The sequence below is a fragment of the Camelina sativa genome, chromosome 2 (genome assembly GCF_030686135.1).
Source record: "Camelina sativa cultivar CO46 ecotype springtype chromosome 2, ASM3068613v1".
Lineage (NCBI taxonomy): Eukaryota > Viridiplantae > Streptophyta > Magnoliopsida > Brassicales > Brassicaceae > Camelina > Camelina sativa.
The window spans coordinates 2,903,811-2,960,972 of NC_141881.1; the positions used below are offsets into that span (position 1 = coordinate 2,903,811).

Consider the following 57,162-nt stretch of genomic DNA (forward strand, 5'->3'; position numbering starts at 1 on the left):
CTGCATCAAAACGTTACTACTAGTACTAAATAATTTTTCAGGATCGAAAACTTAAAATTATCAACTCATACAAATTAAAAAAACAAAGATCATGACATGAATCAGATGAACGGCGACCATACGATTACAACGAGGAGAATGAATGAGATGAGATTAAGGGGAAAAAAAGAGCTTACCGGAGAGTTTAGCAAGTTTACTGAGGAGAGAGGCGAAAGTAGTGTGACGATGAACAGCGACCATACGATTATCACCGCCGACGTAACAGAGCTGGTTATCAGGTGGACGAGGCAAGATCCTTCCTCCGAAAGTGCACATGAACCGTACACGTGGCTGACTATCGTACTCCGATCTCGGCGATGATGCAAGTGAGTCGTTGTCCAGCTCCGGCGGAAGGATCGAAGAAGCCATTGTTTTTTTTTCTCTCTCTCTCTCTCCTCTTTGTCGTCGCCGAGGATTTTGGTAATTTGGGGATTTATGTTTTTTTTTTTTTTTTTTTTTTTTGATTCGATTACATATGATACAACGAACGACCATATAATTATTAAAGGTGAATGTTCGGGAAGAGCATATGTTAGAGATACGGGACCGTCATGTACCCCGCATCATTACAACGTAGTAGGCTACTTAACCGGAAGTTTTAAACCGAATTGATATAGTATTTATTAACCAAATCAGATAGAGATATACTATTATGTACATAATTTAATTTCATTTATTGGAATGAGAGGATCTCTAGGCAAGATTTTACCAATTGAGAGACTGTATATAAATGTCAAACTAAAATCGATCTCGATTAATATTGGAGATTTGTAATCGTGAGAGCATCGTATAATGCATACGTTAGTATACAATACCGAAGTGATTTCGACAATCAATGTTATAATCAAAAGTTTAATTTGGCAAAAATTACAACGTATTGAATTATTCTAATGATACTGTAGTGGAAATTTTAAAAGCAAAAATTAGAGTAGGTAAAGTATATTTATAAGGGCTGTATACTTGTATTTGGTTTAGGTGGTTTTTTTCTTTTTTTTTTCTATCATTGGACCACAACTAGCGCCGGTCCATTAGCCAAATTCCTACTACAGAGTAGTAGGAGCCGAGATTCGATCTCGGGTGTGATGGTGCCTTCTACAAATAGACTTACTTTCTCCCACTGCACTAATGTCACTTCATTTACCTTTGATTCCGGGTGGTTTTAACTTTTAAATACTATTTTTCATCTTTTTAACCTGTCGTTCTAGACTAAAAATTTTGTTTTATAATAGTTGTCTTTTTTATTTATTTCTAATACATATGTTTGGTAAAAATATCAAGTTTATTTCTACTGTTTTAGTGTATTTACCAAAAAAAATTAAAGTATATTAAAAAAGGTAAAATAGAAAATTTAGTTGTTTTTTTTTTCACTTATGTGAAAAATCTTAAGCGACAAGTAATTTAAAACAGAAGGAGTAACATATTCTACCTGTCCATTAATGGTGATTCTAATGGATGTATTTTTTTTTTTACAGTCCTCATATTTTTTTGATAATCTGAACATATTATAACATCATTTAGAATATTTGATCTAATCATATTGTTTAGCTATTTAAATAATATTTAATTAACAATGAAAAACTCTTATACATAATTATTATTTAACACATTTTTCATCAGAGATTTTAGATTTATTATAGATGAATTTACATGTACGATATATTTTTAATAAACAAATTCTTTCTACAATATACAAAAATTATATTTTAAAATAATTGAAGCTCTTTTCATTATTTGAAATATATTGTTATTTTAATTAGATTATAATATATATTTATTGTTCCAGTTACCGCATAATATATACATTAACAACGATACTTTGATAACAATTTTTTACATATAATTTACAATTATCTAGTATTTAACCCAATAGTTTTAGTATTCATTTTTTATACGCTAACTTTAAAAAATTTATCTTCTCTCTTTTTTCCTCCTCAACTACAATAAAAACTATAATCAAAAATCTTGTGTCCAACATAACTAATTCATACAACAATTTTTTTTTTACGAGCATTAATCTATAAATAGAAAATGGCTAAAATAATAGTAGTCTATGAGAACTACAGGTCGTGATTCCATATCATATGACAGACGCATCGCAGCCGTCAGATAGTTATCAGCCAGAAGTTAGATGCTCCTGATCATTCACAATATTCATTTGACTCCACAAAATAATAAATATATATATTGTGGTTTAACGATTTAAGATAACATTTATATACTCAAAATTCGTACGTAACATATATATATATATTTAATCTTCAACAAGGTTCTTGACGTCGGCACCAAAAAAAAATAAACAAAGAATGAAAACAAAATTCCTTACTTTATTCTATTCAATTACTCTTAGCGACGGAAGAAAAAAATAATGACATTGAGCTGAGTTGGTTATTACGACAGGCGATTACTACTAATCATTATTTCCTTTAAAGTTAATTAAAATTAATGTCTCTGTAGGTTGTTTAGTTGCGATTTATATCTGGATGACGTTTTAGGTCGACTATATAATAAATTGATAACGAAAAGAAAAAATTGACCAAGGAAAATGATTTTTTTTCATGGCGTCGCCGTTAGTAAGGTTTTGTTTATTTGGGGGATATGACAAGAAAATATTTACAATATATTATCTTTTTTTTCCTTTAACGTAAGCTAATATATATATAAATATACATATAAGCAAATTATGACACATCTTATTTTAGATTCTTAGCATTTTTTTAAGGAAAAAAGTACATAAGAACTTGAGGATCCGATGAGGAAGTGTAGTAGACGTCCCCACCTGACCGGACCGTATGGGAATAATCTTGTATGGGACGATCAGACGATGTTATTAACTTAAACTTACACTCGCAAAATTTTAGAGGGAGTGATTCGTCTCTGAGGTTCTCTATTAACCGAAAAGCTCGTAGATCAAATAGGGTTTAGGATTGAATTACACTTTAACTACTTTCCCACATTTTATTATGAACACTTTGTCCCCATTAGTTAATAATTATGTCTTCACCACCCGTGTACGTAAACTCACTTTCATTAATGAACTACACTAATTTGTGGTGTTATTTGCGTTTTCTACAATGTTTTCTCACATATCCGTTATAACACCTACCTACATCAACCATTGTCTTCTTCTAATCTAGCCAACGGAAAACATGGAAACTTACAAGCTTTCGTTCTTTTCCCTTTTCCTCCAAAATGAATAATATAAGTACAATAAACAGCTCAATATTAACGATGTGACGTTCTAACACTTCTGAGTCTTGTATAGAATTCTAATTATTCTTGGTCTTATTATAACATTCTAACACTTCTCACTTCTCTGAGTCTTATCCTTTGTCAAACTTCAAACCTATGCGCACAAATTCAATAAATAAACAAACACATTGACTCTCCGAAGTCTCTTGTGCTAAGTTTCAGGTAAGTACGTTCGTGCATACTATCTTGATCAAACGTCGTATTGTGTTAAATACATTCACTAGTATATAACATTAATATGCGTTATCTGCAACTATTTGAGAAGAGTATAACAATGGTGAATAGTTGTGAAAATCAAGCTCCTGAAAAGCTTCAGGTTAGTTTCCACTAAACCAGAACTCAGATCTAAACTCTTATAACAATTTCTTTCCTCAGATCCTTGTTTATGTATCCCATAGGGAAAGTATCAAGCAATGGCTGTTTGCTATATTCTTGGAGTCGGAACTATCATTTCTTGGAACAGTATGCTCACAATTGGAGATTATTACTACTACGTTTTTCCGGTTCTGTTTCGTTTTGGTTGATTTCAGATTCAAAATTGGTTTTTGAAACTTGATGTCTTGGTTATATCAAACTAAAAAGTTGAATTATATGTTTCTTGGTTCCATAGGATTACCATCCTTCAAGGGTACTCACAGTAGTATATCAACCTTTTGCACTTGGAACAATCATGATTTTCGCATACCGCGAATCAAAAATCAATACCCGAAAGCGTAACATGATCGGTTACATGCTATCCACAATATCTACATTCTTGCTCATTGTTGTAAGTTCAGGTCTACTTTTATAAAAAATTTTAAAAAACCGGATTCTGATTATGGGATATTGTCTCTAAAATTTGTAACAGTTGGATTTGGCAACAAAAGGACACGGTGGGATGTTACCTTACATTGGTTTATGCGCAATTGTTGCTTCGTTTGGACTAGCGGACGCTACTGTGCGCGGAGGAATGATGGGAGACTTATCATTCATGTGCCCTGAACTCATCCAGGTTTTATACCTTTTTACAAAATTAGAGATATCGTAAGGTTTACGTTGTCTGGTTTGACTTAACCGGCTTAGGTTATATATCTTCTTGCTTCTTTCTAGTCATACATGGCCGGTTTGGCTATATCTGGTGCTCTAACATCAGCAATTAGGCTAATCACTAAAGCAGCTTTTGAGAAATCACATGACGGTCTACGAAAAGGAGCAAGTGAGTTAATTTTTTTTTATTTTGAAGATCTCAAATCTGAAACTTTATAGCTTCAAGTGCTTAAAAACTTTAGTTCTTTCTTTTCTTCTTTCCTTTATGCAGTGATATTCTTAGCAACCGCAACATTCATAGAGTTTATGTGCGTTATTTTATACGCGTATGTGTTCCCAAAACTTCCCATTATTAAGTACTACCGAAGTAAAGCCGCTTCTGAAGGATCAAAGACTGTTTCTGCTGATCTTATTGCTGCTGGTATCCTCAACCAATCAGAATCGGTAACTTTAAGTCTTTAACAATCCTCCGATAATCAGATCCTCAAGAATAAATATTTCCTTAACATATATATATGGTCTAATATCCTATATCAATTTTGGAGATGATTCAACGGTAGTATAGAGCATATTAGTGTTTCCACTCACTAATGATGATTTTGTGGTAGAAATTAATCTTGACATAGTAACAGAGCCTAGTAAACTCAAAACGAGTATAAATGATCCAAAAAGTAGTATTTGAAGCAAGATAATGAACCAAAAAAGCCATCATCTTAAGTGCATGGGCAGGTAAAAGTATCCCACATTGTACGACTATAGTGAACCTTTTTCAAAACCAATTGGTTTATAAGTTGTAAGCTCACAGTTCCTCACAAGATAATTTTCAAGAATCTTCTATTTCTCATTTTCCGTTTACTTTTAAGTTTTTTTTTTTGTTTCTTGGTTCTCTATGCAGACTAATGATGATTCCAAGAATCAAAGGCTAAGCAACAAAGAGTTGTTGCTTCAAAACACAGACTATGCAATGAATATATTCCTCCTCTACCTTTTGACATTATCCATTGTTCCCGGGTTTTTATATGAGAACACGGGACAACACGGACTAGGCACATGGTACGCGCTTGTTCTAATAGCGATGTACAATTGTTGGGATATGGTTGGAAGGTACACACCGCTGGTAAAATGGCTCAAAATTGAGAATAGAAAAGGACTCACAATTGCCGTTTTGTTGCGTTTTTTCCTCATTCCAACGTTCTACTTCACTGCAAAATATGGTGATCAAGGATGGATGATTATGCTCATTTCTATTTTGGGACTGACTAATGGACATCTCAGTGTCTGCATTCTCACTGTAGCTCCTAAAGGCTACAAGGTAACCTAACTTCACCTTTCCTAAAATAGAGAATGTTTATTTTTCGTATAAGCAAACGAGACACTTTCATTGGTTTATAAGAAATCTTATTATGTGTTTGAACTTTGAACCTTTATAAAAATTAATATTTAATTATTCAATTCTATTACGTTCTTTTGCAAACTATAAACGTAGCCATGAAACTCGAAAATGAGGTTCCTCTTTTCTCCTTCTTGCGTTTTACGTTTGCATTTATATTTACTTATTTAGTAACGATTTTTTTTTGAGAAAATTAAAGGTCCTAGAATGGTGTGTTTTTATTCAAAAATAAACACAGTTACCAAATAAAGATGCAAAAGTTCTATGTTCTTTGCGACAAAATTAAAAGTTGTATTTTCTGAAAACTATATACGCTAGCACAATGTTTTTAAATACGAACACAATTATAAACAATCAACCTCTACAGATTTGTTCTGATTTTGTCGTGGTGTGTGTTTTGTGAAGGGTCCGGAGCAGAATGCGTTAGGGAATTTACTGGTAATGTTTCTGTTAGGAGGAGTATTTGCCGGAGTTGCCTTGGATTGGCTATGGGTTATTGGTAAGAAGAATGTCTTTTGAGTTATGAACAAGATTCTTGATCACATAAAAATAAACGAAATTATGAGCATTTCCATGTAACTGGAGATTATTATTATTATTATTTTGTCATTCCGCTCAAAAATCAATCTATATCCTGTAACTTGTAAGTGTCTAAAGTCGATCATGTTTTAAGTCTGTTTCTTCACCCGCAAGAGTATACTTTATTGTGTTTCGGTAGCAGTACTACGAGGTCGAACTAAATTAAGGACCAAAAGTACATGTTGGGATCCTAGACCCTGGAAAACTAAAACCCTAATATTCAATTTGAAAAATACTCATACATAGGTAAAAAACGATATGATGAAAAACATCATTGAACTGGAATGAATTATTAAACAAGAGGGTTCAGTCTTATTATAAAATTTATAATACTTGTGAGTCTTATTTAAACATTTTAGCATTTAACACGATCGAGTCTTATTCTAAAATTCTAATACGTCAAACCTTGAAGATTTGCACTATACTTGTGACTGTTTCTTTGAGATTGTGTTTTTATTTAGAGTAATTGCACTAAATGACCATAAAAATTGGTTAAATTAGGTGAATGAGTATATATATTTGTAAAAATCACAGGAATGTGTGTTAATGATATATAGCACATAATTTTGAAAGTCGGGGAATAGTACACATTCGATGTGTTTTGACGAACAAGGCATCATTATAATAATCCCATGTTTAGTCATAGACTCATAATTATGAATTTATAACCTGATTTAAAGTCGTAACAGACATCAAGCAAAATGTATGAAGAAGACCTTTTTTTTTGTTCGACTTAACATGAAAATAAATAAATGTGTAGTAGTCGTTTTGTATTCTGTACGTAATCATTAATTTGAGTGAGAGTGATATGTGAACAACTGTTCTGGTTCTGGTAACATTGTCCTAATTAACTGTTATTTTTTTCGTTTTGATTGATTTCTAAGGTTTTCTGGAAACTTAACTAAACTTGCTATATAAAGATCCTTCAGGATAATTTTAAAAACATTTGTAAAGTGAAATAATATTTAAGCTTTTTGTAAAACAAAGTAGTGAACACAACACCATTATTTGTCAAAGGTCATCAATCTCTCTACGAATCTGCTCTAGTTGTTGTGTAACATTCCCTTTTGAGGAGAGTACAAAAGGGAGGGAATTTGTATTTACGATCCTAGAGATTTGCTTCGAATTCACTAAAGTAGGTAGAGCAACTTAAGGTTGGTGTCCTAAAAAGCCATAAAAAAGGGACTAAACATATTACGAGGTCGACGAAGTAGAGATGATCTCGTGTAGTACACACAAAGTTGGTGTTTCGCTGTAGTACACAAGAACACCGATCATTAGTACATTACACAAACTTGGATTATTCTAAATTCTAATTAAGAATCGTGTAACAATGTTTTTTTATTTACACAAAATCTAAAGACATACTTATAAGTTTCATTTGTTGTAAGTCTTTTTTTGTTTTTTTTGGCAAACTCATTCTTTATAAGTTTATAAACAAAAATACATTTGGAACCTCAAAATATGAGTACTATTGTAGTACGGTTTGTAAATAGTACACAGTAGTACAAACAAGCATTGTACTGCTTTTAAACCAACACAGAGCATTGTAATGTCTTATAAAAATTATGTTTCTGTTCAATTCCAAGGTGATCGGAAAAGCAAGAAGACATATATTATTTTCCTGGGTTTGAATGAACATCATTGAGTGCAGCGTTGATGTGATTTCGTTTTTTCATTCTTTCATTCTATTATTGAATGGATTGGATTAAAGCAATTTACACCAGCGTTGCGCTCAATTATGTTTTTCTATTTTCAGGAAACACTTACAAAGTCACAAGGTATCTACTATGATCATCTCTTTCATGAGTTAAACCTTTTATACATCTTCTACTTAGTTATATAATCTAGAAAACTACTATTACAAGCTTATATGTTATAGAAGTAGTTTAATTATCAGTTAAAACTAAATCCTTAATTAAGCAGATACGTGATTAAGGTTTGTTATTCATTAGTAATTCCAGCTTTATACCTTGTAATCAAAAGGCATTCTTCTTACCAATAATCCATAACCAATCCAAAGCGACTCCTGCGAATATCCCTCCTAACAGAAACATCGCCAGCAAGTTCCCTAACGCATTCTGCTCCGGACCCTTCAAAAAAATCAAAACCCAAATTTTGTTTTTGTTACAAAACTAGAAAATGTTAGATTACTTGTCCTTAACGCAAAGATTGTATTTGTTTATATTCGCGTTTAAATAATCAAAATCTTAAATCTCTACTTAGGAAAAGGTTGATATAGATTACCTTGTAGCCTTTAGGAGCAATAGTCATAATGCAAACAGTGAGATGTCCATTTGTCAATCCCAAAACAGAAACAAGCATAATCATCCATCCTTGATCACCATATTTTGCGGTGAAGTAGAACGCCGGAATTAGGAAATAACGAGATAAAACTGCGAAGTTGATCGCTTTTCTATTCTCAATCTTGAGCCATTTCACCAGCGGCGTGTACCTCCCAACCAGATCCCAACAATTGTACATTGCTACAAGGACAAGCGCGTACCAATCTCCTAGCCCATGTTTTCCAGTGTTCTCATATAAGAACCCGGGAAAAATGGATAATGTACATACGTAGGTGAGGAACAGACTCACTGCATAATCTATGTTTTGAATCAACAGCTTTTTGTTGCTTAGCCTTTGATTCTTGGAATCATCATCATCAGTCTGCATGGAATCAAGAAGCCAATTGAGACTGTTTAGGAGTGAAGAATATTAAAAAAAAAAACGAAAAAAAGGAAAGATAGATGCTCTGAACTCTGAAGTTACCAAATCTGATGGATTTTGGATACCAGCAGCAGCAAGATCAGCAGAAACAGTTTTGGAACCTTCAGAAGCAGCTTTTCTCCGGTAATACTTAACAATGGGGAATTTTGGGAACACATAGGCGTATAACATCACACAGAGTAACACTATGACTGTTGCGATTGCTAAGAATATCACTTCAGAATGAAAAAAACAAACAAACTTATAATTAAACACTTTGATGATTGGAGTTAGTTTCTATCAGTTTTCAAAATTTTAAACTCACTCGCTCCTTTTCGTAGACCGTCGTTTGATTTATCGAAAGCTGCTTTAGCCATTAGCCTTAGCGCTGATGTTAGGGCACCAGCTACAGCCATACCCCCCATGAATGACTACAAAGAAAAGCATGAAGATGTATATCATGTAAACTCCGGTCAGTCTAAACAAGGATTTTTGAGAGTCTGCTAAAATGTATAAACCTGAACTAGTTCAGGACACATCAATGATAAATCACCGATCATTCCTCCGTGAACGGTAGCATCAGCAAAGCCAAAAGAAGCAACGACTGCGCATAAACATATATATGGTCCGACTCCACCACGTCCTTTTGTTGTCAAATCCAACTGTTTTTGTTTTTTCAAAAAATAGATTCTTGAGTCCATAATAAAAACTCAATTCCATAAGAAAGATTAATGTTACTATAAGACTTTTGAATTAAAACTTACGACTATGAGCAATAATGTGGATATTGTGAATAGGATGTAACCGGTCATGATACGTTTTCGAGTACTGATTTTAGATTCGTGGTATGTGAAAGTCATGATTGTTGCAAACCCAATTGGTTGGTAAACAAGTGTTAGTACCCTTGAAGGATGATAATCCTACAGAAAACATACATTTTTCAACTATAATTGATAACTAAAATTTTAAAAACCAATTTCGAATCTGAGAATTAACCAAAACAAAACCAAAAACGAACCGGAAAAACTTGGTAGTAGTAATCAGCGATAGTGAGCATACTGTTCCAAGAAACGAGAGATCCGATTCCAAGAATACAACAAACAACCATTGCTTTATACTTCCCCTGTTTGTTTTTGTGAATTCATATATAAAACAAACTTATAAAACGATGAAAGATTTGATCTGTGTTTTGGATTTTGTGGATACTTACCTGAAGATTCTCAGGAGTTTGATCCACCATAGTTACGGAGAGTTTAAAATAAAGTAGCCCTGTTTCAGAATTCAAGAATTGGATCGATCATTACGATGTTTATACTATTTTTTTTTTTTTTTTTCGGGAGCAAAAGCTATGGGTACTTACTTGGACTTTAGCACACGAGAGTTTATTAAATTAATTACGAGCAGAACAAGATTCATACAACATGCAGATGATTGAGCGAGTAAAATAATTACAGATTTTTAAGATTTGACGACATATTTGAGGAGATAGAATAATAAGACTCCAAAGGTTGGCATACCCTAATACAAATGGGCTGTCTAGTTCCAAATGGATATGTCTAAATGGACATTTTTGTTTTCTAGACATTGATGGTCAAAATCCAAATAAAACCAAATATGACTAAACTAAATAAAATTATGACAATTGGGGTCTGTCAGGAAGTCCAATACATGAACACAGTTACATAAAAAGTTGCATACTAAACAATTTATAAGCTGATTCATGACACACAAAAATCCGTTTATAATAATTATAAAAAAAGTTCTTTCAAAAAGAAAACAGAAACTCCATTAAAACCGTAAAACAAATTATGATTCGAATTCTCGTTATGAAGTATTAAAGTTATGTATGAATTTTGAAACACTTCAAAATTGTACTGTTTATTCAGTGTATCATGATTTAGCTAATTTGTACTGTTTATTCATATTTTTTAAATACAATACATAGTGACTAATGATTCATTTTGTACCTAACTTCTTTTAAAAAAAAACCATTTGACCTTTTCAATTATATATCTATATGTAGAAATTAGTTTTTTAGAAGAAATTTGATTCCATAAATTCTTATTCCACTATTTTGTAAGAAACGCTTTAATAAACTTGAAACTCAAAACAAAAAACGCAGGAAAAGAAAAGGGATTATGAATTTTTTACCATGTTTTTAAGATCTATAAGGTAGTTGTGTCACCAGAACTGCGAAGTACTCTTGCTACTGAAAAATGGGAGATTATGGCTACCGAGGCGAGTAACTCTTTAGCAACCTGGAAGATATGAGTCATCTGTAAGTCATTTTTTTTAATCAACATATTTGATCAAGTTAGAAAGAAAAAAATTGCAATTACTATCTCATCTATGTTATGTTCGTAGCCGAGAAGAATCATGCGAGTATCATTTCATGTTGCTGCGTATCTGTATCTCTGATCAGCTTTACCATATAACGCTGGAAATTTTCATAGAAGGATTCGAACTTTCTTACAGTACAAGGATCATTAAGATCAAGTCAAGTGGCACGCACATCTTCATAACTTCAAAATCCGCATAAGGCGTATCAGGAATCAACATGACAACATCAACACTGATGTTGTATGTCGTAAACAAGTTCTTATGTCAAAAAGAAGACAGGTTCCTGCCGCTTTGTCCTCAGCATATATCACATGGCATTGACCATCTAACTGAAATGATAGTAAAAAAAAAACCGAGGTGAATTGTTTGTTACTATCAAGATGATATTCTCTAAAACCACCTAACTTACTGGGTGACACATGTATCTTACTGTTTTGTAGTCTAGAACAAAAGCAGAGAACTTTCAAGCATTAACAGACCTTCATCCCGTAGAGTAAGTATCTCTGATACAACCAATGAAGAAATAGAACATCTCTTCACAAGATAACAAACTCTTAATGACAAATAAATATAAAGAGGGAGAGCGGTGTACCATAACGCCCTCTCTGTCCTGACCCGCATAAACATGCTACTTGATGCAAAATCTATCCTGAAATTTGAAAGCAGGGGAGGCATTTCTCTTCATAATTGTACTCAGTTGATCTTGGAGATATATACTACAGCAGTGAGCTGATATAGACTTCTTGGTTTCGTCTTCTCCCATGTACCGGGGAACCTCCAGCTTGGGCTTGGAAAAAAGACGAAATTAATAATTGGCAGTGAAAGGATATCCACGCTTTCTATAAAACTAACGAGTGAATATTACAGACCTTTCACTCAAGTGATTATGTTGATGGTGTCTCTACTTGTTGGACTAACTCTTTCTAAACCTATAAGAAGTGGAGATATATCATAACTGAAACGTCCACCATCCTTTCAATCAAGAATCACTATACTGAAGACCAGATAATGTCTGACACATGGGAAATAGATAAACTCCATCAGTAAGAAACCAACATCAGGGATACAAAAAGAAAAGATTGTATCCATCTAACAATAATTTACTACTATGAGCCCTATGTGGTCATATCAAAATTTGATATTTACAATCTTTAATCTCTTCTGTGACACGTTATGATCCATGCTTCAAGACATTACCTAGCAGAGAATCTCAAACACCAGTCACCATCACATCAAAAGCAAGCTATCGGAGTATCGGGCTTTATATTTTTTTTTTTACCTTATAGACATGTCACCAACTTTTTTCCAGTGTAACTAAGATGCTTTGCTTCCATAACGCTCCCATAGTCAGCTGGTATTCATGGCTGCATGAGATAAACATATGTAATTCACCCATACGATAATAATAACTATGGAAAAGGTATTTGTAGTTAATATTTGGAGACGTGAGAAATGTCCACAAAAAGTGATCCATGCACACCTGAGACCCCATGAACCTGCACAAGACTGAGAAGGGCATAAAACAGAGACAAACAAAGTCAATAGCACAAAGTGACAATCCGACTAGGAGTTTAAACCAAAGATAAGGTTATCTACTAATAGAATTCAACTTTCACAAAACATATTAAGAAAATTGTTTTACTCAATCATGATAGACTAAACAATGCATCTTCATCTCGTGTCAGAAAAAAATCAACAAAAAAATTAATGTAAAGAAAAGTTAAGAGCATGAGTTACCTTATGTTATATTCCAGTTATAAGCTCTTTCTTGGTATCTTTAAAGAAAAATAAATAATCCACACACGGATTGACAATATAAAACATTTGATTCTATTCACTCTAATCCTTACATATCTCTCTAATAATATGATCAAATGCTTTCTTCACATATCCAAATGTGCAACACTTCTCTTTTCAGTTTCAATTATTTCAAACAAACAAAATCGCCATCTATCACCTAAAATGGTAAAACAAATAAAAGCAAAATCTTATTAGTCTAAAATTGGATTTTTAAAAAATGGATAACATAAAACCATAGTCATCAGCATAATCTCATATTCTAATGTAGGAATTAGAGAAGATATACTGCAGTGAGCTGATATAGTACTTAGTGGTGTTGTATTCTCAGAGTCCCCTATACTGCGAACCCTCAGCTTAGGGTATTAATGTTCCATCAGAACCTGGAAAAAGACGTATTAATAATTGACAGTAAAAGAATATCTACACTTTATGCAAAACGAACAAATGAATGATAACAAATATTTAAATCTACTGATTTTTGTTGGTAGTGTCTCTTTCCTGGTTGATTTTTCTTCTCCAACCATTCTTCGAGGATCCTCTATCTTAGTATGAGTCTTCTCTAGTTGGTGCGCTACGTTGACTACCTCTTTCTTTAGCTATAAGAAATATGATAGATCATAACTCAAACCTGTGAGCTCACGGTACAACCTAAGATCTTAACATAGTGATTGGATTATATTGAGCTACCTTTTCAACCTCGAGATCCTTCTCCATTGGTAATGCATATATCACCTAAACAGGCTTCTCAACTCACTTTCCAGTTTGGCCAACTCCATCTCCTATTACTTTACCAAATTTTTATCAGTATATTAAGGACAAACATAAAGAAAATGAGGAAAACTAGTTTCAAATCTAAGCCGAAACTTCCATCATGTAATTTGTTCAAACGAGACAACCATTGACAAGCTCCGTAACACATGATTAATTTCAAAATAATCTTGAACCAGTTTACCATGTTAGATTGGAATTCCTTTATCTTTTTAAGATTGGTCAGCTCCACCTTAAGCGCCTCTAGTTTCTCCTCCTTTAGATAATCCTCTGTCTTTTCCTTTTTAATATTCATCTTGTCCAACTTGGCCTGCATCTTCATCATATCTTGGTTCAGACCAGCGAAAATAATAATACGTAATCAAGTACTTCTCACCTGAGGAAAACTCAATTAATTTTACATTTAGCAGAGTCAACAAGAAAGCGTCCAGACCAACAGAAAAAAGCGAAACACTACAAAGCAACTGATAGGAAATTGGAACAATATCATGCACCACCCTAAACAGATTCTTCCTGCTTGTGAAATGTCATCGGAACATCATTAATTCAGAAGATGGTGGTAACACTGCTCCATATAACATTGCTCATAACAGTCAAGTAACAAAGATAGGATATACACTAGGAGATGTAAGTAAGTTACATGACGCATATGAAAAGGTTTATGCTTCTTCTACCTAGCATCATTCCATAGAACTTCAGTATCACGACCAAAAGGAATGACTAAATGACCCTGGCTTTTTCTTTAGTATACTACTTTTGTAAATTCTCCAGGAAACGTAGACCAAATCAGTAATGAGAAGAATCACCTCAAAATGTTGCATTGAATACACAAATGTATATAAACAAGATTTATGAATCAAATTATTGGTTACTATATAAAATGCGTTTACAAATCCTAACCTTGTCGAAGCAGGCAAACACATCAATTCTGAATTCACTGAATCAACCAGAGAATAATCAAATAAAGAATTGATAGCAAAGACACAATGGATTTAATTATTACAAGACATGTTTTCAAGGTAAATGCTAATTAGAAGCACTAGTGTTGTTATTGTGATGAAAAACAACTTATATACCAGACACTAACAACTTGGCTTGAGGAGGCTCAAATTTATCAAACCTGCTGGGTTTCAAACCTATCAACCTGAAAAAAGTCGTCGAACAAGTCTATGGAAAATATGTTAGTTTTTGTTTTTAAGCATATGATCAAGGCAAGAGACACATGGTGACAAAAGGATAATCACAAACCTGGTCTGAGAGTATTCATACGAATTCAAAAGCTACCTCTCTCTCTTATCACCTGATCATAATTGATAAATGAGCCTATCACAAAAAGTGGACCGATAAAAAGGCATTTCAAAGAGCAGACACACAGAATCGTAGGTCTCAAATGGAAGAAGTAGTACGTAATCACCTAAAGAATGAATTTTTAAAGAGTTTGGCAGGTAATGCTGGAGTGTTTTATAAAGAGTCCCAGATTCCCTATAGTTAGATTTCAGCTGATAAAAGGTTTTATAAGAAAAGCTTTCGAAAACTTGATACTCAAAAACAGAGAACGCAGGAAAAGAAGATGGATTGCAAATAAGTATACGAGGCTTTACTATGCTATTGATGTCTTTAGATGACTAGTCATGTCTCCAAAACTGCAAAGTATTATTGCCAATGAAAAATGGGAGTTCAGGGCAATTAAGTAAGTGTTGAACAGTCTCAGCATTAAAATTTCTAATAGAAAAGCTTGATAACATAAAGAAAGAAAAATTATGTGTACCTCACTAAGCTTGAGCGTCTCAGTATTTAATGTTGCATCACCTGATATGATTTACCAGATATTTCAGTTGAAAGCCCTTAGAGCAAGTTTATTGGGGGGGTTCATATAAGGGGAGTTCTTAAATTTTTTATGAATTAATTGTGTACTGTTTGGAATATAAGAACCCATGATCTCTTAAATAAAATTTTCTCTTTTATTGGTAGGTTCTAATTTTGGATCTCTTATTTTTGAAAATATTGTTTTTTTGAAATTTAAAAATTTTAAATAGAATAGAAGTGGTATAAATGTGTAAACATTTAAGATTTTATCAAAATAGAAAATATTGCATTTAGTTAATTTTTAAACATACAAAACATAATAAAAACATTAATACATATTACAATAAATAGAAGTGCAATTCATAAATAGGAAAAATGATTAATTCCTAGATTGTGTGTTCGAGGCCAAACACTTAAAACACACAAAAGAGAAGACAATAACCATACCTCTGATTTCCCAATGGTGATCATTTGTTCTCTGACATCTTCCTCCGCCAAATGCATGGTCAACTTCAGCAAACTAATGTTCGAAACCGAGTCCTTCAGTTTAATGACCAAATCATCAGTTACCAAATACCTTGCGTATCCCCTCACAAACCCAAAACTTCTTATATTAAAAACCTTGGATGTTTTGGGTTTGAAGAGTAAGACAAGCAGGCATCTCTCTAGTGAAACTTAACCTACTGCTGCCAAAGGGTTCACCCGGGCTGGGACAGAACCTGTAACAATAATAGATTTCTCTTTGCAAAGTGACAACATCAAGCAACTGTTTTTGGGCAACTATAATACGAAGGAAGCAGACACTTGGCAGACAACGAGGAATCATCATTTTCTTCATTCAAACCCTTGAAGCTTCTAAACACGTTCCCAATACAACCAAGAGTGATATTATTGTCTCCACAGATGTCCCAGACAGATCCAAGTGGTAAGGCTAGAAAAGTGAATACAAGATCAATGAAATCTGCTCCAACCACACATTAAACATCTTCACAACCAACTAGCACCATTAATCCATCAATATCATGCTAGCACCATTTAACCTCAATACAAAAGTGAATACAAGATCAACCAAATCTGCTCCAACCATTCTACTCTCATCAATCCATCAATATCATGCTAGCACCATTTAACCTCAATACAAAAGAGAGACATATATCAAAACAAAGACAAAGACACAAGGAGTGGATAACACAATGAATATCAAACAAAGACAACAAAACACAAGGACTAGATAATACTACAACCAAAATCTCTTTAACACATAATAAGACAAGAACAATCATGTCTAAACATCTCTTTAAACCATCACTTACAAATCGTTACACAAACACACTATAAAACATTACACAAACACACTATAAAACATTACACAAACAGAGCAAATCGGATCACATGGTTCTCAAGAACCATAATCTCTTTAAACCATCACTTATCAATCGCTTAAAAAGACAAACTCAAATCAAACATCAAACAACCCTAATTTCAAGCAACCAAACTCAAATCACCCTAATAATACTTATTCCCATGATAAACTTACCCTCTCAATCGAATTCATCCATTCTCTTTCGATGGAATCGCCTACTCTTTCAAATCGCCACCGCTACAATCTCCACGACGATTCAAATCGCCACCGCTACACTCGCCTCCGAGAAGATGTCTACTGATTCAAATCGAGACTTTGATCAGGAGAAAGAGAGACTTTGATCTGCAGATCTTCCTTTCTCGGATCGAAACTTTGAACGGGAGAGAAAGAGAGAAGTTGATCGGGAGAAAAAGAGAGAAAGAGAGAAACAATTTTTTTTTTCCCTTTTCTATTTTTCAGTTGACCAACGAAAATTGGACATGTTGCAGTCTCTTATGAACGATTTGGGGTTGTAATATAAGAGAGTCTCTTCTTAATTTCCTTTTCTTTTGATTTAAATTTAACCCACCTAAAATCTATAAACCTCCCTTACAACCCCCTGATAAACATGCCCTTAGCCCTTATCTTGGGAAGCTTCCATGGAAAGGTTCGACCTTTCTTACAGCAGAAGGATCATCAAGATCAAGCTTGAATATAAGTTCACAAGCCTGACAAGATAATAAAGGATGGACTTACAAAACTGTAGAAAACCAATTTTTGATTTGCAATAATAGAGCGGTCTGCGAGTTTACGAGTGTTTACCATGTTCTTGAGATCTATAGGTAGTCGTGTCACCATAACTGTGAAGTACTCTTGCCACTGAAAAACCGCTAGTATAGGGCTACCGAGGCGAGTAAGTAACTCTAAAACAACCTGGAAGATATCATTCATCTCAAAGTCAACTTTTCTGATCGAAACATTTGAACAAGTTACAAAAGGAAAAAATTGTGATTATCTCATCTATGTTATGTTCATAGACTGTCAAGAAAATAATGGACGGGTTAATTAACTTCTACAAAACGTAGGAATCTAGTTTTTGATTAGCAACGCAGCGATTTTTCACCTGCATGACATGGAAAACTCTTGAGGCAGGTGAAAGAAAGTGGCAAAGCGCATCTTCATAACCTCCGCATAAGGCGTATCAGCATCAACACTGCTGTTTTCTGGTGTAAAAAAGTTCCTGCCGCTTTGTCCTCTGCATATATTACATGACATTGACCATCCAACTGAAATGATAGAAAATCCAACCAAGGAGGTGAATTGTTACTATGCAGGTGATATTCTATAAAACCACCTAACTGCGTGACACAGAGCAAAAGCAGTATGGAACAAAAGCAGAGCATTTTCAAGCACTAATAGACCTCCATCCTGTGATCATGAACAAAAATAACTCCTGCAAAAATGATACAGTCTCATGTGTAAGTGGCAACAAACAGAGAGAGAGATGACACTATTTGAAATAGAATTAAGAAGATACACCTTTAATTTGTTAGTAGAACAGTGAGCGGCAATCTTTGTATCTCTTAGGACCTGATACATAACTTGTAACAACAAAGCCGTTTGTTAACTATTCAACCGTATATTACTTCTACTCATATATGTACTTCAAAGAGGCATAACTTTTCTATCACCTTTACAAAACGTCACAAGTTCTCATTTTCTCATCACAAGATAATAAATGAGCATGTCATCATGAACGGCATATAAGGCATTTCAAAGAGCAAAGGCACATAATCTCTGATCATTTTTACCATATAATGACGCTGGAATCCCTAATCATGAGAAACTTCCATGGAAGGGTTCGACCTTTCTTACAGCAGAAGGATCATCAAGATAAGGCTTGGCTATATGTTCACCAGCCTGTCAAGAAAACGATGGATGAGTTAGTCAATTTCTACAAAACGTAGGAAACAGAATTTTTGATTAGCAACAGAGAAAATTATCACCTTCATGGATATGGTTGTCCTTCAGAAGCTTGAGGTGAAAGAAAGTGGCACGCATCTTCATAGCCTCAACTTCGGCATAAGGCGTCTCAGCATCAATACTGTTGTTGCATGTAGTGAACAAGTTCTTCTGTCAAAGAGAAGACATGTTCCAGCTGCTTTGTCCTCCAAATATATCACATGACATTTACCATCCAATGTGGTGATATTCTAAAAATTTAGTTACTACGCATGTGGGATTCTATATACCCTTTTAACGGCGTGAGATACGTATCTTTATGTTCTGAAGCATAACATAAAATCAGAGAGCCTTCATGTATCAACAGACCTCCATCATGGTAAACAGCTTCCTCATCATTATCACCACCACATGAAAAGAGCATAACAAACCAATTAGAGATCAATCCAAGTATATTATTTGCACACACACACACACACATATATATCTTATATAATATGAGAAGGTTTTTCTTAACTTTTGCTAAGGAGATGACACTTGGCTAACTATTTTTCTGACACCTGTACTTTTTCCTTTGGACCTAATTAACTATAATTTGGACCTAATTAACTAAAGACCCATAAAACCCAAAAAAAAAAACTATCAACATTTTTTTCCTCTATTTTTTAATAAGAAATATATGCAGCCTTCAAGAATCTAGAGTCACCTTATATCATTGTGTGGTTGGTTTCATCTTAGAACTAAACCAATATTAAATTAAATTTATAGGTTTGAATTTTTGGATTTAATCTCTGTGTTTGAATCTTATATAATTTTCATAGGCACAAGCAGAATCAAATTTAAATAAGATGGTGGGATGGTATTATTTAAGTAAATTAGTTTAACTTTTTAAAAAATTGTTTATATAAAATTAAAATTTTGAGCTTATTTTCTGGAAACTACGTAAGATTGTGAGATGTTTTAATCTAATTCTATAATTATTTTCTTAGATTCACACTTATTATTTCAAACATCATGGTATTTTTGAATTACATAAAATTTCTAAGTTTTCATATTAGGAATTTCAAAATAAATTATGAACATAATCAGTTATGTTTTAATTTGAAATAATACCATCATTTTATGCATTGCCTTATATCTACCCACTATTTTTCCTCAATTTTCATTTTTGTTTAGATTACTTCTCATTTTTAACTTATTATTTTGAAACACTTGCAAATTTATGATAACTAATATTTGATCTCAATCCCTTCTCTCTTTTAAAGGTTCAAACATTCTATAAAGTTTGGTTTTCTAAAAACACCCTATTACTATACAAACACATCCTCTTTCAAATTAATGTGAAAACTAAAACATTTATTCTCTATTCTATCCTCGATTCAATTTCCAACAAACAACAAAACACTGGTAACAATAGTATCGTTGTTCGGATAATCCATTTTTGTGAAGTTCCTAACTTTAGAAGAAATATTATCTTACTAAGTCTTGAATAATTTTTCCAAAAATGTAAATTATTTTTAATATTATACAATTAGTATTGTTTATATAGTGAATATTGTGTATAAACAATTAAGTTTTAGCCAATTAAATAGTTTGTTATTATTTCCTAAGATTTATGAAACAATAAATAGACTTTTATTATTTTGTAAACAAATCTAAACTTTTCTTTTGTTAGTTATTAGAATAATTAAAATATAATAGCATTTTCGTAATATGTCACATCAGAACTGGTTAAATTTTTAACAACATAGCTTAAATAAGTATATAGATATATTTTAAAAATATAAACAATGTTGTATCCTAATTTTAATATATATTTGTTATTATTAAATGATTTAGATATGTAAATATTTAATCTTAGTTTTATAAATAAATTTAAGTTTTATAATTTGTAAATAGTTTGTTGTTGTTTCCTAAGATTTCTGAAACAATGAATAGAATATGTTTAATTATTTTATTACATAATTTTGAAATAATTTTATTAAATAATTTTGAAATTATTTTATTAATGATTTCTTGTAATCTAATAAATTAATAATTACTATTTTTTGGATAATCATTTTCAGGTTACAACAAATTAATATTAAGATTCTGTTATTATATTTTGTATTAAAATACAGTGGCATTTTGTGTAATATTTTACATGGAGTAGGGTTATTTGTTTAAAGGATTGCTTAAATAAGTATATAGATTTTTTTTCTTCTATAAATTATCTCCATTTCTAATAATTTTAAAATAAATAGTATAATTAACAATAAATCAATTTTGAAACTATTGTTTTCTATTTTTTTGGGGGGAGATAAAACAATTATGTTATGATACCATTTTTTTTAGTACATTTATAAGCAAGAAAGGAATCTAAATTATGTTAGATTGTAGATGTTTACGTGTTCTCAAAATTCTCTTATAAATTCATAAATTTTGAGTCAAATTTTAATTTCTGAGTATCCATTACTGGGTTTAGTTTCTGGAGTTTAATCCTATATAATCTAATGGTGGGATGTTTTATGTAAGTAATTTGATAATTGCTTACTTATTTATTCCCTATTAGATATTACCAATTTGTTTTCCATAATATTAGAATTCAATCAGTTTTCCATAAAATAAAATTTGAGTCCCTAATTGCTCTCATTTTAAGAGATTTTTTCAGTCATGATTATTTAATTTCAGTTTTCTATTTTTTGGATAATCATTTTCAGGTTACAACAAATTAATATTAAGATTCTGTTATTATATTTTGTATTAAAATACAGTGGCATTTTGTGTAATATTATGCATTGCCTTATATCTACCCACTATTTTTCCTCAATTTTCATTTTTGTTTAGATTACTTCTCATTTTTAACTTATTATTTTGAAACACTTGCAAATTTATGATAACTAATATTTGATCTCAATCCCTTCTCTCTTTTAAAGGTTCAAACATTCTATAAAGTTTGGTTTTCTAAAAACACCCTATTACTATACAAACACATCCTCTTTCAAATTAATGTGAAAACTAAAACATTTATTCTCTATTCTATCCTCGATTCAATTTCCAACAAACAACAAAACACTGGTAACAATAGTATCGTTGTTCGGATAATCCATTTTTGTGAAGTTCCTAACTTTAGAAGAAATATTATCTTACTAAGTCTTGAATAATTTTTCCAAAAATGTAAATTATTTTTAATATTATACAATTAGTATTGTTTATATAGTGAATATTGTGTATAAACAATTAAGTTTTAGCCAATTAAATAGTTTGTTATTATTTCCTAAGATTTATGAAACAATAAATAGACTTTTATTATTTTGTAAACAAATCTAAACTTTTCTTTTGTTAGTTATTAGAATAATTAAAATATAATAGCATTTTCGTAATATGTCACATCAGAACTGGTTAAATTTTTAACAACATAGCTTAAATAAGTATATAGATATATTTTAAAAATATAAACAATGTTGTATCCTAATTTTAATATATATTTGTTATTATTAAATGATTTAGATATGTAAATATTTAATCTTAGTTTTATAAATAAATTTAAGTTTTATAATTTGTAAATAGTTTGTTGTTGTTTCCTAAGATTTCTGAAACAATGAATAGAATATGTTTAATTATTTTATTACATAATTTTGAAATAATTTTATTAAATAATTTTGAAATTATTTTATTAATGATTTCTTGTAATCTAATAAATTAATAATTACTATTTTTTGGATAATCATTTTCAGGTTACAACAAATTAATATTAAGATTCTGTTATTATATTTTGTATTAAAATACAGTGGCATTTTGTGTAATATTTTACATGGAGTAGGGTTATTTGTTTAAAGGATTGCTTAAATAAGTATATAGATTTTTTTTCTTCTATAAATTATCTCCATTTCTAATAATTTTAAAATAAATAGTATAATTAACAATAAATCAATTTTGAAACTATTGTTTTCTATTTTTTTGGGGGGAGATAAAACAATTATGTTATGATACCATTTTTTTTAGTACATTTATAAGCAAGAAAGGAATCTAAATTATGTTAGATTGTAGATGTTTACGTGTTCTCAAAATTCTCTTATAAATTCATAAATTTTGAGTCAAATTTTAATTTCTGAGTATCCATTACTGGGTTTAGTTTCTGGAGTTTAATCCTATATAATCTAATGGTGGGATGTTTTATGTAAGTAATTTGATAATTGCTTACTTATTTATTCCCTATTAGATATTACCAATTTGTTTTCCATAATATTAGAATTCAATCAGTTTTCCATAAAATAAAATTTGAGTCCCTAATTGCTCTCATTTTAAGAGATTTTTTCAGTCATGATTATTTAATTTCAGTTTTCTATTTTTTGGATAATCATTTTCAGGTTACAACAAATTAATATTAAGATTCTGTTATTATATTTTGTATTAAAATACAGTGGCATTTTGTGTAATATTATGCATTGCCTTATATCTACCCACTATTTTTCCTCAATTTTCATTTTTGTTTAGATTACTTCTCATTTTTAACTTATTATTTTGAAACACTTGCAAATTTATGATAACTAATATTTGATCTCAATCCCTTCTCTCTTTTAAAGGTTCAAACATTCTATAAAGTTTGGTTTTCTAAAAACACCCTATTACTATACAAACACATCCTCTTTCAAATTAATGTGAAAACTAAAACATTTATTCTCTATTCTATCCTCGATTCAATTTCCAACAAACAACAAAACACTGGTAACAATAGTATCGTTGTTCGGATAATCCATTTTTGTGAAGTTCCTAACTTTAGAAGAAATATTATCTTACTAAGTCTTGAATAATTTTTCCAAAAATGTAAATTATTTTTAATATTATACAATTAGTATTGTTTATATAGTGAATATTGTGTATAAACAATTAAGTTTTAGCCAATTAAATAGTTTGTTATTATTTCCTAAGATTTATGAAACAATAAATAGACTTTTATTATTTTGTAAACAAATCTAAACTTTTCTTTTGTTAGTTATTAGAATAATTAAAATATAATAGCATTTTCGTAATATGTCACATCAGAACTGGTTAAATTTTTAACAACATAGCTTAAATAAGTATATAGATATATTTTAAAAATATAAACAATGTTGTATCCTAATTTTAATATATATTTGTTATTATTAAATGATTTAGATATGTAAATATTTAATCTTAGTTTTATAAATAAATTTAAGTTTTATAATTTGTAAATAGTTTGTTGTTGTTTCCTAAGATTTCTGAAACAATGAATAGAATATGTTTAATTATTTTATTACATAATTTTGAAATAATTTTATTAAATAATTTTGAAATTATTTTATTAATGATTTCTTGTAATCTAATAAATTAATAATTACTATTTTTTGGATAATCATTTTCAGGTTACAACAAATTAATATTAAGATTCTGTTATTATATTTTGTATTAAAATACAGTGGCATTTTGTGTAATATTTTACATGGAGTAGGGTTATTTGTTTAAAGGATTGCTTAAATAAGTATATAGATTTTTTTTCTTCTATAAATTATCTCCATTTCTAATAATTTTAAAATAAATAGTATAATTAACAATAAATCAATTTTGAAACTATTGTTTTCTATTTTTTTGGGGGGAGATAAAACAATTATGTTATGATACCATTTTTTTTAGTACATTTATAAGCAAGAAAGGAATCTAAATTATGTTAGATTGTAGATGTTTACGTGTTCTCAAAATTCTCTTATAAATTCATAAATTTTGAGTCAAATTTTAATTTCTGAGTATCCATTACTGGGTTTAGTTTCTGGAGTTTAATCCTATATAATCTAATGGTGGGATGTTTTATGTAAGTAATTTGATAATTGCTTACTTATTTATTCCCTATTAGATATTACCAATTTGTTTTCCATAATATTAGAATTCAATCAGTTTTCCATAAAATAAAATTTGAGTCCCTAATTGCTCTCATTTTAAGAGATTTTTTCAGTCATGATTATTTAATTTCAGTTTTCTATTTTTTGGATAATCATTTTCAGGTTACAACAAATTAATATTAAGATTCTGTTATTATATTTTGTATTAAAATACAGTGGCATTTTGTGTAATATTTTACATGGAGTAGGGTTATTTGTTTAAAGGATTGCTTAAATAAGTATATAGATTTTTTTTCTTCTATAAATTATCTCCATTTCTAATAATTTTAAAATAAATAGTATAATTAACAATAAATCAATTTTGAAACTATTGTTTTCTATTTTTTTGGGGGGAGATAAAACAATTATGTTATGATACCATTTTTTTTAGTACATATGTGTTAAAGACAGTCAAACTGTAAATTATATAATACTATTAAATACAAATTTGAGTTGTGTCTTTAATAAATTATTTATGATTATTGAATATAATATAATTTATATATATATATATATATTTGAAAATCTTCTATATTTTTAAATTAGTCTATCATAAGTTAATTTGGTTTCTTGACAAAAAAAAAAGTTAATTTGGTTTCAGTTTTTACTTTAAAAGTATTAAACGATTTTTTATTTTTATTTGGTTTCAATTTATTTATATTTTTTAGTTGGGTTGATCAGTATTTTTTTTTTAGGTTTTGTGATGTATGATTTCATTATGAAATATATTAGATGCTAAAACTAAAAAATGGAAAGAAGATATTTTTGTAACAAATTATAAAACTTAAATTTATTTATAAAACTAAGATTAAATATTTACATATCTAAATCATTTAATAATAACAAATATATATTAAAATTAGGATACAACATTGTTTATATTTTTAAAATATATCTATATACTTATTTAAGCTATGTTGTTAAAAATTTAACCAGTTCTGATGTGACATATTACGAAAATGCTATTATATTTTAATTATTCTAATAACTAACAAAAGAAAAGTTTAGATTTGTTTACAAAATAATAAAAGTCTATTTATTGTTTCATAAATCTTAGGAAATAATAACAAACTATTTAATTGGCTAAAACTTAATTGTTTATACACAATATTCACTATATAAACAATACTAATTGTATAATATTAAAAATAATTTACATTTTTGGAAAAATTATTCAAGACTTAGTAAGATAATATTTCTTCTAAAGTTAGGAACTTCACAAAAATGGATTATCCGAACAACGATACTATTGTTACCAGTGTTTTGTTGTTTGTTGGAAATTGAATCGAGGATAGAATAGAGAATAAATGTTTTAGTTTTCACATTAATTTGAAAGAGGATGTGTTTGTATAGTAATAGGGTGTTTTTAGAAAACCAAACTTTATAGAATGTTTGAACCTTTAAAAGAGAGAAGGGATTGAGATCAAATATTAGTTATCATAAATTTGCAAGTGTTTCAAAATAATAAGTTAAAAATGAGAAGTAATCTAAACAAAAATGAAAATTGAGGAAAAATAGTGGGTAGATATAAGGCAATGCATAAAATGATGGTATTATTTCAAATTAAAACATAACTGATTATGTTCATAATTTATTTTGAAATTCCTAATATGAAAACTTAGAAATTTTATGTAATTCAAAAATACCATGATGTTTGAAATAATAAGTGTGAATCTAAGAAAATAATTATAGAATTAGATTAAAACATCTCACAATCTTACGTAGTTTCCAGAAAATAAGCTCAAAATTTTAATTTTATATAAACAATTTTTTAAAAAGTTAAACTAATTTACTTAAATAATACCATCCCACCATCTTATTTAAATTTGATTCTGCTTGTGCCTATGAAAATTATACAACAATAATAATTTTTTTAACAAACTATATAAGATACAAATAAAATAAAGTCAAAAAAGAATTAGAATGTTAAATTTAAAATTAATGAGAATGACATGTGTCACAAATATAAAGTGCCAAATGTCACATTCTTAGGCAAAGTTAGAAAAAACCTTCTCTTATTATATAAAGGTTCAAACATTCTATAAAGTTTGGTTTTCTAAAAACACCCTATTACTATACAAACACATCCTCTTTCAAATTAATGTGAAAACTAAAACATTTATTCTCTATTCTATCCTCGATTCAATTTCCAACAAACAACAAAACACTGGTAACAATAGTATCGTTGTTCGGATAATCCATTTTTGTGAAGTTCCTAACTTTAGAAGAAATATTATCTTACTAAGTCTTGAATAATTTTTCCAAAAATGTAAATTATTTTTATTATTGTTCATCTTTTGATGATTTATGCAATCATTTTAAAATATTTATAAAAGAAAATAAATAATTGTATGTGTATTTGATTTTAAAAGAATTTTAATATATAATGATGATTCTTAGAGTAAGAGTTGAAAGAAACCTTACTATATTATATAATTTAATACTAAAGTAAAGTTTTCTTTTGGCAAGCTCCAAAAGATTATCATTTGATGATCTCTTCTTTCACAAGTGTTATTTTGTTTCTGTAAATATTTAGTGTAATTCAATTGAATTTACATAATAATTTTTTCTCTTAACAAATAATTTGATGATTAAATAATTTAAGGATATAAGATTATAATATATACTAGATTTTAACCTATGGTACACCGCGTGCATATAGTTATTATTATTATTTATATTTTATATTGTATTTGTGTATTAAATATTGGATGTTTTTCAAATAGAGGAATAACTAAATTTTCTGATTGTTTGTGCAGCTAAATGTTTATATTAATTTTTTTAACCCGAAATATACTTTATGAACATCTGTTTGTTATATTTAATTTTTTTTGTTTAGTGTTTAAGATTCTATTTTGATTTTAATTAATATAACAGAAAATAGTGGATCTATATACATAGTAAGTCATTTATATACTATGATTAAGTCATATTTTACCTAATGATTTAATTATTTTAAACAATCTTAGTTAAATCAATTTAATTTTTATATGTCAAATATTCTGATATTAATAGTGTTGACAAATAATAAAATAAGGATTTAATCCGTATTAGCACAAATTTAATGATATTTTATTAATTTCAACATGTCATTTTTTATAAACTATCTACTATATAACCATATTATATAGTATTTTAAAATTTTTAATTTTACAGTAATATTTTAAAATTTTATTAAGTTTATATTTATTAATTATAATATTTAAATAGATGTGAATCGAAGTTTTTCTTACGTTAAGAATCAAAGCTCACAGGTTTTGGAAAACAAAATAGTAATCAAATTGTTGTTTTCTTTCTTTGCAAAAGATTCATAGAAAGAATATCTTCAATACAAAATAGAATGTTTAAATATATCATAATTTCTGTTTCCATATTGATTTTGCTGTATTTTTTTTTAAGTTGGAATAGTATGTGAAATATTTAGTAAACAAAATCTGATGTAATGCTATTTTTGGAAAATTTTTAGGGATTAACTTTGTAAATATATATAAATAAAAGGGTAGAACCCAAAAATATAATTAAAAATATATATATATATAGATATTTGGGTTGTATAAAATAATATCGTAATAATTGGCTGTTTTAAAAACTAAACTTATGGAAAAATATGAAGACAAATCCGTGCGTAGCACGGAACAACTCCTAGTATATATATATATATATATATATATATATATATATATATATATATATATAACTAAACTTTGATACTAGATGCCTAACCGTATATTTACTTCCTGCAGTATTCAAAGACATACTTGGGGATGCACAAGAGGTATACGTTGAAATTGACAGAGAGAAAAAGAAAGCCACAAATCAGTTACTAAAGACAATAAAAATAGGCTAACACTACAAGCAAGACAGGATCCATCCAATAATGCAAAGAGAAAAAGCGCACCCGAAACACATGGAAACACAAACACTTGGATCTTACTCACGACTACGAATCAGCTGCTGACAAAAAAATGGGAAAACAACAAATAATCATAATCAGCACAAAGTTTTGTGACAAACAAGAGAAAGTTTTAATTGAAAAAAAAATTGTTTTGTTACTTATCTCCTTGGTTACTTATCTCCAGGGCTTAGTGGTTTTGTGTTCTCCCATCTACTGGGAAACCTCAAGCTTGAGTATTGATGTTCTAGCAAAACTTGGAAAAAGTCGAAATTAATAAATGGCAGGGAAAGGATATCCATGCTTTCTGTAAAACTAACGAGTGAATATAAACAGACCTTTAACTCTACTGATTATATTGATGGTGTCTCTTCTTCATTTTGTTTTTCATCTCCAACTTTTCGTCAAAGATCCTCAATCTCGCACAAGCTCTACTTGTTGGACTAGCTTTCTTTACCTGTAAGAAGTGGAGATCCGAGCTCAAACCTCCACCATCCTTTCAATTAAGAATCACAATACTGAAGACCATATAATGTCTGACACATGGAAAATATATAAACTTCATCAGTTGGAAACCAACATCTGGGATACAAAAAGAAAAGATTGTCTCCATCTAACAATAATTTACTACTACTCTGAGTATGTGGTCATAATCAAAATTTGATTTTTTACAATCTTTAATCTCTTCTATGACACGTTATGATCCATGCTTCAAGGATTACCTAGCAGAGAATCTCACTCACCACCACATCAAAAGCAGGCTATCATAAGACTCCCATAGTCAGCTGGTATTCATGGCTGCATGAGATAAACATATGTAATTCACCCATAAGATAATAACTATGGAAAAGATATTTGTAATTACTAATATATGGAAACATGAGAAGTGTCCACAAAAAGTGATCTATGCAGACCGGAGACCCCATGAACCTGCAAAAGACTCAGAAGTGCAGAAAACAAAGACAAACAAAGTCAATAGCAAAGTGACAATCCGACTAGGAGTGTAAACCAAAGATAAGGTTATCTACTGATAAAATTCAACTTTCACAAAACATATTAGGAAAATTGTTTTACTCAATCATGATAGACTAAACAATGCATCTTCATCCCGTGTCAGAAAAAAAATCAACAAAAAATTAATGTAAAATAAAGTAAAGAGCATGAGTACCCTTATGTTCTATTCCAGATATAAGCACTTTCTTGATATCTTAAAGAAAAATAAATAATCCACACACGGATTGACAATATAAAACATTTGATTATATACACTCTAATCTTTACATATCTCTCTAATAAGATCAAATGCTTTCTTCACATATCCAAGTGTGCAACACTTCTTTTTAAAGTGGATGTGCTGAGTCGCTCACTACATTTTCTAGCATGCTCCAAAAGTTAGAGAGCTTGTAGTGTCAATTATTTCAAACAAACACAATCATCTATCACCTAAAATGGTAAAACAAATAAAAACAAAATCTTATCAGTTTAAAATTGGATAAAATAGACCAAGAAACAAATCAGCATAATCTCAACTCACTTTCCAGTTTGGCCAACTCCCTCTGCAAGTACTTTACCAAATTTTTATCAGTATATTAAGGAAAAACGTAAAGGAAATGAGAAAAACTAGTTTCAAATCTAAGCCGAAACTTCTATCAAGTAATTTGTTCAAACGAGACAACAACCATTGACAAACTCCGTAACACATGATTAATTTTCAAAATAATCTTGAACCAATTTACCATGTTAGGTTGGAATTCCTTTATCTTTTTAAGATTGGTCAGCTCCACCTTAACCGTCTCTAGTTCCTCCCCCTTCAGCTAATCCTCTGTCTTTTCCTTTTTAATATTCATCTTGTCCAACTTGGCCTGCATGCATCTTCATCATATCTTGGTTCAGACCAGCGAAAATAATAATACGTAATCAAGTACTTCTCACATGAGGAAAATTAATTAATTTTACATCTAGCAGAGTCAACAAGAAAGAGTCAAACTCAGATCACCAACAGAAGAAAAGCAGAACACTACAAAGCAACTGATAGGAAAGTGGAACAATATATCATGCAACGCATAAAACAGGTGAAAGGTATCAGCACCACCCTAAACAGATTCTTCCTGCTTGTGAAATGTCATTGGAACATCATTAATTCAGAAGATGGTAAAACTGCTGCATATACCATTGATCTAAACAGTCAAGTGACAAAAATAGGATATACACTGGGAGATATAAGTAACTTACATGATGCATATGAACAGGTTTATGCTTCTTCTACCTAGCATCATTCCACAGAACTTCAGTATCAAGGCCAAAAAGAATGACTAACTGATCTCTGGCTTTTTCTTTAGTATACTACTTTCGTAAATTCTCCTGAAAATGTAGACCATATCAGTAATGAGAAGAAGCACCTCAAAATGTTGCATTGAATACACAAATGTATATTAAAAAGATTTATGAAAATAAATTACTGGTAACTATATAAAATATGTTTACAAATCCTAACCTTGTAGAAGCAAGCAAACACATCAATTCACTGAATCAACCAGAGAATAATCAAATACAGAATTGATTGCAAAGACACAGTGGATGTTTTTATTACAAGACATGTTTTCCAAGGTACATGCCAATTAGAAGCACTAGTGTTGTGATGAAAGATGACACTTACAACTTGGCTTGATCGGAGGCTTGAATTTATCAAACCTGTAAAAACCGTCAAACAACTCTATGGAAAATATGTTTGTTTTTGTTCTTAAGCATATGAAGACAAGTGAAACATGGTGACAGAAGGATAATCACAAACCTTTCTCTTTCTTATCACCTGATCATAGTTGATAAATGAGCCTATTACAAAAAGTGGACCGACAAGAAGGCATTTCAGAGCAGACACATAATTGTAGGTCTCAAATGGAAGAAATAGTACGTAATCACCTAAAGAATGGCTTTTTAAGAGTTTTGCAGGTAACGATACAGCCAGGGAGTTTTTTTTAGAGAATCTCATATTCCCTAATACAAGTTAGATTTCAGCTGATAAAGGATTTTATAAGAAAAGCTTCTATAAACTGATACTCAAAAACAGAGAACGCAAGAAAAGAAGAGGGATTACAAATAGTATACGAGACTTTACTATGTTATTGAGGTTTTTAGATAGTCATGTGACATGTCCCCAGAACTGCAAAGTATTCTTGCCAATGAAAAATGGGAGTTCACGGCAATCAAATAGAAAAGCTTGATAACATATATAAGAAAGAAAAATTGTGTGTACCTCATCAAGAATCATTCTCATACCATGCAAGAATCACATTGCTTTTACCATTCAACTGAAATGACAATGAAAACTAACCAAGGAGGTGAGATTCTCAAAAACCATCTCTTTCCGTGACAAATGGTGTTTTTATTTTGCAGCAAGAACCAAAAGCAGAAAACAAAAGAGTTTAAATTGGAGTACCTTTGGCGAAATTTTGAGAAACTTCCATGGAAGGGTTCGACCTTTCTTACAGCAGAAGGATCATCAAGATAAGGCTTGGATATATGTTCACCAACCTGTCAAGATAACAATGGATGGGTTAGTCAATTTTGTTGATCTAGTATAGCTACTAACTCGAGGATGATATAATAGAAAGGGTGAAACAAAGGACTTTTATTAAGATAGTCAAAGATCGTCGAATTACAATATAACCGTTATAAGCCGGGTGGCTAATTACAGAGAATTGTGCTTCTCAAAATGACTAACTGAACTATAGCTTAGAATCGGATTTACTCCTGACTCTTGCCCGATGTTACTTGATCCTCTCTGCAAGCTACTCCCCTGGTATTTATAGCTGATGGGACGTTTCACCTCTCTGCCTCGGGATCGATGTGGGATTGTCCTCAAGTAAAGTCGGCGATCGTTCTTATCCGGGCCATCATTTATTGGGCTGTCCGTCTTAATTGGGCCTTCTAGGAGCTTGATCGGCCCGACAAGTGGGATTTAGTTGGTTTGCCTTCTTGGGTTTTTGGGATGACTGTTTCGATAATGGGCCTGCAGGAAAGCCTGTTAAGGCTGGGTGAAACCCATATCCAACAATTGTCCCCCCCTTAGTTCATTGTGGTCAGCCTTGAGCCAATGAGCTTGCTCGGGAAATACTAAGTCTGGCTCGTTATCGGAACGTTGGCCCAATCTTTTATACTCTGTCGAGGAGAGGGGAATTGGAACGTCGTTTCCTAGGGTTGCATCGTTTCGCACCCATCGCCACTTTAAGGGTTTCTTTTCCCGCAGCTTATAAAAGGAGGCTTCTTGGGGTGTCCTCTTCAGTTCTTCTCCAGCCGCAAAAATCAAGGTAACCCTTCTCTCTCTTTTGTTGGAACCTTTCTCTTTTTCTTTTTTCTTTTTTATCTTCTTCCCTAGTTATCTTCTAGATTTTTAGTGTAGCTTATACTTTCTCCCGATCGGGTTTGTTGTTGTAACTGTCGATTCAAATTCAATGTCGGGTTCTTGTGAGGAGTTTTTGAACGAGCGTTCGCCTACTGGTTCCTCTGAGGCCGGTCCGTCGATGCAGGCTGCCGATTCGTCCGATTCCGGAGTTTCAGCATATTCATCTAGGCTTCACAGGCGAAGTAGAAAAGTAGAATCGTCGGGCCACTCTCCGACACTCGAAGTTGATCTGGGATTCCTTGCACCTTCCGGAACTCCAGTCAAACCTGAGGCAGGCAATTCTAGTCCTGACAGGTCTGGCTATCCCGATTCGCCTTGCTCCCGTGGCGAAGCCAGATCTGGCCACTCGTCCAATAACGTGTCTCTCCAGGATGAGATCGAGATTGGCGAAGGGACTGATTACCCGGATGCGCCTTTTGATTCGGGAAAGTCACTTTGTGATGCCGACTCTCTCTGCGCGATGATTGACTTCTGTAATTCCCCCCTGCGCGTTTCTGTTGTATGTCCGACTTCTGAGGAGCGCGTATTTCAGTGCCCTGATGGGTTTATCAGTTTATATGAACCATTTTTTACTAAGGGCGGTCTCCGCTTTCCGATTCCAGCCTTCATGATGGAGTATTGTTGGCGTCGTCAGATTGCTATTACACAGCTTACCGTCCACACTATTCGTAACATGATTGGTCTTAAGCACCTTGCTGACCAATGCGGGGTCAAATTGACCGCCTTCTTTGTTGAGGATATGATGCGTTTTACTAGGCAGAAGGGTTTTAACGGCATTTGGTATGCTAGTGCCACGCCGGGATATAAGCTGATGGACCATCCGCCGTCAAAAACCCATACTTGGCTGAACATATACTTCTATGCTAAGGTTGATGATGCCTTGGTAGAGGATGTGTCAATAGGTTATAAGACTGAATGGAATTTGTCCCCTGGTAGTTTCTTGGGTGATCCTTTATCCTTTTCCTTTTGCTCCCGTTTTGGATTGCTAACTGTCTTTATTTTTGATGATCCTCAGATTTGGTTGATAAGTCTGCTGATCCGCCAACTCCTGATTTCTTTGAGGTTCGTGATCTTCTAAGGAGGCAAACGGTGCTTGACTGGAGGACTATTCCGCAGCTAGACCTAACTAGGGGCAGGAAACCATCGAAAGGTACTGCTTTATTGTGCTTGCCGGTTTTGGTTCGACCAGTTTGCCATTTATATTTTATTGAGGATCTTGGTTTACGATGACAGGAGGTGTGAGTCAAGCAGGGATGGTGAAACTGGGTGTTCCCAAATACTCCGGCAAGCCGGTCTCGAAGAAGAAGAACGCTGCAGAAGAGAAGGAACTGCAGTTGGCGCTGAAGAAGAGTCTGGCCGATCAATCGTCTATTCAGGGTTCTCGCGTTGGGGGTACCTCGGGTGGCCGATCTTCAGATGGTAACAAGGCATCGCAAGAAAAGGGGAAAAACAGTGAGGCTGCTCGGCGGGATAAGGATATCGTTCCTATCGATCTCACGGTTGAAAAGGATCGCTCTTCCTCGAAAAATTTGCCTGACCCGACGGGGGATTCTGGCAAGCGCAAAGAGGCTCCGGCTAGTTCTGATGCGGTCGTTGCGTTTAAAAAGCCGAGGACCTCCTCGCTAGACCCAAAGGATAAAGGCGTCCAGCCTTCCTATTTTCATAACTTCCGCTATGCGAAGGACACTCCCTTCCTTTCTGACAAACGGGAATGTGGTGCTCTCATTCGTGAGGTCTCCAAAGTGCCGGGTGATCGTTCTGAGGGGGACTTGAAGGAGGATGATGCATTCGACGAATGGGCTCGGCATCATCTCCAGGTTCATCCTCTCTTCTCTATATATATATATATATTATTATTATTATTATTATTATTATTTTTTTTTTTTTTAATTTTATTTGGTTTTGCCTCAGTGTGCAAGCGCGGTGTATTCGATGGTTTGTCGCTACGAGCGCAGGCTGAAGGCTGCCGAATGTGAGACTGCTTTTGCCGAGGCTGGACTAAAGGATTGCCAGAACCAGGTCGGCAAGTATCGATCTGAATCGACTAAGGCTTGGCGAGAGTTTGATCGTCTGAAGGAGGAGAATCGCCAACTGCAGGGGTCCTTGGAACGTTCTTGTGCCGACATCACTCGCCTGGAAACTTCCGTCAGACGGGCTGCTGAAGATTATGATCATCAACTGAAGGCTGCGGTCGAGAAGAGAGCCGAGGAAATTCGTCGCGAGGTGAGGGATTTCTACCGCGAACGGTCGGACCAAAATCGTCAGCATATCTGGGACGTGAGGCGGGCTTTTAACCCAATGATGATGAAGGCTCAGGCGAATGGTATCCTAAAGCAGGTTGAGGACCTTGTGGCTGATGGTTGTCCAGTTCCTGCGAAGGTGGTCCATTTTGTCACTGACGGCTCGGCATTTTGGGATAACGTTGTGGATGGCATTGAGATCACCCCGCTTGTCAATGATGGGTACGTGGTGACTCCGACCGCTGAGCGTGTTGCGGCTAATCCTCGGCGTATTCCTGGCTATGACGAGATCGTCGATTTTGACGAGTATGGTTCGAACATGCCGTCTGCTACTGTCGAGGTTGCGGAACCCGATCTGCCCGACACTGAAGAACAGGCTCCCAATGCTGAGACACAGACGGTGAGACAGGAAACGCCGGAACTGGACATTGTGACTGACCTCGCTTTGGCGGATGCTGCTGTGGCTCCGATTTCCGAAGGGATTGAAGGTCGTAGCATTCAAATTGCTGGGCTTGTCAGTGATGCAGGCGTGAGGGATCCACTAGCCCCTGCTCCAGTCATCGCCTCTGAAGGCGAGGGCGAAATTGTGCCGGAATAAGTCCTGCGAGGCTTTGGAACTATGCCGTTTGTGGCTCTTATCGTTTAAGACTTATTTATGTTTTGCATCTCCGTTTTTTTTGAGTATGACTTGAATACTTTGGGGGTGGTTTATTAATTCCCCCTCCCTTTTGTTTGTGAATGATGGTAATGATTCTAAGTTTGCGAAGTTCTGTCCTTGCGGTTTATTACGTGTTTTTTTTTACGAGCTGGGCGAGACTTTAGGCAAAGTTAGGATTTGCCATAGTCCCCCCCCTTTTTGACGAGCTGGGGCGAGACTTAGGCAAAGTTAGGATTTGCCATAGTCCCCCCCCCTTTTTGACGAGCTGGGGCGAGACTTAGGCAAAGTTAGGATTTGCCGTAGTCCCCCCCTTTTTGACGAGTTGGGGCGAGACTTAGGCAAGGTTAGGATTTGCCATAGTCCCCCCCTTTTTTAACGAGCTGGGGAGTTAATGCGCTAAGTGGCTGCAACTCTTGGACCCTTCGGCTTCGCTGTATTAATTGCTTGGTTTAAATGGTGAATTGCTTTTCCAAGGCGTTTCTCATCATTACCGCATGCGGATGTTGCGTGTGGCGCGATTTTTATTGCGAGGCGACGGTTGGCTGGGGAGGGAGGTGCATTAAATGCGGTAAAGTGGACGGTTGTCTAGTTAACCGTCGTGTCGCTTCACTTCTGTCTTGTCTTGGCTATATATAAAGGGAGGCGTGGGTGGGCGAAAGTGGGTCACGCAACGTTCTCTTCGTCTTTTCTTTACTTCAGTTTGCTGACAATCTTTCCTTGCTTCATACTCTAACTCATTGTTTGTTGCGGTGAAGTTGAGGCGGAACGACTGCTCAACAACCTCTCCGGTTGGGGATGTTAAGCGAATCCCAATTCCTGAACCATGCTGCGATGAGGCTCCGTCGACGTACAAATACCAGTTCTCTTCGCTTGAGCTAGGAGAGGTGAAATGTTGGGGCAGCTCGACAATGAAATCTGCCAATACTTGAGACTTCATGCAAGTTCGGCCCAGATATTCGATATCGTACTCACTTAATTCGACTGCCCACTTCGCCATGCGACCTGATTGTCCCGGGCTATGCAGAATTTGCCGCAGAGGTTGGTTCGTCAGGACCGCGATTGTATGTGATTAGAAATAGGGTCTGAGCTTGCGAGCTGAAATTACCACGGCGTATGCTATTTTTTCCAGGTTCGGATAACGCAACTCAGCCCCGTCGAGGGTCTTGCTGACGTAGAAGATTGGCTTTTGTTCGCCTCGGTCATCTCTGACTAATACTCCGCTAACTGCCGATCCCGAAACGGCGATATATAGGTAAAGCTTTTCTCCTTCCTCAGGCTTTGAAAGTATGGGAGGGGTGGTTAAATAAGTTTTTAACTCGACGAACGCCTGCTCGCATTCGGCGGTCCATTCGTACGCTTTGTTCGTCGATCGCAGCAATTGGTAGAACGGCAAGCTTTTGTCGGTTGACCGTGAAATGAATCGGTTTAAAGCTGCTATCCTGCCGGTCAGGCGTTGGACTTCGCGCTTGTTTCGCGGCGAGGGCATATCGAGTATGGCTTTTATTTGCTTCGGGTTTGCCTCTATTCCCCTTTTCGTGACGATATACCCTAGAAATTCTCCTGACGTCACACCGAATGAGCATTTTGCCGGGTTGAGTTTCATGTTATACTTATTCAGGGTTTGAAAACACTTTCGCAGGTGCTCGACGTGATCGTTTGCGCTCGCGGATTTGACTAACATGTCGTCGATGTACACCTCCATAGTTATTCCTAATTGGTCTGCAAACATCTTATTGACAAGACGTTGATAGGTGGCTCCCACGTTTTTCAAACCGAACGGCATTACTTTGTAGCAGAACGTGCCTTGATCTGTGATAAAGGCGGTTTTTTTGCGGTCGTCGGTGTGCATCAAGATTTGGTTATATCCTGAGAAGGCATCCATGAAGGAGAGCAATGCGTTGCCCGCCGTGGCCTCGACGAGCCTCTCTATATGTGGTAGCGGGTAGCTATCCTTGGGGCAGGCTTTATTGAGATCTGTGAAGTCGATGCAGACTCTGTTCTTCCCATTTTTTTTTTTAACCACCACCGGGTTTGCTAGCCACTCAGGATACTTAACCTCCATGATTGACCCAGCGTCTAACAATTTTTTGACCTCGTCGTTTACCGCTTTAGACCGTTCGGGTCCGAGTTTCCGCCGCTTCTGCTTGACGGGCTTATAAGTGGGATCGACGTTAAGTTCATGACTTGTGACGTCCATGCTGATTCCAACCATATCGTCAAAAGACCAGGCAAAGGTGGAAGCGTTGTCCTTCAAGAATTGGACCAGTTCGATTCTTATTGCCGGGTCGAGATCAGCACCGATCCCGACGCACCGCTTTGGGTCACTCTCGTCGATATTGACCTCGTCGAGCAGGTGGTGACTCGGAATTTCCTCGGGGCTAGGTGCTGACGGCTCGTCCAGCGCTTGCTGTGATTGCTATAAATCAGCGGCCTTCCGTAACTTGCATTCGATCACGAAACAGTTCCTAGCGTCTGATTGATTACCCTTGATTGTGAATATCTGGCCGGACAGGGGGAACTTCACACACTGATGATAAGTGGATGGGACGGCCTGCATGTCGTGAATCCAGGGGGATCCAAGAATGATGATATAAACAGCCGGCTTGTCGACCACAACAAACTTGTGCCACAAGGGTATGCCGGATACGTAGATTGGCAACTTGATTGTGCCGGACGTCATCATGTAATTTCCGTCGAACCCGGTGAGTGGCCTGATTGATGGTTTGATTTCTCTATTATTGACCTCCATTTTGTCGAGGACATCCCGGAAGATTACGTTGACGGAGCTTCCCGTGTCGACCATAATCCTTGTTACTTCGCTCTCTCCAACGTGTAATTCGATGACGAGAGGGTCGTTGTGCGGGAAGTTGACTCCAGCCAAGTCGTTTGCTGTGAACGTGATCGGAGGTACAAAGGGTGGGACTTTAACTGGCCAGACCGCAGCTGTGCCGGCCTTTACATAGTCGCGAATTGACCGCACGAAATCTCTACATGCTGTCAATCCTCCCATTATCATGTCAACACGGCGATGGGGCGGCCATTGGGTCGTTGTTGGGTCGGCGTAGAGGGTGTAAGTGCCGAACTCCGATGGGAATTTGACACATTGATGGTAGATGGAAACCACAGCTTTCATTTTATGGAGCCAAGGCATCCCAAGGATGGCATTATACGCGCTTGGACGGTCGACGACTGCGAAGTCAAAGAGGTGAACCGTACCACCGACCCTCATTGGGAGCATGACCGTTCCTAAAGAGGTAAGAGAGCATCCATCAAAACCAGTCAAGGTTTGTACTTCGGGCATGGTCAAGTGCAGGTCGACTTTTATCTGCGGGAGTGCTCTCCGGAAGATGACGTTAACGAAGCTTCCTGTATCGACCAACACATCCGGGACTAAGCAATCGCCGATGTTTATTTCAACAACGACAGGTCCAGCGGGCGAAGTCCGATGCTCGGCAGTGTCCTCTTCTCCGAACATGATCGGAGAGCACGATCGGCATATAGGTGTTCTGTCGGGCAACCAATCGCGTTCGGCTCTCTCGACGTCGTGGACGGGATATAAGGCGCGAGGCCAGTTAGGGTCGTACGGTAGACTTCCTCTTATGACATTAATTCTACGGCGGGCTGGAGGTGGTGGCGCGTCAGCCGGTTGGTTTTCTTGCCCTCCCACCTGGTTGCCAGCTGCGGGCTGGTTATTCAGCGCTGGTCCATTGTTGAAATGGTTATTTGGACCTCGTCCTTGATGTCCATGGCGTCCTCGACCTCGGCCTCGCGGGGCATTACTCTTGTATTGGCGTAATTCCACTTTGACCTCGCCGTTGAGGTACTTGCCCAGCAGCGCGTTTTGTAAGTGTCTGCAAGACTGCGTAGAGTGTCCGGTGTATTCGTGTAACTCGCAATACAAGTTAATGTCAGGCTCTTCTCTTGCCCCTTTTGGTGGGGTCGTCGGTACTATAGCTGACGAACTGACTGCGGGGGTTGGCGGGGCGTCATTGACGAGGTACGTTGCGCCGCGCTTCTTACTGTCCGCGAGGTACTCTTTGTCGAGGTGTTGGCGAGGTTCGTGGTATACCTCTTTTGCTTTGCCGGTTGGCACTTGAATTCCGGTAGAAGCACGTTTTTTGTCGTAGATGACTTTTTCTTCTTCCAGTTCAATGTGGACTCCCGCTCGATGGAGGGCATCTTGGAAAGTTGGGAATCTGTTCAACTTGAGATCCTTTCGGAACGTTGATTCGTACCATAGGGCCTTGTGAAGGGCTGCAAGCGAAACGCTATGGGGTGCTTTTACCTGTGTGGCAATCTTTTTGAACCTATCCATGAATGTTCGCAACGGCTCATGCTCCCCTTGCTCGATATTGTGGAGATCGGCGATTGTCGCGGTGGGGACGGCTAATATCGAGTATTGTTTCAAGAAGGTTAGCGAGAGTGTACGGAAGCTGTCGATTGAGTCAGGCGGCAAAGAGGAGAACCAGCCGAGGGCGTCGCCGCTCAGGTTTTCGATGAACAGTTGACACTTTCCAGCGTCTAGCTCTTCCGGGGAAAACTCGCAACGATGGATTGCGATCTCGAAGGATGTCAAATGGTGAGTTGGGTCCGAATCTCCCTTATACGGAGGTAAGTGCTTTATTTTGCAATCGGGGCGAACGACGACCCGACGGATTCGCGCAGTAAATGGAGTTTTTTGGGACTGCTCCAACATATGGTCTACATCAGGTGCCGCGCTGGTTGCTTGGTGGAACTTGCTTGTGACATCCTTCATTTGACTTTTGAGTTCGGCCAATTCCCCGCTCTGGTTCTGGTCGGCGCTATTGGGATCGGCTCTATTGGTGCCGTCTGGATGTTCGGCATTTTCTTGTAGTTTTGCACAGACGCTAGAGAGAGTGGCGAATCGTTCCTCTGTCTTTCTGTCTTGGGCGTCGATTTTTTCCAGGATGCTTCGCATTAGTGCTCCTATGTCGAGGGCGCTGGTGCCCTCTCCGATCGAGCCGTTCGGCGTTGTCGGGGGCCGGGTCGGCGGTATTGGAAGCTCCTCTTGGGCCTGCTGGATGCGGTCCGGCGTGTCCGCCACATAGCCGTCGCTGCCCGTCGTTTCTCTTTCTGCCATTGCTCGAAATGTGCTTCGTCGATGTTGGACTTTCTTAAAAAGCTTTCCTTGTTTGTTTCCCTGGATGCGCACCAAATGTTGATCTAGTATAGCTACTAACTCGAGGATGATATAATAGAAAGGGTGAAACAAAGGACTTTTATTAAGATAGTCAAAGATCGTCGAATTACAATATAACCGTTATAAGCCGGGTGGCTAATTACAGAGAATTGTGCTTCTCAAAATGACTAACTGAACTATAGCTTAGAATCGGATTTACTCCTGACTCTTGCCCGATGTTACTTGATCCTCTCTGCAAGCTACTCCCCTGGTATTTATAGCTGATGGGACGTTTCACCTCTCTGCCTCGGGATCGATGTGGGATTGTCCTCAAGTAAAGTCGGCGATCGTTCTTATCCGGGCCATCATTTATTGGGCTGTCCGTCTTAATTGGGCCTTCTAGGAGCTTGATCGGCCCGACAAGTGGGATTTAGTTGGTTTGCCTTCTTGGGTTTTTGGGATGACTGTTTCGATAATGGGCCTGCAGGAAAGCCTGTTAAGGCTGGGTGAAACCCATATCCAACAAATTTCTACAAAACGAAGGAAACGGAATTTTGTTTAGCAACAAAGAAAATTTTCACCTTCATGGACATGGTTGTCCTTCATAAGCTTGAGGTGAAAGAAAGTGGCACGCATCTTCATAGCCTCAACTTCCACATAAGGCGTCTCAGCATCAATACTGCTGTTGCATGTAGTGAACAAGTTCTTCTGTCAAAGAGAAGACATGTCCCAGCCGCTTTGTCCTCCAAAGGTGGTGATATTCTAAAAATTTAGTTACTATGCAGGTGGGATTCTTTATAATACCATTTTAACGGCGTGAGATATGTATCTTTCTGTTCTGTAGCATGGAACAAAAGCAGAGAGCCTTCATGTATCAACAGCATCATGGTAAACAGCTTCATCATCATTATCACCACCACATGAAAAGAGCATAACAAACCAGTTAAAGATCAATCCAAGTATATTATTTGGAACATATATATATATATATATATATATATATATATATAAAACTAAACTTTGATACTAGATGCCTAACCGTATATTTTACTTCCTGCAGTATTCAAAGACACTTTTGGGGATGCACAAGAGGTATATGTTGAAATTGACAGAGAGAAAAAGTAAGCCACAAATCAGTTACTAAATACAATAAAAATAGGCTAACACCACAAACAAGACAGGGTCCATCAGGATCTTACTCACGAGTCACGACTACGAATTAGGCCAATCAGCTGCTGAAAAAAACCTGGGAAAACAACAAATAATCATAATCAGCATAAAGTTTTGTGACGAACAAGAGATAAAGATTTAATTTGAAAAGAAAAAAAAAAGTTGTTTTGTTACTTATCTCAGCGACTTCAAGATTGTAGAAATAAGCTGCTTTTCTAAAAAAAAAAATTCAGCAAATTCTCCCAAATCCATTTGGGCCAACATGTTTGCCTCAAAAAGTTAGTGTATAGTACTTCGCTTCCCCACTCAACCGATCAGATAAGAGCATGAAAATCGCAGCCGGTCAATACCCGATTGGCGTGGTATTGATTTCTAGACCCAACCACCAATTTCTATAAATCTGATCCTGCAAATTTTACTTATTTGTTAGTAAAAGTACATAAAATAAAAACATATTATATATGTGTATGTTTTACCATTCCTAAGCCTGAGGCAATAAGTGGGTAAATGCCCTTAAGCCACAATTGATGTCATAACTTTATAGGCCACATTACTCAATAATCTTCTTAGAATTGACACTTTAAAAGAAGTCATTTTACAAAGTTCTATCTCCAATATATCTAGCATTCATCATTTTTTTTCTTTGTTTGGCAGTATATCTTAGTCTCAAATATATTTTGAGCTTTTGTTTTTGTTTTTAGGCTATATTATTAACCATGAAACATTTTTATATAAAATTTTTCCTAAAGCCTCTAAATCTGTAAGCACGACAATATAAAATGCATCCCAAGTCACAACATCCTTTATTCAATTAGTACCGACGATTCCAACCCTGTTATGATGGCAAATGAACAGTTTGATGCGTCGAACCTAACTGTTTAGTCATGGAAAAATATACTTCTTATGTTTCTCGTTCCAAAAAGATGTATTTTAAGTTATCTATACATTTAATTAGCTTTTTTAACATTTTGGTTTTGTTAAAAAATGACTTTTTTAATATGTGTGAAAATTTTAGAAAATATATTAATTAAAAAGATAGGGAGTATATACTGAGACGTAAAAAATTTAATAACAACTTGAGGTATGTCGAAACTCCACCAAATTGGCTAATGCTCTAACCTTGAGGTATTTCAGCTTTTCATTAATGTTTTTAGGACCCATCTGGCCATCTCATGTACTATTTCACAAATCTAAAACATTGTGTCAAATGATATTTTTTTTTTAATTTTTTGGGCAACGTGATACTAATATAATAATCTATAATAATTTACCAAAAATAAATCATAAAGCTAAAAGAATATAATAAAATACCAAAATAATTTTTTGTGAATATCTTTCTAAAGAAAACAAAAACATTTTTTATGTCAAAAAGAAAACAAAAACATATGATAACATAGTGTCAATAACAGGGATAATAGGACAAATAACCTCAAATTGGGTTAATGACATATCTAATTTGAGGGATTACACAGAGTTCTGGTGTTGAAGTTTATATATATATATATATATATTCTGGTGTTGAAGTTTCAAAAACACCTTTGACATATCTAATTTGAGAGATTACACAGAGTTCTTCTCCCTCTTTCATGTGAGATCTCATCTCTTTTTGCTCATATATGTTACGTTTGAATTTTTCAAAATGGACCAAAGTTACTAAATCGAATTGCAGTATAGATAAAGAAAGATGACATAAAATAAAATAATACATTATATGATTATATCATACAAATTACACTAGCTAAATGTTAATATTCATCTTTTAGATAAATAATATTATACTTCAATATAAAATTAAAAATTCTATCCAACATACATTTATCTTTTGTTTCTATCATTCTATGAAATCATATAATTACAGTTAGGTTCGACACTTGTTTTATATTGTTACAAAGGAAACATAAAATACAAATCAAATATAACCCACTTTGGGGTACAACTAATACATTAATGATATAAAAACTCTTGCATCCAAACGGATCCTCCCATTTAGGGAGAAATTATTATGATGTAAATCGTAAACAATGATCGTATGGCCTCCATGGCTAGGGAAGTATAAGAAATCCCAACAGGCTACTTAAAAGTACACTGTACACCCCCAATAATTTACGGGGACCGTACACAAAAAGGATTAAACTACATACAAGTATATATTATACACCAAAACACTATAATGGCTTCAAAAGTATGACGTGGAAATGTGTTGGTGGAAGTCTACGAAGCTGTTTGCTAGTGAATGCACAGACTAACAGTAGTACAATTAAGGGGAAAATGACAATTAAGACATTGCTTTGTTATTTATGACTATCATCTAATCTACATCAGTAAATTTATTTCAATGTTGACTAACGCGTTAGAGTTAATGATAGTTTAAACAAATATTTGTTAATTTTTGTAGGAAGTAGTTAAGCTAATTTGGTTAGTACTGTACCAATTTGCAGAGGTTATAATATTAGTTCATGAAGCGGATGACTTTCATGCATGCATTTGCCATTTTTCCAAGAACTTTCTCAGAGAAAAGTCTTACTTTCGGATTACACTGTGTTCTAGTCGACCAGATATAGAAGAAACTAAAGCTTTCAAACTTTATATTATTTACTCTATTTCTTTTGTTTCTTTTCTTTTCTTTTCGAGTCCTCTCATACTTTTTTTTCTTTTTGTGTTAAAATTTCTTTTTGTATTAAATTGACGTAAAGGGACGATTACATAATGGAGATAAAAGGAAAGTGCCAAACAAAGATCAGACCTTTAGGGTATCAGGCAGGGTATATACATGCCAACCTTTTGAGTCTTATATTTTATCTCCTCAAATTTGCTGTCAAACCTTAAAAATCTAAATATTATCTTACTCAATCATCTCCATGTTGTAAGAATCTTGTTCTGCTCGTAATAAATCCAACAAACGACTCGTTGACTCTGCAAAACCCTCATGTGCTTATAATCCGAGTAAGTACCCATAGCTTTTACTCCCACAAAAAAAGAGAGATGGTATAAACATCATCTTATGATCGATCCAATTCTTGAAATCTTGAAAACAGGGCTACGTACGTTCTTTTTTAGCTCTCCGTAACTATTTGAAAATGGAGGATGGATACAAGAACCAAACTCCTGAAAGACTTCAGGTAAGTATCCACAAAACCCAAAAACACAGATCAGAAATCTTTCATTGTTTTTCCTCAAATTCTTGTGTGTTTATGTATGAATTCAAAAAAACAACAACAGGGGAAGTACAAAGCAATGGTTGTTTGCTGTATTCTTGGAGTCGGATCTCTCGTTTCTTGGAACAGTATGCTTACTATAGCAGATTACTACTACCAAATTTTCCCGGTTCGATTTTGGTTATGGTTTGGTCAATTCTCAAATTCAAAGTTGGTTTACAAACTGATCTTTTGTTTTGGTTATCAATTTTTTTTTTTTTTTAACTTGAAAATTATTTGTTTCTTTGTAGGATTATCATCCTTCAAGGGTACTCACACTTGTATATCAACCAATTGCGCTTGGAACAGTCATGATTTTTGCATACCACGAATCGAAAATCAGTACTCGAAAACGTGTACTGACCGGTTACATCCTATTCACAATATCCACATTCTTGCTCATAGTGGTAATTAAGTAGTATCAATTGAATAAGTCTTAATCTCAACATTTTTTCTTATGTAACTTGATAGTGATCATGGACTAAATATTAAAAAAACCTCAAAAACAGTTGGATTTGGCAACAAAAGGACACGGTGGAATCGGAAATTATATTGTTTTATGCACAATTGTTGCTTCTTTTGGCCTCGCTGATGCTACCGTTAAAGGAGGATTGATCGGTGATTTATCTTTGATGTCCCCTGAACTCATCCAGGTTTATTAAGTTTAGCATATTCAAGGTCTCTGGTTTAGATAAAACCGGTATTTACTGGATATACCATTTGCTTCTTTGTAGTCATATATGGCTGGTTCGGGTATGGCTGGTGTTCTAACCTCAGTGCTTAGGCTAATAACTAAAGCTGCCTTTGAAAAATCAAACAACCATCTACGAAAAGGAGCAAGTGAGTTTAACATTTTTCGAAACTCTCATATCCAATATTTTTAAGTGTTTGAAGTTTCATTTCTTGCTTCTTTTTTTTCCCCTTTACAGTGATATTCTTAGCAATCTCAACATTCATAGAATTTCTTTGTGTGATGTTATATGCTTATGTGTTCCCAAAACTCCCAATCGTTAAGTATTACCGCACAAAAGCTGCTTCTGAAGGATCAAAAACTGTAGTTGCTGATCTTGCTGCTGCTGGTATCCAAAATCAATCAGATAATGGTAACATCAAATTCCTCAAGAATCTTATATTTCTTAGTTTCCTTTCGTCAAGAACATCTTTCTTGATTCGTTTTCCACTTTTAACCATTATTTAGTTAGCATCATAATTTTTCTATGCAGACTGATGATGACTCCAAGAATCAAAGGCTAAGCAAGAAAGAGCTATTGCTTCAAAACATAGACTATGCAGTGAGTCTATTCCTCATCTACGTTTTGACGTTATCCATTTTTCCTGGATTCTTATACGAGAACACGGGACAACACGGCCTAGGCTCTTGGTACGCGCTTATCCTAGTAGCCATGTACAATTTTTGGGATTTGGTCGGGAGGTATGTGCCGCTGGTGAACTGGCTGAAGGTTGAGAATAGAAAAGCACTAACGATTGCGGTTTTGTCCCGATATTTCCTCGTTCCGGCATTCTATTTCACCGCAAAATATGGTGATAAAGGATGGATGATGATGCTCGTTTCTGTATTGGGATTAACTACTGGACATCTCACTGTTTGCATTATGACTATAGCTCCTAAAGAATACAAGGTAATCAATCTATCTAGTCAGTACTGATCCATACTTTTAACCTAATTAATTTGATTAAATCAATAAATTTACATTTTATGGATATACATTTAGAAAACAAAACACATTAATTTTGTAAAACTTTAGCAATACACACTTGAATTAAGAAAATTATAAACAAACACGGAAGGTAGTTGAAAGGAGAATATGACATTGTCTTCAATTTTTGTTTGCATGTATGGATTTTTTTAAAAATACCGTAATATCTGTAACGTGTTAAACATGTTTGCATTAATACCGTATGTTGGTTTGTTGAATTGTTTAAGACATTATACAACAAACCAAAAAATAATACATAAATAACGTCTTAAACATGTTTGAAATTTTAAAATACCTTAATAACGTCTTAAACACATGTTTGCATTAATGCTTAAGGCGTTATTCAACGAACCAAAAAAAAAAGTGTCTTTTTAAAAAAAAATTCGCAAAAAAATTGTGATTTCATTCATATGTTGCAGTATTATCAGATAGAAACTAAAAAGAAATAACAAAGTTATCTTGGCTTATACCATTTGCTTTTACACTTTATAAATATAACACAAGCTTTTTGACATATAAATACCAAAAGAAAAAATTTATAAAGAATCAACCTCTCTACCTGCATATTTAAAGTTATTCTTGTTTTGTATTTTGTGAAGGGTCCGGAGAAGAATGCATTAGGGAATTTGCTGGTTGTTTTTATACTAGGAGGAGCAGTTGTAGGAATATCTTTGGGTTGGTTATGGCTTATTGGCAAGAAAAACGCATTTTGAGTTCTCATCAGCAAATGATTCACATCATCCTTTTATCTAATTAATTTCGATGAATCCAACCCTGTTATGGCTTTAAATGAGAAGCTTGATGCCTCTAACGTAACTGTTTATTCATGAAAAATAAAAAAGAAGAAGAGAATACTAACACGTAAAACTTTCAAAGACTTGAAGTGAAGTCTTCTTTCGATGCTTCACCAAATTGGCAAATTGTATTTGACTTGTCCGACCTTACGAGTGACTACTTTAGATCCATTTGAGATTTGACCATCTCTCGTTTACTATTTTCTAAGAGTTATGAATTCATAGACTTTAACAAAAACTAAGTCCAAACACAATCTACTTTTGCTTAACCACTTATTTTAACGAATGCATTATAAACTATATTTAAGAGAATTAAACTTTGGTTTTAGTAACCAAAGTGATCATGATGACCGTGTAGTTCCGCCATGTTGCAAAGGTTTGTCATTTTGCAAGTGTTCCGTTTGACCACTATGAACACTTTAAATGGCATTCAAAATTGTATAAAGACAACTCCTATTTAATAGAGCTATTTGTGCAAGTGGCAAAAAACGTTTCAATCATGCTTAAGCTAGGCCCATTAAATCTGCGCTCATAACCGACGGATCATTTACAGCCTCTCACACACCAACGCCATTTAACAAATGTTTTTTTTTTTTGACAACCCATTTAACAAATGATTATGAGAATTAGACTTTTATAATTCTTTTTACACCCCTTTTAGTATATTTTACCTTCAAATGATTATTAAAAAACATTTGTCACAAAACTCTTTCGTACTATTAATTCCACTGAAACCAACCATGGGAAGAAAAAATGAGAATAGAGTAACACGTAACAATCAACTTGAGATGAAGGTCTTATTACTTCATTGCCTCACTTATCCAACCCCCATTGACTCTTATCTAACTTTGTTTTTTTATTCTTACATAGTATTTATTTTCATTTATTGTTTACTTTTAGACCGCTCTCAAAGATATGCAGCTATTAAAGAATTTCTCTAATAATGTATTTTGCTTTCAGACTATGTACATACTACAAAGTCTTCAAGTGGACTAAAAATAGAAACGGAAAAAGCTTTCACACTTTGGATTCTTTAATCATTTTGGTTCTGTTTCTTTTTCTTATTCTTTTGAGTCTTATATTTTATCCTCCCATATTTGCTGTCAAGCCTTTAAGAAAGTGTCTATATTATTTTACTTGCTCATCTCCATGGTTTAAGAATCTTGTTTTGAATCTATATGAAACTCGTTGACTCTACAAAATCCTCATGTGCTAAGTTCCAAGTAAGTATCTCTGTAGCTTTTTTGCTCCAACAAAAGAAAGACAAAAAAAAAAAACAAGATTCTAATTGTATATATTTAGGAAACTAGATACACTCTCCTCTCCATATATTCTTGTAATCGTGTTTGTGAATAACATAGGAAATATACTTCTCATTACCGACTTGTTCATGGTATCAGAGCTCTGAGCATTTTTTTTTCTTTTCTCTCTGTGTTTGATCCAATTCTTGAATCTTGAAACAGGGTTATGTTCTTGTGAGCACTCTGTAACTATATTTTGAAAAATGGGGGATACATATGAGAACCAACCTCCTGAGAAGCTTCAGGTAAGTTATTACAAAACCAAAAACTCAGATCCAAAATCTTTTCATCGTGTTTCAGAATTTAAAACGAAAAATTCTTGTTTATGTCTAATTCTGAAAAAAAAAAAAACAAAACAAAACAAAACAGGGGAAGTATCAAGCTATGGTTGTTTGCTGTATTCTCGGAATTGGATCCCTCGTCGCTTGGAACAGTATGCTAACTATAGCAGATTACTATTACCAAGTCTTCCCGGTTCGGTTTCGGTTCAGTCGATTGCAAGATTTCAAATCTGTTTGTTTTGTTTTGCTCACCAAAAATATTAAATAGAAAACTTTATATCTTTTTTGTAGGATTATCATCCTTCAAGAGTACTCACACTTGTTTACCAACCATTTGCGCTTGGAACAATCGTGATTCTCACATACCACGAATCAAAAATGAATACTCGAAAACGTAACCTGATCGGTTACACTCTATTCACAATATCCACATTCTTGCTCATAGTCGTAAGTTTTTATTTAAGTCTTAAAAGTAACGTTAATCTTTCTTATGGAATTCGATTTTTTATTATGGACTCGAAGAATCTTAAAAAAAATAAAATAAACACAACAGTTGGATTTGGCAACAAAAGGACGTGGTGGAGTCGGACCATATATCGGTTTATGCGCAGTCGTTGCTTCTTTTGGCCTCGCGGATGCTACCGTTCAAGGAGGAATGATCGGTGATTTATCATTGATGTGCCCTGAACTAGTTCAGGTTTATACATTTTAGCAGACTCTCAAAAATCTCGGTTTAGACTAACCAGTTTAGATTAACCGGAATTTACAAGAAAAACTCATACTTCTTGCTTCTTTTGTAGTCATTCATGGTGGGTTTGGCTGTAGCGGGTGCGCTAACATCAGCGCTAAGGCTAACAACTAAAGCAGCTTTCGAGAAATCAAACGACGGTCTACGAAAAGGAGCAAGTGAGTTAAAATTTTGAAGATAACCAATAGAAACTCCAATCATCAAATTGTTTATAAGTTTTTTTTTTCTTTTTTCTTTCTGAAGTGATATTCTTAGCAATCTCAACATTCATAGAGTTACTCTGCGTGTTGTTATACGCGTACGTGTTCCCGAAACTCCCCATTGTTAAGTATTACCGGAGAAAAGCCGCTTCTGAAGGTTCCAAAACTGTTTCAGCAGATCTTGCTGCTGCTGGTATCCAAAATCCATCAGATTTGGTAACTTCAGAGAATCTATCTTTCTTAACTTTTTTGCTTTTTAAAAAATATTATTCACTCCTAAACAGTCTTAAGCTTCTTGATTCCATGCAGACTGATGATGATTCCAAGAATCAAAGACTAAGCAACAAAGAGTTGTTGCTTCAAAACATAGATTATGCAGTGAATCTGTTTCTCATCTACGTATGTACGTTATCCATTTTTCCCGGGTTCTTATATGAGAACACTGGAAAACATGGGCTAGGAGATTGGTACGCGCTTGTCCTGGTAGCAATGTACAATTGTTGGGATCTGGTTGGAAGGTACACGCCGCTGTTGAAATGGCTCAAGTTTGAGAACAGGAAATTGATCACAATTGCGGTTTTATCGCGTTACTTACTCATTCCCGCGTTCTACTTCACTGCAAAATATGGTGATCAAGGATATATGATTATGCTAATTTCTGTTTTGGGATTGACTAATGGACATCTCACTGTTTGCATTATGACTATAGCTCCTAAAGGCTACAAGGTAATCTATATTTAGTAGATAATACAATCTTTGCGTTTAAGACAAGTAATCTCACATTTGTTCTATATTTTTAACAAAAACAAAATTTGGGTTTTGATTTTTTTTGTGAAGGGTCCGGAGCAGAATGCGTTAGGAAACTTGTTGGTGATCTTTCTGTTAGGAGGGATATTTGCAGGAGTGGCTTTGGATTGGTTATGGCTTATTGGTAAGAAGGATGCCTTTTGAGTACTAATCACTCCAAAACCATTGATTCACTTTTACTTAATCTGCTTTGTCTTTATTATTCTTTGCATTGTAACCTCTTTAAGTGTTCTTATCCACAAAAACAGAGGATATGTAATTACATTTGCTATAGACCATAAAGCGTTTAAGAGTGATTGTTTCTTATCACTGATTTTCTTGCAACACATCTACCATAACGCTGGAATAAATAATTAAGGATGTAATTTTTAATTGAAATATAAACTATATATCATACAAGCTTGTAATAATAGTTTTTTCTAGATTATATAACTAAGTAGAAGATAAAAGGTCTAACTAAAAGAGATGATCATAGTAGATACCTTTTGTAAGTGTTCCTGGAAATAGAAAAACATAATTGAGCGCAACACTGGTGTAAGTTGCGTTAATCCATTCAATTCAACAATAGAAAGAAAAGCAAAAACGAAATCACATCAACGCTGCACTCAGAATAACTTATATACTATCTTCTTGCATGCCTTTCTATTTACAATATCAGAATAGTACCATTATTTTGAGGTTCCGGATGTATTTTTGTATATAAAATTGTAATGAACGAAACTTATAAGTATGTCTTTAGTTTTCATGTGATACTAATTATCAAAAAAAAAAAAAAACTTAATGTTACAAGATTCTTAGTCAAAATTTAGAATAATCGAAGTTTGTGTATTGTACTAATGATCGGTGTTCGTGTGTCCTACAGCGAAACACCAACTTTGTGTACTACACGAGATCATCTCTACTTCCACGACGTCGTTCCTTAATTTGTTTAGTCCCTCTTTTTTGTGGCTAGCTACCAAACCATAAGTAGCTCTAACTACTTAAGTGAATTCGAAGCAAATATTCTCTAGGATCATGAGCACAGTTTTTCATTTGTTTGTACTCCTCAAATCTCGAGTAATTCTCAAGAGATTATACAATTATATACTGTTTCGGTTCCATTTTTTGCTTCCTATAACGGGTAGGTATTTCAGTTTCTAACGTTTTATATGGTTCTAATGATTCTGTTTTTACAAATATCGTTTGCTTTTATAAATCATCAGTGTCATTAATGACCAATAGAGAAAAAAAAAAAGAATATATATATATATATAAATATAATAACGTATCCGATTTGAACCCAAAAAAATCCTGCTTAACATCATCCAACATTAACTTTGGATAATTGGATTGGCCAAAATTGTCTTAAACCCAATGTTAGTCAACGTTAACAAGGTTTAACGTGCAACTACTGTTGAGTGTTGATTATCGTTGGATCTAAAACTATCTAGTCAACTCAGAGTTAGAGTGTCAGTCGTTTGGTGGAATAATTGAAGTTTTGTTAGCTAAATCGCATAATTTTTTTGAAGACTTTTTACCTCTACACCAATATATCCAAAACTAATTAGGAAGTGTGATAGCTCACTATGACGTATTAATTACATACTGTTCGGAACACATTTAAATGTTTATAACCGGCCATGTGACAATAGAAGCTTCCTACCTTATTTATAAATGATCAAACCTCAAACGTTATGTATAAAGTCCACTTTCGGGTTGGCGACATTAAATTGATTCTTGTAATGTTTTGGCCAACAAAAATATTGATTCCTAAATTTTTAGTGTATTATTTGTCAATATTTATGATTGGTTAGTCACTTGGTATAAGAAAACTTTTAGACTATTTATAACTCTCCTAGACAAGAAATTCAATAGATAAACTATCTATACAATTACTCAACTCATTTGGCCAGCACACAAATAAAGTCATATTAAGCAATGTTAGAATGATGGAAGAGCTAGACACTGCTTTTGTCCAATACATGGCTTATTGATTAAATCATTAAAAGGCTGATATGCAAAAGTTTTGTTGATTTTTACGTCAGAACTTTTCCACACATTAGCCTATTAGATAAAATATGAGTATGCTTAATTGCTATATAGGTTTGTCTGTTCTAGTCAGGTAAAGTATAATCCAATAAAATGTGTAATACTATGGATTATTAAATGGTTTTCATAACATGATAGTAGATCTTTAATATATAGTATAATGTAATAAGAAAAATGAAATGGTAAAATACAACCGTATATAGACGACAAAATTTTGGTGTTTGAATTAAATTTGGCAAAATGACATATAAGAAATTAAACTCTACCATTGAAAACCTTGGTCATACAAAAACACAAGTGTACATCGAGGACAAAACGTGTTTTTCGTATGGGAATGGACTAAAAATCGAAAACAACTTTTGGGATCATGTAAAACAAAATTTGCCTTTTTAGTCCAAATGATTCATATGCCACCGCCCAAAAAAAAATTCATGTCTAGACTTTGTAGGTTTGATTGACCAAGGTAATCACCAATTACGAAAACATTTTATCAGACAACATATGCATTTAACCTTTTTTTTAAAACTAACGTTGATACGAAAAGTACGTCATGGCTAAAAAGACGTTTAGATCGATTATAAACGACAACGTTCTACAGTTTCAAAAATCATGATAACTAAAGTGACCACTACATTTTTTTAGCATTCAATAAACAGTGATATTGTCAATACTATGCAAAAAAAATGGTTTTAAGTTTAATACCCTTTTAGCTAATTCTTACTTCAACCAAAAGTGTACTTTATATGGAACAAAGCAATTACTGAAACACAAGCAAGTCAAAACAAACAGCTCATCCCAAAATGTCGACGTTCAAACTTAAAGCAGGATCCATCCGTTCGTTCGTGTTTACACATGCTTTGTCCCACGCGTCCCCACTCTCAGATCGCTCTCCCTGTACCACGTGTAAAAAGTGATAAGTAAACAACAAACCGTGAATCCAATTAAAAAAAAAAACGAACTTTTCTAATTATTACCCTTCTCCAAATTATTGCTTTACGCGTAGCTTGTTTGACACGTGCGCCTGGTCATTAGCATACTCTCCCGTGATCGATTTGACCCCGACGGGGTTTTACACACGTCGTACGCTAATAAGTGTACTTCTCATGTTCACGCGCTGGACAGTCTTGCTGATAGTAAAATAGTAAGAGTTTTTTTTTTGTTTTTTGGTTCGTGCATGATCATATTAGTAAGTTCTTCATGAATCTTTATTTTTTTTCTTCGTAACAATGACTTTGACCAAATTTTTAAGATATACTATTTTAGATTGACTTTAAGGGCCCATCATCCATTTCAAAGCTACATACATAATTTGGCTCATAAAGTCAATGATCACTTTTCACTATCAATTAATGTCTATCTTCCTTTCTATTTCGGTAACATATAATTTATACATCTTCAAATCATATTTAAAATATGATCGTTGATACGATCACCATGCATTTATGTAAGAAGAAAAGCCGACCACAAATATTAAACAAAAGAGTAGATAGATACCAATAATAGAAACTCTTATCATTAATTAAAACAATGCATGAGAGTTTTGTATATTGTTTACCGGTGGGATGTTGCTTTCCCTTTGACGAATATACTTTACTAATAAATATTTTTAAAACAATAGTATCTTGGATGTGTTACAAAATCTAAATAACAAAATACAATATTTTTGTTTTTTACATGACACTATCCCAATGGTTTTTTGTTTCTTGGAATTGTAGAAAACCATTAACATCAAACGAGTAATCAGGAATGTCAGAACTACTTGTAATAGTGTTATTGTAGTAACTCTCTTTTTCATCCTCGGTGCTGCAAGTGCTACTGTTGATGTAAGTTGTGGAGCTTGAGTTTAATGGAGTTGGGCTCGAAGAAGGTGTGGTCAAGACCGAAGCAAAGTCGGAGTAGAAAGGTTCTAGAACAGAGTTAGATTTCGAGTAACTATCGTCGTAGTTTGATGGGAACGAAGGCATTGAATCTTGAACCGTCGTTTTCATTGGCATGAGATCTTGGAACTCCGTGAACTGATCCATGCTAGGGAAACAATACTGTAATTCTTGATTACCAATCATGTTGTAACCGGTTTGGTATTGGTTTACTTCGGTTTGGTTAACCGTTTGGTTCTCGTGTGTGTTGTTTTGGTTTGAAAAGAGAGAGGTTGCGAGTTTGAGTATCTCGGGGTTAACCAATGGTTGATGACGACCATCTCCCATCATCATGAGCCTCGACATGTTCATATGTTGATGATTATGATGTGAAGAGTTGAAGAGAGATGAGTTGAGAATGGAGGAGATATCAAGAAGATCAAGACGTGGAGTGTGTGTTACTGGATCGATTCCCATCTTCAGAAGTCTTTTCCTGATATGAGTGTTCCAATAGTTTTTTATCTCGTTGTCTGTTCTTCCGGGTAAACGAGTCGCAATGGCAGACCACCTATACAAAAACAAACTAAGTCAGAATCATTGTAGACTTAACATGAACATGTACTATTTTAAAATTTTATTTAATATATAGTTCTTAATTTTTTTGATATTTCCATAACCAATAGATCAAACTCACTTGTTTCCCATGATGCTGTGAAGTTGAATAATGGTTTCTTCTTCTTCAAAAGAGAATCTTCCTCGCTTAATATCTGGTCGGAGATAGTTGGTCCACCGGAGCCGACAACTCTTACCACATCTTTGTAACCCTATAATCAAGATTCAAGACACAAGAAAAGCAAAACATTAGAAAACAACGTCCACTTAAGGGATAATATATATGACTAAAATGTGATAATGAAGAAGTCTATTATACACGAACCAGCATTCTTGGGAAGAGTTCTCCAATTTCCATAACCATGTATATTAATATAATCAATGAGCTTTTTATCTTCCTCAGGAGTCCATGGTCCTTTCTTGAGCCCATTTTTCTTCTCGCAACATGGTGATCTTCTCATCTTTTTGATTAATTGTTACTAGATATGAAGTCAAAACCTTTTTTAAAAAAACACAATGATTGAGTAATATTGAAGAAACAGAGACTAGATAGAGAGAAGAGAAGAGAAAGAGAGAGAGACGTATAGGGTCCTTGAAGAAGAGTACGAAGTATATATAGGGAAGAGATAAGACTCTTATCAAAAAAAGGTGAAGTCAAATTGATTCGGTGCCGTCCTCTGTTTATCGATTGGGCTACGTGTCCTTTACAAATCCCAAAATATTTTTTTTGTTTTGCTGTCAAAATATTTTTTTGGATGTATACATACATACTAGTATATTATTAATTAGATAATGGATTATTTCTACAACTTACTGTGAATTATGAGATGGGCACTATATTACTAGTATTATTTGGTATATATATGTTTGTATGTTTTTTTTAATATATATATATATATATATATATATATATATATATCAGTTATAAGTTATAATTGTGCATGTGAATCTAATGTGACACTGAGTACAAAATTTGTAATTTGGGTAACCAAAATTATGTGCTTAAGTTAGATACTTAGATAGTATATTAATCTTTGTCCAAAAAAAGATAGTATACAAATCATTTATACATTCTTGTTGATTTGATATATAAATGTTGTCAATCCAACTAATACCCTAAATTCGAGTGATATGTTTTAAATTAACTATTTATAATTGATTAGGTCTTTCATAATTTTTAATATGAAATTTGATAAGTTGTGTTTCAACATAAATAAAGACGGTAGACAAATGTACGT

At 34.0% G+C, this 57,162-nt stretch overlaps 8 protein-coding genes across 63 annotated transcripts in view; 4 read left to right on the forward strand and 4 right to left on the reverse strand.

Moving 5' to 3' along the window:
* LOC104716043 (uncharacterized) overlaps positions 1–516 on the reverse strand; it is a 2,729-nt gene extending 2,213 nt beyond the window's left edge. Inside the window, exon 1 of one of the 2 annotated variants that reach the window (XM_087479935.1) lies at positions 177–516. Coding sequence is in view for 1 of the 2 variants with exons in the window: in XM_087479932.1 (XP_087336058.1) it covers positions 177–408 (232 nt within the window). In the remaining variant the exon portion in view is untranslated. The remainder of the gene's footprint in view (positions 1–176) is intronic. The other variant, XM_087479932.1, reaches the window with a different exon arrangement.
* Positions 517–3,175: 2,659 nt separating this feature from the next.
* LOC104716054 (equilibrative nucleotide transporter 3-like) lies at positions 3,176–6,402 on the forward strand. 3 transcript variants are annotated; one of them, XM_087479938.1, is made up of 9 exons: positions 3,176–3,450; positions 3,554–3,604; positions 3,687–3,791; positions 3,899–4,054; positions 4,136–4,279; positions 4,378–4,483; positions 4,586–4,758; positions 5,210–5,626; positions 6,110–6,402. In XM_087479938.1, exons 2-9 carry the CDS (start codon positions 3,563–3,565, stop codon positions 6,221–6,223), a joined length of 1,257 nt encoding a protein of 418 aa, XP_087336064.1. In that variant the 5' UTR covers positions 3,176–3,450; positions 3,554–3,562; the 3' UTR covers positions 6,224–6,402. The 3 variants fall into 3 exon arrangements, with proteins under 3 accessions (XP_087336064.1, XP_010431705.2, XP_087336069.1); XM_087479943.1 differs by having other exon boundaries at positions 3,329–3,450; positions 3,588–3,604; XM_010433403.3 differs by having other exon boundaries at positions 3,327–3,604.
* A 1,610-nt stretch (positions 6,403–8,012) lies between these two features.
* On the reverse strand, positions 8,013–17,855 carry LOC104716071 (equilibrative nucleotide transporter 3). 50 transcript variants are annotated; one of them, XM_087479980.1, is made up of 24 exons: positions 17,241–17,855; positions 16,325–16,634; positions 16,151–16,243; positions 15,666–15,706; positions 15,146–15,197; positions 14,082–15,064; positions 13,817–13,908; positions 13,437–13,725; positions 13,067–13,286; positions 12,810–12,835; positions 12,609–12,693; positions 12,199–12,341; positions 11,922–12,116; positions 11,760–11,832; positions 11,329–11,658; positions 11,141–11,247; positions 10,200–10,258; positions 10,008–10,112; positions 9,754–9,909; positions 9,508–9,651; positions 9,315–9,420; positions 9,053–9,225; positions 8,531–8,950; positions 8,013–8,376 (listed from the first exon to the last, which is right to left on the reverse strand). In XM_087479980.1, exons 17-24 carry the CDS (start codon positions 10,227–10,229, stop codon positions 8,263–8,265), a joined length of 1,248 nt encoding a protein of 415 aa, XP_087336106.1. In that variant the 5' UTR covers positions 10,230–10,258; positions 11,141–11,247; positions 11,329–11,658; positions 11,760–11,832; positions 11,922–12,116; positions 12,199–12,341; positions 12,609–12,693; positions 12,810–12,835; positions 13,067–13,286; positions 13,437–13,725; positions 13,817–13,908; positions 14,082–15,064; positions 15,146–15,197; positions 15,666–15,706; positions 16,151–16,243; positions 16,325–16,634; positions 17,241–17,855; the 3' UTR covers positions 8,013–8,262. The 50 variants fall into 50 exon arrangements, with proteins under 50 accessions (XP_087336106.1, XP_087336105.1, XP_087336104.1 ...); XM_087479979.1 differs by having other exon boundaries at positions 11,329–11,395; positions 11,463–11,658; positions 11,922–12,110; ... (2 more) ...; positions 16,151–16,834; positions 17,241–17,552; XM_087479978.1 differs by having other exon boundaries at positions 11,329–11,395; positions 11,463–11,658; positions 12,199–12,258; ... (1 more) ...; positions 16,151–16,834; positions 17,241–17,552.
* Positions 17,856–33,226: 15,371 nt separating this feature from the next.
* On the forward strand, positions 33,227–36,015 carry LOC147948185 (uncharacterized). Its single transcript, XM_087465653.1, has 4 exons — positions 33,227–34,109; positions 34,193–34,327; positions 34,411–34,994; positions 35,089–36,015. The coding sequence occupies exons 1-4, from the start codon at positions 33,227–33,229 to the stop codon at positions 36,013–36,015; spliced, it is 2,529 nt and encodes an 842-aa protein (XP_087321779.1).
* A 1,129-nt stretch (positions 36,016–37,144) lies between these two features.
* On the reverse strand, positions 37,145–41,176 carry LOC147948186 (uncharacterized). Its single transcript, XM_087465658.1, has 2 exons — positions 38,531–41,176; positions 37,145–38,482 (listed from the first exon to the last, which is right to left on the reverse strand). Exons 1-2 carry the CDS (start codon positions 41,174–41,176, stop codon positions 37,145–37,147), a joined length of 3,984 nt encoding a protein of 1,327 aa, XP_087321784.1.
* A 3,917-nt stretch (positions 41,177–45,093) lies between these two features.
* Positions 45,094–48,090, forward strand: LOC104716095 (equilibrative nucleotide transporter 4). Of its 3 annotated transcripts, none has more exons than XR_015576157.1 (9): positions 45,094–45,328; positions 45,421–45,504; positions 45,605–45,709; positions 45,831–45,986; positions 46,089–46,232; positions 46,314–46,419; positions 46,509–46,682; positions 46,803–47,219; positions 47,897–48,090. XR_015576157.1 is itself a non-coding variant. In XM_087479994.1 (9 exons), exons 2-9 carry the CDS (start codon positions 45,463–45,465, stop codon positions 48,008–48,010), a joined length of 1,284 nt encoding a protein of 427 aa, XP_087336120.1. In that variant the 5' UTR covers positions 45,118–45,328; positions 45,421–45,462; the 3' UTR covers positions 48,011–48,090. The 3 variants fall into 3 exon arrangements, 1 of the variants encoding a protein (XP_087336120.1); XR_015576151.1 differs by having other exon boundaries at positions 45,118–45,328; positions 46,782–47,219; XM_087479994.1 differs by having other exon boundaries at positions 45,118–45,328; positions 46,509–46,710; positions 46,805–47,219.
* An 800-nt stretch (positions 48,091–48,890) lies between these two features.
* Positions 48,891–51,737, forward strand: LOC104716097 (equilibrative nucleotide transporter 3). Of its 2 annotated transcripts, none has more exons than XM_010433440.3 (9): positions 48,891–49,314; positions 49,555–49,637; positions 49,762–49,866; positions 49,965–50,120; positions 50,227–50,370; positions 50,474–50,579; positions 50,665–50,837; positions 50,931–51,347; positions 51,459–51,737. In XM_010433440.3, the coding sequence occupies exons 2-9, from the start codon at positions 49,596–49,598 to the stop codon at positions 51,570–51,572; spliced, it is 1,257 nt and encodes a 418-aa protein (XP_010431742.1). In that variant the 5' UTR covers positions 48,891–49,314; positions 49,555–49,595; the 3' UTR covers positions 51,573–51,737. The 2 variants fall into 2 exon arrangements, with proteins under 2 accessions (XP_010431742.1, XP_087336121.1); XM_087479995.1 differs by having other exon boundaries at positions 49,306–49,484.
* A 3,294-nt stretch (positions 51,738–55,031) lies between these two features.
* LOC104716098 (transcription factor MYB74-like) lies at positions 55,032–56,558 on the reverse strand. Its single transcript, XM_010433441.2, has 3 exons — positions 56,250–56,558; positions 56,007–56,136; positions 55,032–55,880 (listed from the first exon to the last, which is right to left on the reverse strand). Exons 1-3 carry the CDS (start codon positions 56,383–56,385, stop codon positions 55,127–55,129), a joined length of 1,020 nt encoding a protein of 339 aa, XP_010431743.2. The 5' UTR covers positions 56,386–56,558; the 3' UTR covers positions 55,032–55,126.
* Positions 56,559–57,162: the final 604 nt, after the last annotated feature.

Excerpts from the sequence above, each read along its gene's own strand:
- LOC104716054 (XM_010433403.3), top strand. The coding sequence starts at position 3,527 with ATGCGTTATCTGCAACTATTTGAGAAGAGTATAACAATGGTGAATAGT. Across the intron at positions 3,792-3,898 it reads ATTACTACTACGTTTTTCCG|GATTACCATCCTTCAAGGGT; the intron begins GTTCTGTTTCGT and ends TTGGTTCCATAG. Across the intron at positions 4,055-4,135 it reads CTACATTCTTGCTCATTGTT|TTGGATTTGGCAACAAAAGG; the intron begins GTAAGTTCAGGT and ends AATTTGTAACAG.
- LOC104716071 (XM_087479980.1), bottom strand. The coding sequence starts at position 10,229 with ATGGTGGATCAAACTCCTGAGAATCTTCAG. Across the intron at positions 9,910-10,007 it reads ACTACTACCAAGTTTTTCCG|GATTATCATCCTTCAAGGGT; the intron begins GTTCGTTTTTGG and ends TGTTTTCTGTAG. Across the intron at positions 8,377-8,530 it reads TTGCTCCTAAAGGCTACAAG|GGTCCGGAGCAGAATGCGTT; the intron begins GTAATCTATATC and ends ATTTTTTTGAAG.
- LOC147948185 (XM_087465653.1), top strand. The coding sequence starts at position 33,227 with ATGTCGGGTTCTTGTGAGGAGTTTTTGAACGAGCGTTCGCCTACTGGT. Across the intron at positions 34,328-34,410 it reads GGGCAGGAAACCATCGAAAG|GAGGTGTGAGTCAAGCAGGG; the intron begins GTACTGCTTTAT and ends TTACGATGACAG. Across the intron at positions 34,995-35,088 it reads GGGCTCGGCATCATCTCCAG|TGTGCAAGCGCGGTGTATTC; the intron begins GTTCATCCTCTC and ends GTTTTGCCTCAG.
- LOC147948186 (XM_087465658.1), bottom strand. The coding sequence starts at position 41,176 with ATGGCAGAAAGAGAAACGACGGGCAGCGACGGCTATGTGGCGGACACG. Across the intron at positions 38,483-38,530 it reads CAGACGCTAGGAACTGTTTC|CAAGCGCTGGACGAGCCGTC; the intron begins GTGATCGAATGC and ends TAGCAATCACAG.
- LOC104716095 (XM_087479994.1), top strand. The coding sequence starts at position 45,463 with ATGGAGGATGGATACAAGAACCAAACTCCTGAAAGACTTCAG. Across the intron at positions 46,233-46,313 it reads TGTCCCCTGAACTCATCCAG|TCATATATGGCTGGTTCGGG; the intron begins GTTTATTAAGTT and ends GCTTCTTTGTAG. Across the intron at positions 46,711-46,804 it reads AAATTCCTCAAGAATCTTAT|TGATGATGACTCCAAGAATC; the intron begins ATTTCTTAGTTT and ends TTCTATGCAGAC.
- LOC104716097 (XM_010433440.3), top strand. The coding sequence starts at position 49,596 with ATGGGGGATACATATGAGAACCAACCTCCTGAGAAGCTTCAG. Across the intron at positions 50,121-50,226 it reads CCACATTCTTGCTCATAGTC|TTGGATTTGGCAACAAAAGG; the intron begins GTAAGTTTTTAT and ends TAAACACAACAG. Across the intron at positions 50,838-50,930 it reads TCCAAAATCCATCAGATTTG|ACTGATGATGATTCCAAGAA; the intron begins GTAACTTCAGAG and ends GATTCCATGCAG.
- LOC104716098 (XM_010433441.2), bottom strand. The coding sequence starts at position 56,385 with ATGAGAAGATCACCATGTTGCGAGAAGAAAAATGGGCTCAAGAAAGGA. Across the intron at positions 56,137-56,249 it reads AACTCTTCCCAAGAATGCTG|GGTTACAAAGATGTGGTAAG; the intron begins GTTCGTGTATAA and ends TCTTGATTATAG. Across the intron at positions 55,881-56,006 it reads CACAGCATCATGGGAAACAA|GTGGTCTGCCATTGCGACTC; the intron begins GTGAGTTTGATC and ends GTTTTTGTATAG.